Genomic DNA, 68,572 nt, shown 5'->3' on the forward strand with positions numbered 1-68,572 from the left:
GGATTATTGATTGGTATGATTGCGATTATTTTTCAAAGGCAAGAAAATATAATCTTCTCTTCACTCAAAAATGAAACCAAAGGCCTTATAATGTCACAAAATCCTCAAAAAAAAGAGCTACCGTTGCACTTAACCATGTATCTGGCACCACACACACACAAAGACATAAACACAAACAGAAAATTCAACAAACGAAAAAAAAGCTTTTTAAATAAAGGAAGCATAAAACAAGAAATATAAAAAAAATGTATGCAAGGGACGCAAAAACAAAGGGAAGGTTAAATAAAATAAAAAAAAACGAGAAAGAATCTCAGATTCATCAAAAAACTTTCATACCAAATATTAACAACTGTTACATCAGAGCATTAAGCAAAGGCTTGAATTGTATACCCATTCTGAAAATTCCTCACAGAAAAACTCTCGTACGAGACACAAACATATTGATGCACATCATCACATTGAGTTACCAGTATATCATGAGAAACAGTCAGTCAATCAGACATCCGTTCGAAAAAGATAAGTCCACATAGACACCACTGAAAAAGTAACCCGAGACTGGAAAACTATCTGGAAGCAACTAAGATCATTATATAGGGAAAAGTTTTAAAAAGTTTTAAAACCTGCATAAGAAACAACATGACTCGAGCAGAAACGACTCCTCTGAACAATCTGTCAAAAAACAAAGAAATCACAATAAAGCTCTCGATAAGGGAAGAGACAAAGTAAATGTGGATACGATAGATAATATTAAGGAAAATAAAAGAGAGCTGCAAAATACAAACTATTAATTTAAAGCAAAACAAGGCGACATTAACAATATGGTGGACATGGAAAAAAGACTTGAAAACATGTGTGACAAGAAAATCATTGAGGGGGCAACTTTCAGCTCCTCTATCACACAACCAAACAATCTGCACACCACAATGGTACCTTCTACCAAAATACACAAAGCCTCACCAGAAGGAACAATCTTTATCGGATGCCCTAGCCAGCCAACAAACAAAATCTCAGAATTTGTATACTCTTTCATAAAAACAATAGTTCAAAGATAATCAACAAAGGGCACAAAAGGCTTTTTTAACAAGCTAGAATCAATAAAAATACAAGAAACCCCTATTCTTATATCATTAGACGTCGTATAAATGTACACAGAAATGCCACAAAAAGGAAGCTATAAATGCAGTGATCGTGGCGATGGACTCTTAAATACAATCATCCATCAAAAACGATGTCAAATATGCCCACAAAAACCTGCATAAAAGCCCTACTATTGATTATTCTCAAACAATTATTTGAGTTCAATGGAGAATACTAAAAACAAATCTGTGGAGACAGAATGGGCTCACCAGCCTTACCAGATGCAACACCCTGCACCTTACATTTTAATTCACATTTGAACATTCTATCGACAAAATCTCATACCCTGACTTACCGGTAGTGGTCTTCAAAGGTTAGAGATAAAATTGAACGAATAGGCTCCTTTTTAAAACCCACACAAAAACAACTGACAGGTTCCAATATTTACTAAGAAGTTCCTGCCACCCAAACAACACTTTCAAAGGCTTTATAAAAGGTGAATTCTTTAGATAGGCTCACGTGCAACAACAACGTGGACTTAATAAAAAGAGTCAATATCTTCACACAGAGACTTAAACGACGAGATTACAGATAAGCATAACAGAGAAGAAGTTAACAAAACATCATCTATACCTTATTGACAATAATAAGAATAATGACGTAAAAGCAAAACCTATCCACACAACGACCCTTGGTCCATTCATCAAAACCATCCTAAGCAAACAATATTTACAGAATTCTTGTATGTCGTAAAGATGTCAAAAATAGCGAAAAGGTGGTTGGGAAGGGAACATCTTTATTGAAAATTTTATTTTTAGCTTACTAAAACATTAAATGTACTTTTTAGTCCCCACGGACACCGTCCGGGGGGACTTATAGGTTTGGTCATGTCCGTCCGTGTGTGCGTGCGTGCGTGCGTCCGTCCGTTCACGCAGATATCTCAGACCTGCCCAGGTCAATTTCTTTCAAACTTTGCACAAGGATAGTACCCTACCCCATACAGATGCATGTCGATTTGTTTCACAATGCGATCAAATTTGGCCGTGTTAGAGGACTTTTTAGTTTTCATCTCCATAGACTCCCATGTATAAGGCAGTCTCCATAGACTCCCATGTATAAGGCAGTCCATAGACTCCCATGTATAAGGCAGTCCATAGACTCCCATGTATAAGGCCAAGAAAAATAAAAATTTAGTTTCTCATCGTATTCATATTGCAAAAAGGATGCAGTGACATAGTTTTTAGTCCCCACGGATGAAGTCCAGGGGACTTATAGATTGGGTCATGTCTGTCCGTGAGTCCATCCGTGAGTCCATCCGTTCACGTAGATATCTCAGATATTTTGACAAAATGTCACATGACCTCGGTGACCTTTGACCTCAAATATACATATTTGTCAATAACTCAGTAACCACAAGTGGTACACCCTTCATATATGGTATGATGGGAGACCTTATGATGCTTCATACTGTACCTCATTAATTATGCGTAAATCTAATTCTGAGCAAACCCATAGAGCTGGATGTCTGATTTTTGGTATATAGGGATAACTATAGGATAGAAATTTTTTGACCAAATGTCATGTGACCTCGATGACCTTTGACCTGAAATATACGTTTATGTCAATAAATACATAACTACAAGTGCTATGTCCTTTATATTTAGTGGGGTGGGAGACCTTATGACAACACACGCTTTAACTGATTAATTATGCACACATCTAATTCTGGGCAAGGGAATAGAGCTAGAGGTCTGATTTTTGGCATATAGGGATTAATTAGCAATACAAATTTTTTTCAAAATGTCATGTGACCTTATGACCTTTGACCTTAATTATACATATATATGCATAACTCGGTAACCACAAGTTCTATACCCTCCAATTCTGATAGGATATTAGACCTTAAGATGTCACATCTTGTACCTCATTATTATGTACATATGTATTTCTTGACTGGCCAATACAGCTAGAGGTCTAATCTTTTTTCCCGATTTAGAACCATAACTTAGACATGCCTCATGTGTTTCAAATTGGGAACAATGACATAGACCTATGTGCCCATAGATCTCAACATATACACTCCAGTGATACTTCTCAGTGACCACATTTCCCTGCCCCATCAAGACTAATACGCCTATTACAAGTGGGGACTATGTCATTGTCAATGACTTGTTTGAACTGTAATTCACTGGCAGAGCAATTTTCTGACTTAATTGTGGATACTATCACAAAATAAACATCAGAAATAGACTCAACATGGTTAAAAACATTAGTATAGCCACCAAAATTATTAAATTCAGATGATAATCGCCCAAATTATCAATGATTTCATTTTTCCGGAAGTTGATTTGGCGGCCATCTTGAAAAATGGCCGCCATATTGGATTTTACGTGGCTAGCGTTTTTTTTCTTGAAGAGTGACCTAAAATATGCCTACATGCCAATTTTTATGCTTGTATCACAATTTGAAATATTTTCTCACTTACCCGCTCTACTAATAGTAATACGGCATTATTCCTCTGTGGTCCAAAACAGTGAAACAGGAAAACTGGATGGACACGAGGGTGAATGTCTGTCACATGACAAAATGAAACAAAAGTATCACACTGAATTAAAGAATGCACCGTTGGTTTTGTGAGCATTAAATGTATTTTTAATATTAAATTATTCAAGCAATTGAAATTTAATTGGTTTCAAAATCAAAAAGGACATATACGTACCATACGGTTCACCATGTGAGGGCATAATATAGAAATATGGACTGGAAAAGCACTTGTTCAGTGGTCACAAGCTAATAACAAAACTACGGATAAGAAAAATATCCTCAGACAGATGGCAGTAAATAGTTCATATTAATACGCCATACTTATGTAGTAAACCATCTCGCCATAAGCTGTACTAAAGGATCTACTTTCTTCACTTCTAAACGAGAATGTGAAATAGACCCCAAGGAGACGTGGTGTGGAGTCTGTGTGCCGCCTATGCCAGGGATATAATGAGGATATGCACAATTAGGCAAGATGCAGGATAATTTTGTTTTATCGTTATCTTTCAATTACTGTAAAGAAATATCACCTATTTATAGGAATAATTGGCAAGATACAATGCTCTGCACGACAGTCTTGCAATATACAGTGAGAATCGTAATGCGGAATCATAATGATTACAACTTGCAGGATTTGGAATGCCTTTGAAGGATGCAGTATCTGTCGCCGAACACCTGCGACACAACATGGTTGATGTATTCCCTACACTGAAAACAGATATGACTACACAATTCTTTATATGTAAGACATAAGTCATATCTGATGGCACGATCAAACATTATTTTTCCTTTCTTATCTTCCACTTTATCGATCTGAGAGTAAAATTTTATATCGACATCCGTCATCTGTGGATCAATTTACCTGCCAACATTCCGAACAGGTTGGCTACGAAAATGTCTCTCTCGTTGACAGCTGAAGGCTCAAAGCTTTCAAAAAACATTTGTGACCCTTTCTAAGTCTTGTTATGACCATGACGAAGTACGTTTTTACGTACGGTTGAGCACGGTTGTAGAACAAAGACGAAAAACAAAATGTATTTGATACGTGCCATTTCTGTTCAAAATTTTCCCGTAAATCGAGGTTGGAATCACCCTTGCACAAATTTGCATATGCCACTCAAACTTGGTCTCAATTCGGTTAAATCACTCACTAAAATTCGCATAGTCTTAAATATAAACGAGCTTAACACTCTGTACGGAGTCTCCAGTGTTTTCAGGACATGGCGGCTGCGTGAAATTCATGCGTGTTCATTCTCGTAAGTGTTGTGAAAAGTGACATATTGCAGCTGCAACGATTACATCAAGATGCAACAGAATGTCGAGTTTTTCTTGTAAACTAGAAATCTTGAACTTAATTCAATAAAACACAGACGCACTGTAGTTGATTTAATAGCCAGCGACTTTTCTTAAATTTTGCAATGAAGGTGCACAATGATAAACTTTAAGCACTAAGAAATCTACTGGGTCAGTAGTTTTTCACAATTGCGTTGTACAGATAAAAACAGTAGTGGTCCTCTCCGCTGTGACAGTGGTACTGTTTATCACTACATGACGCAGAGCTATAGGGTGCTGTTGTATGCCTATTTTTAACGGGTTGTACAAGATGTAAGCTTATATATATATATATATATATATATATATATATATATATATATATATATATATATATATATATATATATATATATATATATATGTATGTATAATTTACCTTTAGCGATATTGGCATGTTCAGATCTCGATCGTTATACACTGCGTCTTACAGTAAGGATATGTGTATTCTTATTTTTTAAATTTATTTCACTTTTATCTTATTTTGTCCAGCTTCAAGGTACAAGGTGACAGGTGATCAGTCTGTTTAGCGCCTATAAACCCCAGAGAAAAAATATGCAGTACACAATTAATATGCGTAGGTCTACATTCTTCTTTGTCACAAAAGATAATATAATTATTGTGCATATTATGTTGTTTGTCGGATCGACAGTATTAGTGGGAGATATCTTAATCGATCGGGATTTTTCAGACATTTCTTTGACAATAGCTTACTACATTGCATTTTGGTGTCTTCTGAAGTTGTTTCAATTATTAATAAGCTTTTCTATCTTGTTACACGTAGGCCTATATTACTTTATCTTTGTCATGTCAGTGGATGTTTCTCCATTTGCCTTCCTCGTCATCTGTTTATAAGCTTGTTCATCACATATGTAAAGTCTGAGAATGATTCTCGGTAGCATCGATCTATTTATCATTTATCCATTAATTTATCCATTACTTTTACCAAATGAACCTAACCTGTGCGTTATTGCAACAGCGCGTTCATTATCCAAGGGCTGTTCGTATATCATGTGTTTAAAAGCAGTTCTTGACTAAAAGCATAGTACATTGTCTTTTTGATGCAACCTGGAAGGGGAGAGAATTTGACAGGGGCTCTCGAATAGGTCTTCATCTGGCAACTTGGGAAACTATGGTTCGGAAACTATGGTTTTCGGATAGGCAGAAGGTATGACTTGTTTGATTGCTTAATAGTCTCTGTCGAGGATTGAAGGTAATCTTTAGGTCTATGGTCGCGAAGGGATCGGGGTAGTTTGCTAGTGGCCTTTGAAGCCAGCAGGATAATAGGTGCCTGGAATTGCCAGTGTAGTACACATATACATCTCTCAATGTATCCCACACTGGCATTCCAGGCACCTGTGGCAGAGGTCGGTATGGACTTTCCCCATGGTGGGGAGAGTACTGTGCGGGATAGCATCTGTAGTATTGGAAGCTGTAGCGAAAAGCTTTCACTTTTCATTCGAAATTTGAAAAAAAACAAACCAAAAAAAACTGTATAAACACACTGGCATAAACTCTGCTACTGCCTTCCCTTGGCAATGAGCAGCGGCTCGGAAGGTTGTATCTGATTGTTAATTGATCCAATCCCAAACTGAGCTATTCTCTATCTGATTGACAGTTTGAATAATAATTTGATAAGAACAATGATTTTCAGAAAACTCTTCTTGACGATCATTCCTTGTGACCATGAAACGAATATCAATTTACTCATTTTTATTTTGTTCATTCATCAGAAAACACCAGAGTCCTTTAGGCTATTAATGCAAGTAAAGACATTTTAAAAATATGAAATTAACACGGAAGGTGTTCTAATATCCAGTGTCTCTTGAAGTTTTTGGCTGAAAGTCATTGTTCTTATTAAATTAGTTCCACTGATTTTTGAATCGCATGGAAGCCAGGATTAACAAACAAAATAAAACCCAAAAACTCAACGTAAGAAACAAATATAACTAACAAAAATAACCGAAGCAAAACAACCAAACAAACAAACAAACAAAAGAATCCACAACCAACGAATAATAAATAACAAATAAACACGTACATCAACAAAACCCCAAACAAGGAAATAAATAGATGGATTGATAAATAAGTAATAACTAAATAAATAAACTAATGAATTTAGGAGAAAACAATAAGTATCACTATCCAGTATGTTGGAGTATAGTGGGCAGTGATACTGATGTAGCATTTTGAATATGTTGCATGTGTTGTTCCATCAATTATTTCAATTGTTGTTCAATATTCGCTTTCTCTTACATTAATTAATTAATTTATCTATTTTTTGTTTGGTTTGGTTTTGTATATTCATTGTTTATTAATTATTACTTGTGTTTTGTTTTGTTTGATTGTTAACGTTGGTTGGTTTTTTATTTGTTTGTTTGTGTTTATTTGTTTTTGTTGTCTTTGGTTGTTTTTTGTTATGTTTGTTTGTTTGGTCGGTTGATTTTTGTTTGTTTTTTGTGAGTCTGTCCTCGCCTCCCTGTGGACAAACATATGAAATTGACTGCTAGGCATAAATACTCACCATCGAAGAATTTGTTACGAGTCACCGTGGCTAAATGAACTACATGTATACGTGAGCGATAATGCAGCTGAGCCGGGCCCTGGGTCCGAATCATAGGTGTTATACCTCGATAATTCAGAAACTTTGAGCACCCCACTCCCAGCCCAGCCTTGCCGAGCTTTAAATGAACATTTCGTGTCATATCTACAGTATCTAGAAGGAAAGTCATGACATCATCCAGGATGTACCAAACGAAGGTACTGTTTGGATCCATTTTTCAACATCTTTTGATCATTGTTTGTTTTTTTGTAATCCGTCACTCGAATCCGACCCTGTACCTCATTCATTGAAGTCTGCTATCACAAAACCACTTATCAACAACTAACTTAGTATTAGACATTATATATGGAACACGTGCGTCGTTTTAGCTCACGTGTTCACACAAGTGAGCTAATGTCGCAGCGATGTCTGTCTGTCTGTCTGTCGATCTATTTGTCTGTGTGTCTGTCTGTCTGTCTGTGTGTGTGCTCGATATCTCAAAAACGGCTCATCAGAATCAAATCTGGTACATAGATTCAGTGTGAAAATAGCAAGAACTGATTAGTTTTTGGTGGGTTGCTCATTTGCATAGTTAATGATTTTAGAAAAAACGGATATAAATTGAGAAAGACTACACAACTTGATGAGATTTGCTACAAATGTTGATCACACCAAGATATATCAGCTGTGAAAGATATAAGGGGTGTCATGAAAGATAATGGATAATTTGCATATTTAATGTACTTTCCTAATTAGGAATATATATCTGAATTGACTCTATCAAAATTGACAAAACTTGGTATGTATATTGAAAATACTATGATTTAACATTGTTGAAAGTCATTAAGCATTTTTACTTCATCCAACTCTTAATTTGCATATTTAATGAACATTTGGAATAAGGGATATTTATTTGAATTGACTTGACCAAAATTGATGAAACTTGCTATATACATTGAAGATACTATGATATAACATTATTGAAAATCATTAAGCAGTTTTACTTCAGCCAATTCTTTATTTACATATGTAATGAACTTTCCTAATTAGGGATATATATCTCAATTGACTCGACCAAAGTTGATGAAGCTTGCTACATATATTGAAGATAGAAAGTCATCTAACTTGTTTACTTTAGCCAATTCTTAATTTGCATTTTTAATGAACTTTCCTAATTAGGGATATTTATGTGTATTGACTATACCAAATTTGACGAAACTTGCTTATGTACAGTAAAGGTACTATGATACAACATTATTGAAAGTCATTAAGCATTTTACTGCAGCCAATTCCTAATTTGCATATTTAATGATCTTTCCTAGTTTGGGATATATTCTTGGATTTGGAATTAATCTGTGGTGAATATTGTTCATTATGTTGATCATAACACTTTCAATGAAGTTTCAAACATGTGGCAAAGGTTCAAATTTACACATAACAGCAATATATAATGAAACACGCGAGCAATTTTCAGTTCATATCTGGTCGTACAACGCGAAGCTGATGCTCACAAGAGAGCAATACAATGTCATTTTGTTATGAAAATGGTTTTAACAGCATAACTATGTACCATGTGTCTGTGTCATTTGTTTGCGGCTACTGGTGATTCACCATTAACAGTTAATCCATGCGAACTTTAATTTGAATGTTAGTCTCTGTCGAGGATTGGAGGAAATATTTATCATGTTTATAGATGCAAACGGAGGGGTAGTAGGCTAGGGTGTTGCTTTTGAAGCCAGTAAAGATCCGTATGACTGCTGTGAAGTTTCTTTACACAACTCATTCAGACTTTGCATTCATCATAAATTTAGCAACAAAAATGTGACCCTCCATCCAGGCTACGTATGTAAAATGTGACCATCCCCAAATTCCTCCGGCCCAGCCCCTCATAATAAGGCTCCCTTTGTTAATTGAAAAGGCAATTGATGCTCAAGTCACAGACATTAAAAACAAAGACAATTAATTTAAAGCGTCTTGAATTATATGCGTCTGGACAACATTACAGTTACCGAAATGGCGCTTCATGTTCACTGAGCGTGGCAGAGCTGACGTGGCTGGATTGTGATGTTACAGTACGGATATGCGAGCGCGAGTGGGTATTACGTGGGTTATGCCTCAGAGCAGATGTCGTCGCAAGTAGTGGCTGATGCACGAATCAGTGGGCTTGTTCTCTGCGGCCCTATAATACTCCATCATGGTTGTAGCAAAGCCACAATCGCCCATAACTTGACCGATAGTAACCTACAAGACTACACTGCGTTTTATATTTTTTTCCTCAATTCGACGATAGCAGACAGACGTAACTTCCTTTACATGTGATAAGCCTGTTTACAAAGCCTGTTAACACTCCCAATCTTGAATCAGACAAATAGAAGAAACAGACTAGCAACGAGGCATGGCTTTTTTTCCATGGTCGTCTCGGTAGACTTATAATGGCCTTTTCATATTAAAATGAGCTTCACAGGTGTTAGATTTTTTTTGAGACCTTTGTTCGGGGTTGATAATTGCACGAGATTATGCAAAAAGTATGACGAGATGGCATCATGCTGCCAGTCGCGTAGCAACCATACTTACTTTGTGAGCTCTCAGGGCAGAAACTGCTTCACGCCAATCAAAACATGACACGCCCGCAGTTTCATAAACACGCCCTTCAATGACCAACTTTTAATAGACCGTAAACCATTGAGTAAAACCAGACAGTATCGACAGAAGATTTTCAAATTTGCTTGAAACACACTCATTATATATTCATAGAAATGTGAGAGGAATTTTTAGAATGGTAAAACTCACTTTCCTGAAGCTCAAAACTTTCCTGTTTTTGCCAGTATGCCGATTCCACTCAGCACCACATGACAACAATAACACAAACTTTGCCGAACATACTTTCGCTTAAAAATTGGCGAAAATCCGGAAACTACCGAAGGGTGCATGGTCGGCACTCTTCGGAAAAGCGAGGCGAGAGCTACCTGAGGCCACAGACAAATAGTATAGACAGACTGGAAACGCTGCATGCCTTTTGTTCCATGGTCGTCTCGGTAGACTATTGGCTTTTCATATTAAAATGAGCTTCAAAGGTGTTAAACTTTTTGGAGGCTTTGTTTGTGGTTAATAATTGCACGAGATTATGCGAAAAATACGACGAGATGGCATCGTATTGCCAGTCGCGTAGCAACCATAGTTACTTTGTGAGCTCTCAGGCCAGAAACACTGCTTCACGCCAATCAAAACATGACACGCCAGCAGTTTCATAAACATGTCCTTCCTTGACACACGTGTAAAAGACGGTATTGACTGACCATAAACCATTGAGTAAAACCAGACAGTATCGATAAAAGACTTTCAAATTTGGTTCAAACACACTTATTCTATATTCATAAAAATATGAGAGGAATTTTTAAAATGGTAAAACTCACTTTCCTGAAGCTCAAAACACTCCCGTTTTCGCCAGCACGTCAATTCCACTCAGCACCACACGACAACAACAACACAAACTTTGCCGAACATACTTTCGCTTAACAATTGGCAGAAATCCGAAAATTACCGAAGGATGCATGGTCGGCACTCTTCGGAAAAGAGAGGCCAGAGCAACCTGAGGCGAGGCAAACATGGATGGGTTACGTAACAGCTTCACGCCTTAAACAATACCCGTTGCGACTCTGTCTATGTTTCTCTGTGCTGAGGCGAGGCGAACATGGATGACTTATGTAACCGCTTCACGCCTTGAACAATACCCGTTGCCAGTCTGTTTCTATTTGTCTGTACTTGAAGTAATATGACATCAAATCGATTCCAGCAATCATTATCATTCAAGGCAAATAAATTACCAGGTCCAATAAACAGTAAAAACAAACACACAAAGAAACATAAGATCACTGACAAAATCGGTAGTACAATCTTGAACCACTATATAAGTGGTGGTACCAGGTGTCCGGAATGGGTAAGCGTACCCTGCTAGCATGCTACACCCGTCAAGATTGAACTAGTGTGACAAAGTTATTGTACGGTAATTCAGCTATCTGCTAAATTACTGTTCTGAGTCAAAGTCGGGAATACTGTCTTTCATCATCTGTCCTGCGTTGAGTCGCTCCAGGGTCTATGGTTAAGTTACGATGTGGTGTTTTAACAGACGCTATTCAAAGTCATTAGAAATGACCGGAGGTTGACTTTGACTCAAGCTTAATGTTAGAAAGATCATCTCATCCTGTTTTGACAATATATTTCCTGTCTTTTCATATTTTCCGACGTATCTGTATTCAATTACAGCTGAAGTCAGTCATTCATTGTAATATATACAGATTTGGAAACTACCGAGGTTTTACACTTTTTAGAGTAGAGTAGAGCAGAGAAGTATGTAGGGCAGAGGTGAGAGGGGTGGAGATTTGAAAGTTGAGTCCTCACCGTTGCTGTTCAGTACAAGTGATCAAAGGCTGTGTTATGGGACCTCCACCAGTTTTGTTGATTTTTCAGTACACTGAACAGAAGTACTTCTCTCACGACCCCTTTAAGCCCAAGAGTCAAGATTGCTAGATGCATGAAAAGTTACAGATAGGTTAGTACTTAAAGTATAATTCCTGTTACGATAGATAGATAGATAGATAGATTGATCGGCTTATCGATCGGTTGATCGATTGTTAGATATAGTTAGTAAGATATAGTAAGTTTTTTGCTGGCGTTCATGCAGTGTTGATCAGACTCCACACGGCCTTACTATAAAGGCAACTCTGAATCTCTGGTGATATCAATAAGTCTCAAAACTTCCAAAACTGTCCAAAACATTTCCTCTACTACCAACCTGTATGTGAAAACATCCGCTTATAAAGATCGATCCAATTACATGGCGAACGCAATTATTATCGCGCTAAGCTTGCCCATGGAGAAGTGCAGCTAGAAGATATGTGATGTTTTTTTGAACATGGGTACAATGTAGTATGGAAGTAAATTAAAATAATCCCTCTCATCCAAGAATTTGTAAACAAAAATCTTATCAACTATTAGGCTGATGCTTTAATTTGAAAAAAATAGAGACATTAGGTGATACCAGCAACACTACCCACATCCAACCTCAACTAGCTCAACCGCAACTAGCATTTTAAATGTGTGCATAAAATGTGCATCTACACATTTGATATTGTCATACACTTACATGTAATCTATCATGCCAATATAAACACTCCGAGTATCAATAGCACACGAGATGTAAACTCTCCCAGTATCAATAACATATGAGATGCAACAAAGGCAAGCTTTAACCACCCTCCCTCCACCCACGGTGCTTTAACACTGCTAGAGAATACAAGAACTAAATACAGCCCAGGTAGTCACTGCATTTAATAGGTTCCCTATATCTTTGTGGAATTGTTTGTGAAGCAGTTAATTTTGAGTTCAAGTGATGGAGACAGAGACGGCGGCTCTATTTCTTCAGACTTTATTACTACAGCATTCTCGCGAGCCAGAGCAATAATTTCCGCTCCGCTGAACCTACGAAAAACATTCTCGCGAGCCAGAGCAATAATTTCCGCTCCGCTGACCTACGCAAAAATCGTCTCTTGACCACAGGGAACTTAGTAATCTTGTTGTTGTTGTTGTTGTTGTTGTTGTTGTTGTTGTTGATGGTGGTGATGATGATGATGACGATAATAAAAAATATTAAAAAACAATGTCTCATTCCTTGCTGTTGTTTGTCAATGTTGTAGATAATTGTAAAAGAAAACTGTAATCGTGATCAAAAAACGACGTAGGTCGCCCAACGTCACTCCCGTCCTATTATACAACCAAGGGTGGAATCGAGATGCCCCTGATCAAGGCTCATCAGCCACCTTCAAGGCCCAGAAAAAAACACCCCATTCACGAGCGATCGATTGAAATGTGCTATCATAGGCACTGAAATTTATCTCACTGACCTAATTTGGGCTTCACTTGAACTACCGACCTGCAAACGAGTGGAAAAACGGCGATTTCCAAGTCGTACCCGGTCAAAATCGATCACATTTGAACTTCCCGGTCGATGGTGATGGGCTGTCATCACTGGGCATTAAATTGACCAATTGGGGGCACTGTAAAGGCTGCTTCGGCCAGCTCTCATTACTGATACATGAGGGGGCTTGTCTCAACGCAAAATTTCACTACAGTTTAAACTTCGCCGTCTCAACTTCATTCAATTTCCATTCTTGTAGAATAATACTTATATGGATACCAATGACAAATCAACCCGTCATTTACTGTAAACTATCACCTGGAATACTCATTCACAACGACAATGTACACTCGCTCAAGTACGAGCCCGGATGTTGATTACGTTTGTATCCTTGTAACGGGGGAAAGTCAAATACCCGGAAGTGTACGCTCTAACTATCAACAGTATATCCTGAAGTAAAATGGCAGATTTCCTGACAAAGAGTTGGAAAGTCTCCGTTTATCTGCATGACTATGAAGGTTTTTCTACTTTTTCGCGTACTTTTGAACGTTACACGTACGCGTACGAGCAGGGAGCATTGAAACATAAACAATCGGCTGGCCGAAGCAGCCTTTACAGTGCCCCCAATTGGTCAATTTAAATGCCCAGTGATGACAGCCCATCACCATCGACCGGGAAGTTCAAATGTGATCGATTTTGACCGGGTACGACTTGGAAATCGCCGTTTTTCCACTCGTTTGCAGGTCGGTAGTTCAAGTGAAGCCCAAATTAGGTCAGTGAGATAAATTTCAGTGCCTATGATAGCACATTTCAATCGATCGCTCGTGAATGGGGTGTTTTTTCTGGGCCTTGAAGGTGGCTGATGAGCCTTGATCAGGGGCATCTCGATTCCACCCTTGGTTGTATAATAGGACGGGAGTGACGTTGGGCGACCGACCTACGTCGTTTTTTGATCACGATTACAGTTTTCTTTTACAATTATCTACAACATCGACAAACAACAGCAAGGAATGAGACATTGTTTTTAATATTTTTTATTATCGTCATCATCATCATCATCACCACCATCAACAACAACAACAACAACAACAAGATTACTAAGTTCCCTGTGTCTTGACGGGTAGCGCTGAGCTGTTGCCGTAAAGAGGCGCGTGGTTTACGACAATGTACTACAGTTACGTTGTACTGCCGCTACAATATGTAAATTGGTGGGTGGATAATAAGTACGTGACGACCAGTTCCCATAGTGAGATATGCACTGATACGCATATGCCGCCGCGATGCATTCGTGTACATATAATACATGTAGTACTATTGTCGTCATTTTGTTCTGTTGTAGTTGTAGAACTTTTGTATTTATGTATCAAGATCTCAAAGGAATACGATTTCAATAAAGACTTGATTTGACCTTGCTGACTTGACTTGACTTGACTTTGCTTGACTTTTAATTAAATTTACACTCAAGTAAAGTCAGGCTGTAATATAGCCGATTTTGGCGGGAAAGTATAGAAGTGTGTTTGACTTTGAGTGGTTAACATGGTTAAAGATAAATCGCGTCAGAAAGAATTAGAAATATGTGTAAACACAGGATATCAGGAAGGAACTGACGAGATGGCAATCTATCTTCATTGTTACAGAATTGAGAAGTAGCTATCTCTGCATACCATTTTTCAACAGTAGGCCTATAGGGCCTATATTTACTCGTGCTTTAAACTAGACAGCTGTAAAGTAATGTATGTATGTGGGGAGATCCCTTCTTGATACGGAAACTGTTGAAATCGGTATGGTATTTCATTTAGGTTGAGCTTTCTAGGATCCTTTCTGCTCTGATCAGTACATAAAAGAAAGGGCACTAACGTAAATAATACATAGGCCTTCGCACCGGCCATTCTTGGACATATGGGAAGCGCCGTGATGGTCTATAACGCAATTTAGTGGGTCTAGGCCTACTGATACATTATGTTGAGTATCTTTCACGCATATTCATTGCTGCCGTTCCGTAGCCCACAACTTTAAGCGGCGACTTTCGATTTTTGAATTTTTCCTGCTAGCGCAAAATCGCCAGGGAAAGTTGCGGGATGCGGAACTGCAGTACGCTTACACACACACGTTGAGTCACGTCGGTGTTTTTTTTTTCAATATTGCAGAGCAGAGATCGAGAGGAAGCTCAATCGAGATGAAATACCAAATTGTAGGGCCTATTCATATTTAATAAATTATGATATCAACAAAGTATGGTGAATAAGTTTCCTAAACTAAATGTACAAGGACTACAGAGCATAAGCTTAATTGGAAATAGCTTTGTTTTATAGGTGACGACGCAATCTGTTTCCAAAAGTTATCATGTTGCCGCAATCTATGATGCCGGCATGGAGGTAGAAAGAACGTAGACGGCTTCTACCATCTCATTGCTCTTTTTCAAGTTGTTGACACAGCTGGCGGTAACTAAACTGTGATTGGAACTGGTAAATGGTATCCGCAGCGTAGCAGTATGTACTCGAAATGTACTCGCCATATGCCGGACATGCGCATAAGCCTGATCTTTCAGGGACCGGGGGTTACCCTATATACGCAAGCACATTGGGGATTCCCCCCACAAACATTGCGTGGGTCTTCTTGTTTGGGTGGACAAACGGGTTCTTGGTAGGACAAACGAAAACACCAAATGCAATGAGTTCGACGAGGTTGATAGGACTTAGAAATTTCGACAGTTCAGCGGTTGCCTACGAGCTCCAGGATGACGGCAAATCGGTTAGAAGAGTGGACGCGGAAGATTTGAAAAGGACTCACGGACTAGGTACAGTATATTGTGTATCATTGTTCGCGACGCACGATATTATGCATTGGTTACTCTTGACTGAACTTTGTCAGCTTTTCATCAATACTGTGAGTTCCCGGCTGCGCTGTGTTGCCTTGGTCACCCACCCGAAATCTGTGATCACATGTGGTCGAGGTCACGCAAAAAATAGACTGAAACTCCCACGTATCTTGCAAAGTCCCGCCACCAGGAGCACAGGCACTTGTGTGCTTGGCGATCACTCCCTGTGCACCCAGTAAATCGAATGGGTCAGTGAGTGCAAAGAGTGTGAGAGCCGAAGTGCAAAACGACCTCCTGTGACCAAGAAGCGATCCTGCATTTATGCAAACTCCGTACGGAATGTATACTTCGTATTATTTTTTTGCGGAAATTCTGGACGCTTTCAAACTTCCTTTCAATGCACTAGTCGAAAGGCATGCATGAAATTGGTGTCTATAATTTAGTCCAAACAGGATGTGTGGCTGAATGCTGGCGATTGGACAAAATTGGATTGTTAAACCTAGCAAAGCATATGCCAGTGTTGCTGCGGATCCGTAGCCCTACCACTCCCTTTGCTGGTTGTGTTGGGGCCCCACTCCCCCAACACAACCAGCAAAGGGAGTGGTAGGGCTACGGATCCGCAGCAAATGCCAGTGGTCCAGTGCAGCTGAATGATTAGAATTGTAATACATCATTTCCCATTTCTTTACATGTGAAGTTAAATGCCTTCTGCATTGTCATATCAGCAATTTTTTAAATGTTGAAAGCAGTGAAAACCTTGGTGTTTCAGCACATATGCAGATTTCTGGCACAAGTTGTGAAGTCTTTTTGAAACCTTATCAGTAATCAATCCCAAATCCATTGTTCTCTGGTAAAGAGCTGCATGGGGATTTCCCTGTCCTATGGCCTGATGTGATATCACCTTAAAACCTGCCTCTATGGGTACCGCATGTTCTCTTCTATTTTGATACTTGTAATATGTAACATGTACTTTGTTACATGTAACAGTATAGCTAATAACAATATGGTAGTTATTTAGAACAAAAATAATTGTAAGTAAGCTGTTTGGTACAATATCATGTTTAATACAGAGAAAAATAATGAGAGTCAATAACATTGAAAGTAAAACCACATTCAAATAAATACTTGTTAATGATTAACTCTATACATAATAACATATGGACTTGTTAATGGTTATTACTGGTATCTTGCAACAGCCAATCACACTGCCCCTACTTTGACAGTGTAATACATATTATTAGACACTGCAGATTTAATTGCAAATATAATTCTTAGGTCTTGTGCAGGAATAAATGGACAGAACTATAAACACATGCAAGAGAAATTAAAACAAGATCCGCAAATAAAGTGTGTGAGATGAAGTGATTCATGCCTACTACAGTTTGATCGATCATTGTAGCTGTGGTCTTTTGGGAAGAGTAAAATTGTGGAAAGTCTAACAATCATGCACATGAGGATAACTTTTCTATAATCTCCTGTGCAAATTGGTATTATATCCTGCCTTTTGTTCAGATTATAGTCAACAATGTCATTTCCTTTGAAATTTTTCTAGAAGGTGACAGAAAAATTAGTATTTCCAAATGCTTATCAGTATCATTTGGAAATACTGATAAGTGATATAATCATGTATTAAAACATGCCTGCGTGAATTTTTGCACAAATTGATAGTCGGTTGTACTCTTTGTAAACTGCAAACTGAAGTTTAAGGTAGAAAAATCCTCAGGGACAGATATTTGGACTCCCAAAATTTTACAATTCTTTTCTGATATACCACATTTGGGGGTTCATTTTAAAGCTCTTGGTGTAAGAAGACTTTTCATCAGCTTTGTTTTTCAAAATTCAGAAATTTGATTTTTCTCCCTAGAGTTAACACAGGGGTGGTGGCCATTTTAAATTTTAAATATCCATATAAATCTTTGGTTATTTGTTTCTCTAGTACCAAACTTTGCACGGTGACCCCCGAATTCTCTTCTTGATTTTGCAGGAGAATGATTGAAAGACTCCTTGAGGAAAGTTTGAGCAAAAGTTTAAGTCTTTCACTTTCGAGGCGCATACTACCTTAAATATAGACTGTCATTTGACAAATTACATATGTAAAATTAAGTTTATATTTTGGTGTTGAGGACTGAATTTTGCGACTCTCAAAAATCCCCTCAACTCTATCATTTTCAATGATACTGGTAAACTGTTCTGGAGTTTAAGATATTTACTTCTTGATTTTTCTTTCCTTTTATTAAAATAGACCTGAAAGATTTACAAGGGCCAGCAGAATCACCACCAAAGCAGAGTCAAGATGGAATGAAATACCTTGGAAACAAATACATGAAGGAAGGGAACTACCAGAAGGCAATGGAAATGTACACAGTAGCGTTGCGTTTGCAGCCATCATGTAACAACACTGAAAGAGAGCATGCAATTCTCTACAGTAATCGGTCTCAAGCATATTTGAAGCTTCAACAGTACCCAAATGCCGTAGATGATGCCTTACGGTCCATCAGGAAGGACAGAACCTGGTGGAAGGTAGGACATTTCATGATTTTCATATAGTGCACTAGCCAAGATATACAAAAAAACCCCTGGTAGATGGGAGGACATGAATTTTCATGATTTTCATACAGTGAACAATTCACGTTGGTATATGACAAACCTTGTAGAAGGGAAGATGTTTCGTGATTTTCATACAGTGCACAATTCAATGGTGTATGAAAAACCTGGTAAGACAGAGCACAGTTAATGATTTTTCATAAAGTGCACAATTCCAGGCATGTTACAAACCTGGTAGAAGGGGAGACAAGTTTTATGATTTTCATATAGTGCTCGATTCAAGGAATGTGGATATGCAATAATGTAGTCAGTCATTAGTATAAAATTTGCATATCAGAACAATACTTATCAACACACTTTGTATGAATAAATACTATTGTATTGCACTAAATGTGTTAGATGGGCAGCTCTTTGAGGTTCTGAAATCATTCGAAATTGTAATGTACGTAATTCAAAATGCCGACATCTAGCCGGTATCGCTCAGAAAGACCTGCTGTTACCCGATAAAGTAGAGTGTCTATGCCCCATGAACAATAATGTAGACTGAAACCTTGTCAGTAAATTCACTTTGCATAAACAGTGATGTAAGTTGTAGATTCAGTTTCGGTACATTTCAAAAAAACTCTGATCCTAGCACATTTTGATTGTTGCCAACTTCTCGTACACCAGTATTTTTTGTGCAGTGATGACAGATTGTGAAACAAAACTACTTCATGTTTTTGTACGTGTCCTGAGGAATATGGAAGAGTAAGTCTGAAATGCAAATGTAGCTGTATGGTAGGTGATATGTTTGTGGTGACTGATAATAATACTTTCACAGTATATTTTCCCTTTCTTTCCGTCGTTCCCTCAAGACTTTTCTCTTTAAACAGTAGTTTAACCTTTTTTCGTTTACCTAGTCTCCAGTCCCAGTGGTTCATTCATTTCCTCTGTTATATTCTATTTTTGTTACTATTGCGCCTAGAGCTCTGTTCAGAGATTAGGCGCATTACAAATGTACTTTATTATTATTATTATTGTTATTATATTATTTAACATGAATATCTGTAAATAAATCAATCATACAAACTCCTTTTTTGACAATTTAAAGAATTGCATTTTGATGCTGATGCATGCATTTATCTTTCAGGGTTACTTTAGAGCTGGACTTGCTTTCCAGAGAGAAGGAAAATATTATGATGCATTGGAAGTACTTGTTGATGGTTTGGAATTTGTAAAAGTCAGTGGCTTTGATGCAAGAATTACCACAGTCGACTACTTGATGGAAATTGCAAGGGTCATGACAAAGGCTCCATGTAAATGTTCTGTTAATGTTTAGTACTCATGATAGATCAGAGATTTAAAATACACACCCTTGGTCATATAGGATCTTGGTGCAAATGTGTGATACGTGTAAAACCAAAGTGACATAATGTTAATCAAGTCTCAGAATGATACTGATTCCCAATTTATGAAATTGGCAAAAATTACTTTATCTAATTAAGGCTACAGTAGTCTGAGTACTAATCCAGCTACATGTAAATGTCAATGCAATTTGTATCTGTGTAGTGCGTTTGTGTTTTTCATATGTCATATATATTGTTGATCTCATTTCAAAGCAAGGTGCTTTCATGTATCAGTCCCTATGATAACTACATTACGGATAACATGATCATCCCCCTTCATCAAAGTGATTTCCCTTTGAGATTTTAGACCATATTTCCTTAGCCTAGATTCTATTTGTCCGCTTGCCTCCGTACCTCCGACGCACTCCCGTCTAGTCTCGTGAGCAGTATTTCGAGCAAGAGTCGTAAAAACTGCTCGTTTGAATGTCAATGGTCGCCAACTGAGACCGTGACGTCACCAGCGTCCCTTTCAAAGTCAATCACTGAAAATGACCCTCTCATGATTGGCCTATGACTTGGTTGGGCAGAGCTAATTAATATGACGTCAAATATGTTAATTATGTTGACACTGCAGCTCTGCCCAAACAAGTCATAGGCCAATCATGAGAGGGTCATTTTCAGTGATTGACTTTGAGAGGGACGCTGGTGACGTCACGGTCTCAGTTGGCGACCATTGACATTCAAATGAGCAGTTTGTACGACTCTTGCTCGAAATACTGCTCACGAGACTAGACGGGAGTGCGTCGGAGGTACGGAGGCAAGCGGACAAATAGAATCTAGGCTAATATTTCCTCCGCACGTAATATGACACACAGGTATTGTGTAAGAAATGAATGATCAGTCTGAAATGTTTGTATATTTGCAGCATACTCACCAGCCTATGACAGATGCAGTGCAAGCAACGATATCTGGTCTGTAGTGACACTAAAACTGGCCAAAAGAAATGAATGGGATGTACGTATTCTTATACTTGCATCACAATTAGTGGCTAGAAATATCTTTGATAAAATTGTGCAAACTAATAAGAAAAATCCCGCAACTTCATCTGATTGTCAGTACACTGCAAATATTTTTGGTCCTGAAAAAAGTGGCTCATGCAGAATTTGAGCCCACATTGCTTGAAGTCAGTTGGGATGCTATATCAACTTAGCCAACAAATCAGTTCAAGTCAGCTGAATTGGGGGTGGGAGTTCAAATCCTACATGGATAATTTTTCAGGTCCCAAAATAATTGCAGTGTAGAAAAAATCAGATGTGTGATTTTGCTCACTTATTTATATTGTATATTTCCATGCTACACAACACTTGGAAACCTGTCATATTAGAAATTGAATGATTTTAGTTTGATAAAATTGTCCCATGCACTGCAAGAATTAGCATCTTCTGACCTACAATTCAATGTCCATAAAATTCATTGAATACAAAGTGTCACTATTTTCATTTTACTGGACACAAATTTTTTTCTTGCAGCAACTTGGCATATATGAGGAGTTTGATTACAACAAATGAATGAAATTGAATGCATATGACAATGTCAGCTGGTATACTGCTATATTGATCTTGCTGTACGTGTAAATGTTGAAATACAGGTGCAAGTCACTATTACCAACACACCTTTAGCAATATGAGATATATTAATTATTATGAAGCATTTATTGAGCCATATGTTCTGTTGTTTCAGGCAATCTACAAACTCTTCCTTGGTGGAGGCAATGGCAAGCCACCTGGTAGTGGAGGTGTGGCAAATGGATGTAATACTTCAATTGTGTCAATAGAGGATCTGTGCAGGTAAGTCAATGCTGTTTCTTCCTGAATGCTGACCACTTTGTACTTTGAGTGCCAATTATAGCAACTGAAATTTTCATTACAAGCTTTGTAAAATTTGCAGAAGATAATGTTAATCAGGGATATTTGCAGAATCAATAAATGGGAATGAGAAATTTTGTTACTTTTTGCAAGAAATTAAGTAAAATTGAGACTTAGTCCCAGACTTGACATTTTGGAGAACCTTCTGGCAAATTTAGAAGTTGAATTGTTTATTCTGGAATAATTGTTGTTTTAGGACCAGAGGTGCCACTAAGTGGGGTATAAAGCTTGCGTTTGAATTGATCAAACACGGATCTGATCCTGATGGTTTGATGGCCATCAACAATGAGCCGCCATGTCATTGTGCATTGAGATACTGTTTGCTGTCAGGTTTGTATCATCTCTGATAATTCATATGCTGTGTTTAGGTATAATACACCTCGAAGACAGATATTAGGATCTCAAATTTCTACAATCTTTTCTAATCTATCACATCACTTGTAGGGGCTCATTTTAAATCTCTTAGAAAAAAACTTTCACAGTCTTAGTTTTTAGCTCATATTTGGTATGTATATACTAAAAAGAGCTTATATGGTGAGTCAGTGGCGTCTGTATGTATGTCTGTCTGTATGTATGTATGTATGTGCGGATGTATGTTTCGAAAATCTTACATTTAATTTTATGTAGAGTTGACACAGGGATGATGGCCATTCTGAATTTCAAATATAGGAAAATATTGGGCAATTTGTTTCCCTAGTTCCAAACTTTGCATGACAACCCCTGGTTTTTAGTAAAGTTTGTGCAAAGTCTTTCACTTTCGGGCCGCATACTACCTGAAGGCACCATAAGCTGGTACTTTTAAGGGAGTACGCACATCAACATTGAAAGACTTTAACCTTTTGCTCAAAGTTTCCTCAACGAAACTCATAAAAATGGAGTCACTATACAAATTTTTGTAATATGGAAACAAATCACCTTTAAATTTATGGATATTTGAAATTCAAAGTGGCCACCGTCCCTGTTGTTCACTTTATTGGAAAATATTTAATCTTCAATATTCACAAAAGTGAGAGAGTGAAAACTTTGTTTTCTCCAGGAGCTTCAAAATGAGCCCACACATGATCAGAAAAATGTTTTTAAAAAGTCTGAGTAACTGTCCCTGAAGCGCTTCTTACCTTAACATATTTTCAAGTATGTTTATTCTGTTTGGAAACAAACTGTCTTGTTGGTTTTGATCCCATGACCACAAACATGTCAAAATACCAAGTGTCAGCTTGTCAGCAAAGCCTATATGTAGTTTTGTTCTCACTGTGAGTTTTTTGGGTGTTGCAGGGTCTGTGTTGAAGCTTTGCAAATACAGGGGATTAGCCCGAGAATACTGTGAGCGTCCACACGCATAAGTTTTGGCCTTTGTTTTGAAACTGACGCCGACCTAAACACCCTCTACGGTCATATTGGACATAACATCAACAAATTAAGATCGCGGACGTCGAGAACACATGTCTCCAGTTTCTACTCCTAAATATGCGTTCTACACGACTTCGCTGTCGTCTTCATGACCATTTTGACGCTCCTTGAAGTGTTGAACGTAAATCCACAAATCGAAAATGCATCGGCTTTTCGCCGACATCACGTTTCACGAATTACATGTAGAACTGAAAATCATACGTGAACACACAACAAAAATATCACTGTGGTGTAGATTCAGTATTCCTAATTTTTATTGGAACAGAACACGAACTCCACGAATTCATAACAATAATTAACAAAATGCATCCTATTTTCAAATTTTCATATGAAAGTTATTAACACGAAATAACACACCGGTATGTTGACCTAGTTATGTACAAAGGTCAACAATTCAACAACGAAACCATACCAGACACTATAGAACGCACACAACAGATACATTCCAGTTCTTACACAGGGAATCATGTCATCCAAAATCAACCTTCAAGGGCCTTATCAAAGGCGAAACCAACAACGAAGAGGACTTGAACAACAACGTCAAAACATTTAATGAAAAATTACTACAACAACGATATTCACAACAAGAAATATCGAACATCAATGTGGAAACAGATTACGCAGCATGAAGAACACATTTAAATCACAAACAAACACACAACAATTAACAACACTAATAAAGTGATATTTTCAACCACATGTAACCCACATATCAAAACAAAAGACATCAAGCAAGCACTCCTGAAGAACTTGGAAGAAATAGAAAAAGACCAAACTCTAAAGTTTTTATTCACAATGAAACCGATCATCGCATACAAAAGAAATCCAAACAATGGCGACACACTCATAAATGCAAGTACACAATCTTACAGAAAAGTCCGAACAAAATGAAACACAACAAACTGACCCAAATATAAGTATTCTAGCCTCCTTACTGGACGAACAAAACACTGACAAGTTTTAAGCCACAAACAGTGAAACAGAAATCCAAGGAGAGCAAGTATCAAAAAGCGACTGAGGAAGAGACCACACACTTCGAAACGTAGCGTCAAAGGATCACACTGTCATTCGACAGCCAGATTACGGCTACATTTCGCCATTGATTATATCTACACAAATAGCCAAACACACAAAATCAAACATGAACACAGAGAACGGAAAAATAGTATAGGCGTGTGGAGCTGCTTTCCCTTTATTACATGATTGAACTCACAGCAGCAACTGAAAAAGGTTGTAGGTCACATCCAAAATGTGCCCAAAAGTCGCCATGTGGGGGCGTTTTTCGCCGTTGTTAATTTCCGATGCGTTCACACGGATTCAAGCGCCAAAGTTGAGTCCGAGCTCGGACTCAGGTCCACCCCTCAACTCCGTCCTAATTTAACAGTGGCCCAGGGGCGTTGGGAACTGTTCTCATTTACTTTTCTGAGTCGGACTTGGATTAGGGGCGGTGCTGGGCCACCGAAAACGTTGCAGTGAGAACGCCACTTGTGTGTGGTTTCCTGTATTATTGTTGAACACCCACATTCCATTCCAAACTAGGATTTATTGTCAATAATAACATAGCAGAAACACAAACATTAGCATTGCATACTGAACAAACTGCTTTTCTTGGCAAGGCTTATACTTGCTACTTCAAACAGATTGGTGAAAAAAATAATTAGAGCTGAATTCATGTTATAAAACAAAAATTATGGAATGTCATGAAAAGCGACAGAAATTGTTCCTTTAAGGCAGCACAGGCTCAGTAATAGGAAGATTGAAACTTTACCTTAATCTTTCCTCATGGAAACTTTAATTTAAACTTTAATTTCCAACTGTTCTCTTTCAAAATCAAGAATAAGAATCGATAGTCACCTTGCAAATTTTGATCATGGAGAAACAAATCATACCTAAAATTTTTTAAATTTGAAATCCAAAAATGTCTGCTATTTTTAGGATATCTCTGTATTGCAAAATGAAATTTTCAACTTTCCAAGATATGACAAGATATGAAAAATATATATTCTACAAGTTCGAATGAGTCAACAGTTGCAGCATAAAGCAAAGTATTGTAAAAATTTGAGTCAGAATACCATGTCTGAGTTGCAATCTACAACCATTGAAATGTGCTTGGAACTATTTTTTGTTTGCCTTTGTATGTGCTTTCTTTTTGACATACCGGTAGAAATATGCCATGTGTTTCAGTACAAGCTTTTCTACCATAATTAATATAATACTTAGATAGGTCTAATGCATTGGATGCAGGGATAGAGACAACCGATGGCTGCTATGACTGGCAAGTTTACTATGCCATTCGTATATCAGATGTGTGAATGTGAATAAATTATGTGAGACAAATAATATAAATAAGCATGGACCAGTAACGTTTCAAAACTACACACATATCCATTGCATTTTAAGTGGTCAAGCTGAACTATGTGACTGACCACAAATACACAGTAATAGTTTGTTTACATGGCTGTTAATATGAATAATATTGTAAACATTGTAACTTTACAGCCAAAATGTAAATTGTGATTTGTACAAAGATCATAATCTCCAGATTTGCCAAATTTTTACTGTGTGCGTGACAGTGCATCACATATTGCACTACACACTGTTCAGTAAATACAGCATTATGTAATACAAGTTCTTGGGCCTCATTGTCTTTCTGGTGGGAAATTTTCATGAATTTTGGTTGTTTTCTTGGGTTTCTTGATAATACAATGTATAATGGAAATAACAGACTCAACTCTGACCATTAACATTTATTGATGGGCGCAGGCAAAAGCAAAATTAACGGGCTCGCCAAGCCTCGCTCATTAGTTTTTGGCTTTCCATTCGCCCGCACCCATAAATAAACGTTAGTGGTCAGGGCATCGCTCATCATTTCTATAATATAGTGACACTTTGCCCCTGAATAGGCGATTACAAATTGATTTTGTCACCCCTGATCAGGCAGTTCAACAATTTGATGGAATTGTTGTATATTTGAATTATAATAAGACTTTATTCTACTTATATATATCGCTGTGAATTTGAGAGTTAGAATGTAATAGATAGAAAATGATACAGTGTATTTACTTATCTTTGGCTATGTGGGATATTGTTAACCTATATATGTATACCTACATATAATAGACAAAATGTGCAAGACATTGAAATTACTGGTATTATTCCATTCTGTTTTAGGAAACTTTGAATTTTTGGAGTACCTATTGAAAGACAGCAAAATTGGAAATCGTGATAAAAATCAACTTAATAGCAGTGGTGAATCTTTATATCATATCGCTGTCTTCAATCTCAGTGATAGAAAAACTAGTGCAAAGATCTTCCACACTGCATTAGACATATTGGCTTACCATAGGGCAAACCCCCTTTGCAAGGTAAGTACATGACTAACCAGTGATAAACTACAGTAGTCATAATGATAAAAGTACAGCTTGGCTGCTGATGATAAACTATTGTATTTTCATCTTGTATTTTATTGTAAAGCGGTTTGATATTTTATTGATTGAAATCGCTGTAGAAAAATAAATTATTATTATTATTATTAGTCTTAATAATACGTGACGAACTAGTGATAAACTACATTATCATATACCCATGCCCATATTGCTACATCCTAGTGACGTTGACCATAAAATATCAGCCGTGATATTTCAGGGTAAACGTCGAGATATGCACAATGAACGTCATCAGTTTTAGAGTTTTCCCGAACTACGTTATTAGCAGTTTGTTGGTAAACAACGTAAACAACGAAATGGCTGCCGCTCCCTGCATGCAAAGCGATTTCACCGAAGTGAAAACTAGAAGGGTTTCGAGGAACACGGGTAACTCTGGTTGCCAAATACGGAAATAACATGTTGAGTCTTGAAATGTTATCCCATGGTATATTTTGGTCAAGTTCTAGCAAACATTCTGCCGTTCTCACGACACCGGCACTGTGCACGGTCTCCACCGAACAGGTAGTGAGCGCGTGGCGTGACAGCGATGTCACGCGCGAGACGACTGTTGACATGGCAACTCTCAGGGTAAACTAACAAAATGGTGCCCCTCTCCGCGTCAGCTCTGTGCCGTACGACAATCGAAATCAGGATAGATTTAAAGCTGAGCACAGTTTTTGATCGGTTACATTTGTAATAGCATATTGCACCCTAAAAAGTTCCTTCTGTATAATGATTTTTGTATCCCGGTGTCTTTCTTCTTGGGTTTCATTGAGATATGGAAGACTTGCAGCGATGTCGCACGTGATGTTGACAGCTTCATTGTATACTTTATGAATGAAGCCTGTTCACATTCTGATATTTATGCGCAAGGCGTAATAAAGTAAAGCCTCAAAATTTAAGGTTTTTCGTTCTATTAGTAAAATTATGGGCATGGGTATATGATAAATCGGTTATTACCCAATATCGCCTGTTCCTTGTGTCGTATCAGCATTCATGTCATTGTTGCTGCATCAGACACTCGACTTCGTCTCGTGTTTGACGCAGCACAAATGACACTCATGCTGATACGACACAGAAACAGTATTGGACTCTCTGCTCCAAAACTGTCAATTACATTATTGATTGTGAAACATATAAATTGCGAGAGAGAGAGAGAGAGAGAGAGAGAGAGAGAGAGAATAATCTGGTGAGGCTTGTGCTGATGACCAAGGCCAACAGTCTGTAATTAGTTTGTGCAAGTTTGATTAATCATTCTGTGTTTACATTTATGGAGTGTGGGGAGGGGGGAGGGAGAGAGAATGATCAAGTGAAATTGAAATCGCTCTCTAACTTCATTGTTTTCTTCAAGGACTACACTGGTAAGTTTGCTGTGGATTATTTGAAGTCACCTGCTCTCAAAAAGAAATTGTCCAAGATCATGAAAGACTACAAGACACCAAAGCCATCATCGTCTGTTTTGAGAGGTATGGAAGTACACAAACCAGGTAATGTGTCTCTTAAGACTGGTGAATGCTAGCCAGATAGAACAGTAGAACAAATGCTGTGTATTGCTTGTATCATACCGTACATGTGTCTATCATTTACGATTGAGATCAGAAAAAGGCAGGAAATTTCTCCACTGTCTTTTGTCATGGTTGCAAACAACAGGTTGTTTATATGTTCTGAACTGTTTGCATGCGTACATTATGCTTCAATACTGTAGGTAAAATTTTCTTCTTAAACTGTCAGTAGGTGGCTCTTTGCATGTATCAGCACCAAGAAATCATGCATCCCAAATGACAGTAAGTGGACGAATCACAACAGAGAGATGGATGATGTGTGTCAAATATTGTCAAGGACACTGTTTTGAAAAATACACAGATTGTGTGCAGCTAGATTATCAATTCATTCAGTAAAAAAACAGCTGCCATTAGAATTATATTAATCTTCAAAACTACAGAATCCCCTGCCTGTTGTGTATTTCTGTTTCATTCTAAAAAACGTACACTCATAATGCAAATTTTGTCCTGTCAAAACTTTTAAAGTTACTAAATTGTAATCTACATTTGCACAAATCCTTGCAATGTAAATTATCTTGCCCTTCTACAGAAGAAAAATTCCATGAATTAATGTAATGAATCTTCGATCGTATATGATAATATTACCGCCATTGATGTAGAAGTACTGTACAGATTACGTTTCCAACATGTTCATTTAAAATTATAGTATTCCTTGTCAAAAACCATACAATCCTTGTTTCTGTTGCTTTTCAAACTATGATCATCCTAACATCCGCAATGTGCTGGGCATATGTAAGTGGCATTTCATCTGCTTGTTAATAAAATGCTTAAAAATTATTTTTTACCTTGTTGATCTTTTACTAACTTTTACAGATCCTAAAAGTACATACGAGGAAGGATGTGGCATGATGGAGAAGGGACAATGGTATGATGCTTTGAAAACATTTTGCAGTTTTGTCGAAGAACACCACAATTCAAAAACCACTGATCCTGTAAAAATTGATGAAAGCAAGAATCATATAATCCAGATCCTTACACATATGAAAGGTACATAAAGATATTCGGTCCTTAACCCACCTCCTGCCAATTTTGTTTGTTGTATCATAATCCAAAGTTTGTGACGTAATTAATCATTGAGGTCATGGTGTAACAAAGTGAAGATTGTTTCATTGTTCTACATTAAAAAGGCATTGTACACATACAGGTAAGTGAATTACTTTGTTGATCTATGGACTCATCCATTTGTTATTCATTCATTGTAAGGCAGAGTATTGCTCATTGCTAGGGAACATGAAATTTGCTGTCAGTGATATGTAGTCGATTTTTGTCCTTTTTTCCTGTGTAAAAATTCAAGCATAGAACTGTAGTATCAGTAACGAGGTTTTATAATCAACATTGTTGAAAAAAAAAATCAGTGTTAGACTTTCAAATCACTGATACAATATGCAAAAGAACTGTGAATTGTAAACAAGTAACCTTTCAGAGTTCTTCAAGAAAATAAAAACATATCATCCCAAAATAGTGTGGTTTACTATAGGTTCGTAAAATTGAACATAAAATAGTGTTTACTTTGTCTTGTAAATTCTGCTGAAAACTCAATATATTTTATGCTTCATTCTTCAGAAGTACCTGCCAACGTTGAATGCAAAATAGAGCCATCCATGTGGACAGAGAGCATGAAAGCAGCAGCAGAGAAAGGTCTTTGGAAAGAGATATATCTAATGTTGAATGGTGGAGGTAATGGATCATCTATTGGAGATGGTGGTCTGGCAAAGGACTCTGATATGTCTGGTGTATCAATCCAAGATTGCCTATCATCAGGCCACACAGAGAGATATATCAAGAAATATGATATTGTGAAAGCACTTCTGGAGGTAAAGATATCCTTAATCTTCACGAAAGCTGCTCTACCTTTCCAAATTTGTTGCACATGGACTTATTATTTTAATCAAACGGGTGCCACTGTGTTTTGCTTCCTAATAGATGAACACATAACTTTTTTCAACTTTCTGAAAGTCTAATTGAAATTGTACATGTATATAGCTTTACAATAGATGTATGTGATACCTTTGAATAACAACTGTAACTTCCAGAAGTCAAATCAAATAATACAGCTTCATTGTACTTCAAGGGACGTAATATTCCCTTTATATACAGCGTCTAACAAATTCTGGATCGTCCTATCAAAGTTCAAGTCAACCGGACAGTAATTATTATAGTGTACTCTTCTTATCAAATAATAACAATCAAATCCAGTTGTAAACCATGTTGAGTTCAGAGCCAAATTTCTGGTTTGTAGTGAATGAATGTTGATTCACATCAGTTATTTGTTTGTTTTTCATATCAAGAATGGCGCTAATCCTAATGGGTTCAATGACAACTCAGTGAAGCCACTTCATTATGCCATAAAAGAACTTGAAGATAGTCAACTGGCCCAGCTACTACTAAAGCATGGTGCAGATCCATCATTCCTTAGCCTGGAAGATGGAGACACACCACTGCATGCAGCTCTGACTCTGACATTCCAGAAGAAAGGTGATGTTTTGACTTTATAGCAACGACTAATAACATTACCACTAAACCATTGCAATTTTAAAACTAATATGATATTATTACCCAGAATATTAAACAAAAATTTGGTTCATGATGTGATTCTTACACGTGTTCATTTTCCAAATTAAATAAACTTATTTTATACATTACGTGAAAACATTTTCTAAAAGAATTATATCAAAAGTACAGTGCATCATAAATGTGAATTTAGAAAAAATTAACCATCTTTATTATCGTTTTCATTTGCCCATCACAATAACAACAGGGCTCAAAATTAACGGTAGTCCTGCGTCCACAGACAACCAACTTTTCCCTGGGGCTATCAAATCCATGAAATGGTAGCCCACATGGACTACCAAAGGCCGGGACATAAAATTCAGTCAGTACTTGGCGTGCAATGTCCAATATCTGAACTGACGTACTTGAATGACAGGCACCGGAAGTGATGGTCAATGAAAATGCATTTTCATTGCATTTTGATCATAATGTATCAATCACGGGCAATATGCCTACTCCCTACAGAAAGCCTATTGTCTATTTTTAGCACTGCTACAGTATGTCTGGTCTCGACATGCTGAGAAGGTCGTGGTCGTTGTCATGACTACTTTAAAATTTTCATACAACTCTGAGAATGAAACAAGTTGTCAATAGATCACCAAACTTTAGAGTATCACTGTTGTCCATTAGGAAAAAAAAAAGATCCTTTCTGGTCACAGCGTGCGTCATTTCAGATGCATGGGCTACCAGCCGTTGTCACTGGGCTACCAACTTCAGAAAATGGTAGTCCAAGTGGACTACCAGGGGAACAGTTAATTTCGAGCCCTGAACAAGTATTAATAAAGTACAAGGAGTGTGATATCATTGTAACACAAGGCTACCAATTCCCCTACCTAACTAAGTTTGCTGTGGCATGTGGGACAGAATTACCATTTGCTTTTGTCAGAACTTTAAATGTTTGAATGATACAGGGACTGTTAATGGTTATTGGTGTTGTCTTCCTTGTGTTGTTTCAAACATAACATGCACTTTGTATCAATTGTTTCGATGTTTTGACATTTTGAATTTTGTTGAATGCTTTAGTCTTTGCACACTTTATTTTAAAGTGTAGTCATCTGTAAAATTGTATGCCTCAGTCGGCAAGACCCAAATATTTGTGATTTTTTTCAATTGATGTGTATTTGCAATACAGTTTCTAAAAAAGTTGCTATTAGACTAAATTTTGTTATATCATTACTAACGTTTGTACAGATATAAGACTATTATGGCTATCATGCTAATACAAAGAAAACATTTCTCCAATATTTCAGACAATGCATTTGAAATCTTGAAGATCTTGCTTGAGACACACAAACAGGATCCAAGTAGCCATCCAAACTTGGATCCCTGCATCCAGGACAAAGGAGGCAACACATTGTTCCACCTTGTCATCCAGGGAAAATGTAACCACATGAATCTGACTGCAGTCAAGCTGCTCAGGGAATACAGAGTGGATCCACAGATCAAGAACAAGCAGGGCAAAATACCACTGAACAGTCTGAAAAAAGATGACAGGAGACTGCCATACCTACAAATGGCCGCTCAGTATCATCAAAATACCAGGTCCAAAGGCAGCCAAAGCAGGCAGTCAAAGGAAGCTCAGACCAGATGCATGGATGATGAAGCAGTGAGGGATGACAGTGAGAAATCCGCTGACAGTAGGGCTTCCAAAGAAGAGATAAAGAGATTGGTTGCAGTCAAGATAGAGGAGATTCCAGAATTTGTTGTCAAACGGGCCAGGTTTGATACCGGTGTTGAAAAGAAAACCAGGAAAACAGAACCAACAACAACTGTAGAGAAGGCTGGCTCAGGGAAAACAGCCAAAAGTGCAGAAAACTCTGTAAATAAAGGTATCTACAATTTGTTGTATTCTTTTGTACAGAACATTATTTTCTGCAACTTCAAGTAATTGTTTCATTATTGCCACAAGTCTGTAGATTCTTATACCTAAGAAAATCACTAAGTAACACTTTATGTATCTCAGGCATATAGAAAATAGCCGGTAGCCAGCAAAAAAAAACTGGCTGGCTGTCAGCTAAAATTTGGTGGCTTTAAAAATTTAGATTTTAGTAAAAAATAAGGAAATTTTCACAAACTTTATGTACACACGCACTACTTGTAACTGCCTGTACTTTTACTTTTGCCACCTGTAACCAAAATTTTCTACATCTCTGTACATGTATCTGTTATGTTATGACCATTTTCAGATCTAATTTGTGTCAAAGTATACTAAGCTGTTTCCATCTATAAATGTTGAAAGTGTACCACAAGAAATTCATTTCCTCATTGTGTACATTGACAGAACCAGCAGAGATAGATGAAAAAGATCTCGTTACCATGGATATTGATGACAATGAAGGAACGGAGGAAATGGATGAACTTGATCCTTCTCTGTTTGATGACCTTGTCTGGGAAGTTGAATGTACATCAGCAGTGTGGAAGATACTCCGTGATAAAAGGCTGGAGCAAGGAATGAAAGTCCGGATAATCAATAAGATCCGACTCCTAGCTTCAGGAATCTGGAGACCGGACCTGGCAAAGAGATTGGAAGGTACTGCAAAACAACGTGATATCCTACTGTTTGAATCCAAGCTGACCAAGGCTGCAAGAATTCTATGGGAGTTAGCCATAGCGTTTTCTCCACGATGCAGTGAAGATCCTGAGAGACGTTTGCAGATTGCAGGTGTGTACTACTGGTATGGTTGTCCAGTCATTTAAATTTCTCCATATACACATTGGTTTTGTTAGCTACATGTACTATAGACCACATTTATCAAATGCCTATAGAAACTACTAGTATTGGTATTTGTGCCGCATCTGTCATTAGTCATGTATATATGTATGTATGTACGTATGGATGGATGTATGTATGCATGTATGTGTGGACGGATGGACAGGCGGACGGGCGGGTATGTACATATGTACCGGTATGTACAGTGTATTTATAGTATGTATATATGTATGTATGTACATGTATGTCTGTCCACTCAAATATTTTGAGAACTAAAGTCAGTGTTCCAGCCAGGATGCGCCCTTGTGACAATGTCCCCAAAACGGAACCCATTGGCCTTCATTCACGCATACTGCAGGTCACTTCAGCCCACTCATGAGTCAACTGTGTTTGGTGTAGTCTGAAAGTAATATCTTTTACTGATGATTACCTTTGTTTTGCATGAATATTTTGAGGCTTATATTTACTTACTTTCGGAGCTATGATTAAAAGTAATTAGAATGCTGCAGTTGATTTGATTATATCATAACTTGCTTGTAGTCTGACTGAGCTCTGATTGGCAGCAGATATGGTATACTTGCCTGAAATTAAAGCATAGCGACGTGGTCTCGATAACTTTATTGTTTTGAGTGTGAAACTAATTTGTTACAAAATAATATAAAATTTGACTGACAACTGCCGCAATGTTGTCCCCAAAATGTCCAAATTGTCTCCCAAAATGAACGATAGTGGGACACTGTGTTCCCTGGCTTCAACACTGTAAAGTACCTACAAACTTGATATTTTATCTTGTAAATGCATCACAGTTGAATTTTATTGGCTTCATGCCGTTAAAAGCAAGTCAAACCTTTCTTACTTTATACTACTATGGTATGTTTTCAACTTCACAAGCTCCTGCAAGTATTTTCAAACATCTTCACAGTATATCTTCCACATTCAGTCATTCATTACTGTACTACCGGTATGTACCGGTATTTATCAAGATAGAAAATAGACTTTTTCATCACCATGTTGATGCATCCATGTAGTTGAAACTTTGACATTAAATTTTCTTTCCTGATATTATCTTTTTTTATTTCAGACTTTCAAGATTCAGAGGACAGCACAGGAACTGTTGGTGGAAGGATTTACTCTGAAGTGATTCGTGTATGGGACATTGTCTTTGATCATGACAATGTATCAAGGAGTATCGACAACATCGTGAAGTCCCATCAACGGGGGCAAGAGTGTATCATCAGGAAGAACCTTAAGGGAATCAACAGAAAGGAGTTCAGTAAAGGTGTGAATTGTGTGTAGATTGATAGTAACCTTGAATGCTGTAAAACTGAGTTTTTACAGACATCAGCTAACACCAATTGCCCATGGCGGTTACATTACTATTAGTGTACCACTGTCCATACAGCACAGTGGAGAACACTTCAGTCTTTCTAATGTGTGTTTATAAAGCAATAAACTACACTCAGTGCCAATGAAAGGTAATAATACCACAAGAAAATGACCAATCACAACACATGTGCAAAAGCAGTAGCAAATGCATATATTGAGTGAACTTATCTAAAACAGAGTGATATCCCATTGCTGAGGTGGTTTATTGCTATTATATCATTATAGTATACTACAATTCTGCCGTCATTATAATATACTAAAATTCTGCCGTGAAATGTAAAAAGGAGATTTTCTCAAATTTAGAGCTTGCTTGTAACAACTAAGCAATAACATAAATATAGTACTGTTGTTTTCATGTCTCCACCAATTAGGTACTGTACGTGTGCCATACATAAACTGGACAGGTGTGATGTAATAAATATATACATTATCATTGAACATTACCTCCAATGCTATAATAGAAATGAACCTCAAAATTTTGAATCAAAATCATTTCTCTTTGCCCACCAAACCATGATCATCAAATATGCCTTTTCATGTGCCGCAAGGAGTACATTCTGTGAAATGTTACAGGGAGAACTGCAATGGAACGAGTACCAATGTTCTTCAGAGAGATCAATCACAACAAACAGAAAGTCACAGAGGAACCAAAATCAAAACTTCTCAAGAAAAAAATGACCCCTGAAGATGCTGCCAAATTATTCTTTCCACCAGCAAGTTCCAATGAAACAGAATACCACATCATGAAGTTTTACTCATTTTCATCAACTCTGGTCAATAGTATTTTGCTGAATGAGGACATCAAAGTTGATTTTCCATTCCGTGTGACTGAATTGGAGCATGCAATCATCAATCTTCAACCAGATCCACCATCAGCAATACTCCTCCTTGGCAGGAGTGGTACAGGTACGTGTATAAATCTTGTCTCACAATGAAAATATTCTTTTTGAGTGTTTTCTTGCGGCTTAGATGAATTTCAATTGTTATAAACCAGTAATGGCAGTATTGGTATTAAATGGCAATATGTTCCTGTGTCTGTTGCCATCATAGCTGAGAGAGCACACCAGTACATGCATTGCTCCTGGCTTTGGTAAATGTACACATGTTGTGTCATATGTACTATACATCAAGGTCTCTGGTAACTGGCAAGAAGTGATGAAGTCCTCACACATAGAGTTACATCCAGTGCTGGATAGCTGACCTAGTCACAGCTATGTAATCAAGCTGAGAATATCCATTGTCCCTCCTACTGTGGAATATCTAACATTGCACCTAAACATCAATTATAGATTTGATTTGATTGCTGTATTAGCCTCACAACTATGATCATCACCTGATCTCTTGACAACAATACATATATTTGTTTCAGGGAAGACGACATGTTGCCTGTACCGATTATGGACTTCATTCATCAGATACTGGGAGCATGCAGTACAGGCTGGTGAGCCACTGATACCAAGGGACATGACATTTGTACATGAAAATGGACAAGATGATAAAAATGATGATGTTCACAGCAATTTTGAAGATGGGGAAGTTGATTGTAGAGGTAGGTGTCAAGAGAATTTATTTACATTCTTTGAAGTGAATCAAACAGAGAGATTTACTTGCCGTAAAATGTGAGATAGAGGCAGAGAACTTCACCCTCAGTGTTGTAATAAGCTCATTACGCAGAATGAATGTATTAGCCCACTTTGAGCAGCATAGGGGATCGCACAAAAGTCTGTCCCCAGGTGTTGCGATGGGGGGTAGGGATGTCTTGGTCTAAGCACAAGGTTCTTCTTGCTATGGTTTATTTTAATACGTTTGACTATGATATGTATTGCTAATAAAGATTTATACTACCAACCTTTCTTTGCAGCTTTGGTGTATTTGTCTTAGCACTGGTCTTTTAACAATTTCTTTTTCTCCCTTACCGTGCCACCTATTTTTTCCTTTCACAATCTTGCGCGAAGGTTTGTCACAGTGTTGCTGTCTATTATCTGCACCAGCAAGGTATCTTCTGTTATACCTTGCTGGTGCATTCATTGTTGACTTTGTCAAAGTTAATCCAGCTATAATCTGGTGACAGCGTCCACAGATTACATGTAGTAACTTACACCTACCTGCTTTGGCAAATTAGGCAATCAAACTCTTCAGATAATAGATGCAGCATGGTGATAAAACATTTACGCAAGACTGTCAAGGGCAGTGCTAAGTTAAGACCAAAACACCAAAGGTTGGGAGAATAAACCTTTATTAGCAATACAAGTACAAAAAACCTACGCACCCCTGGGGATGGACATGTAGGCAGCCCCCTGTGGTGAGCAGATAGGGTGACACCAAAGGGGAAGCCTGATGTCAGTCAAGCTATAAACCAAGGTGTTCTTGCTGCTTATTTGATTTCTGGAGTCCACCCAAAGCCCTGTTGACTTCAAACTGAACCAAGTCTGATCACGGTATTCCTGATAGACTTTGTGGATGAGATGCTGAGAGCTGTGTAATGTATCACTACTCACTAACAGCCATTGAAAAGATACTAGAAATTTACTGACCATCACAGTAAAATTCTGTATCTTTGGTATATATGCACTGACATATGAGCCAATTCCAGGAGACTTTAATTTTGGATTGTGAGATGTTCCATTTTCCAGTATCTCTAACGATTTGAAATTAATCATTCCACCAATATGAAATATTGTGTTTGTTCTTGTACTGCAAATGTCAAAAATTGCCAAATACCAGTATAAATATTTTGGTTTGCTATGTCAATATTACTTGTGTGCATAACTTTATAAGAAACATATATTCTTGACAGTTTTGGTAAAAGTGAAACAGCTAAGTAATGACCAGTGGACATCACCATTATCAAAATGGCAAGTACCGGTATTCTGACTGTACTTTCTAAAATTAAATTGTACTTTTACAGATGATAAAGCAGGAGCGGCAGGATCATCACTTTCGATCTATGAGTCACTGAATGATGATGTGAGTTGCAACGTGAATCCATCCCTGGAAGATGCAGTGATGTTGCCGGGAGAAATAGCAATGGACCATTTACACCAGATCTTTGTGACAAAGAATGCCGTATTGTGTAGTGAAGTAGAGAAGAATTTCCGTGACCTGAGTCATGCCCATGACGCCGCTAAGGAACATGTAGCTGTAGAAGATAATTCCCTGCCATACAGATTACAAGATGCACATCCAGCTCAGTATCCTATGTTTTTGACTTCAAGACAGTGGTTACTGATGATGGATGCAACCTTACCAGAACCATACTTTCCAAGAAAGCCGGATGGGTCATTGAAAAGAGAAGTCAAAGGCTGGGGAACTGGTAAGATGTTTGTTGACATAGCTGTGGTATTCTCATTTCTGTTACATTGATGTAAACAGTGCTAGGAATTACCATAATATAACAGAAATTACCTCAGCTTACCAGTTAGACTGCTAGGACATTTTATATTTTACTCAAAATTGTACTTGAAATTAATTGCTGCTAGTAGGATTCACATTTATTGAACTCTTACTCTCAGTGATCCAATCTAAGGCACCAGAGTGTGTGCATACTCAGTGTGTACCGTTCAACCACTGTGTAGTCAAAGCTGATACAGTACATTTCAAGTTTACAAAACAACCCTAACAATCAATAGTAAAAACATAGGGCCAAAGTCCCTGAAGCTACTATAGACATGGATACAAAATTTAACTATTTCCTGACTGTATGAAATTATCTCACTCAGGTCATCCTAGGGACCTGTAAACCAAATATTAAAGCTGTCTGACCAGCGGTTTTGAAAAAACAAGTGACCCAACAGTTGACAGAGTTCTGCTGTGTTATGTAGAGAATAACTTTTTGTGACATATGTATTGATGAAGAAGGTTGATATCTTTGATAGCTCATTTCAGGATGGCTTGACCAAAAATGGCAAAATTAGCTGCAAAAATACAAAATTGAAGATTTCATCATAATTTCAATATATTACATTAAGATAAAGCCTAGGAACCTGTATACCAAATATCAAAGCTATCAAATGAGTAACTTTTGAGAAACAAATATTTTGACCAAAAATGGCAAAAATTGACCCAAAAATACAAAAATTGAAGGTTTCATCAAATTTCAATATATCACACTAAGACAACCCCTAGGAACCTGTATACCAAATATCAAAGGCATCAGACAAGTAGTTTTTGAGAAACACATTTTTTGACCAAAAATGGCAAAAATTACACCAAAAATACAAAATTGCAGATTTCATCATATAGTCAATATATCATATTTAGTTCATCTGTAGGAACCTGTATACCAAATATCAAAGTTGTCAGACGAGCGGTTTTCATGAATAAAGTTTTGACCAAAAATGACAAAAAAATTCCTTAAAAATACAGATTTGCATATTTCATCACAATTTGAACAAATCTAAGTTGGGTTATCCCTAGGGACCTGTATACCAAATAACAAAGCTGTCTGACCAGTGGTTATGAAGAAGAAGATTTTTTGCCAAAACACCTTTTTTGGCACTAATTTGCATATTTTCAACAATATCAAAAAATTAAAAAAAAAAAGTTTCTCAAAATCATATTTTTCATCTACACAACAAATATCAAATCAGTAAGTACTGTGGTTCTCAAGATATTTGAGTGGACGGACGCCTCACAAATGGACATACATACATACATACATACATACATACATACATACATACATACATACATACATACGTACATACATACATACAGACTGATGCCGGACGCCGGACGGATACCCATCCCAATAGCTTCTAAAGACTATAGTCTATAGTAGCTAACAAAAATGCCCTGGCTGTGCTCAGGAAAACCCATGTGAAACTTTGAAGAGGTGTTTCTATGGCAACTGCCAACCCCTGCCAAGCTGAAAGTCATTAAGTGTTGTAGACTTTAAGTAAACTTTAACCCTTTCACCCCCTTCTTGCCTTTGAAGAGGTCAAAGTTCACCATTGAAAAACAATAAGATTGGGTCTAACCACGACTGTGTAAGGGTTAAGATATGCCGTCACCCAAATGTCATGCTGTCATCATTTTGCTGACAACATTTTGCTGAGTTGAAACGTACTTGAATAATGGACGTTCTACAAAGTGAGTAACATTTCACTGTTTAAGTATATTAATGTCAACTTGCCTACATGACTTTTCATTTATTTTCAGATGATGGTCCATTGTCATTTATTCAACTTCTTGACGAAAGTGATGATGAGGATGAGGATGATGATGATGATGAAGATGAGGAAACCCTTGACATTACTGTCAAAGACGAACAGGGAAGACAGAGGAAAGAAATTGATCCACGCAAAGAAGTCACCTATGAAGTATTTGCATACGAACTTTGGTCCAAAATAAATAAGAACAAAGTGGATTATCATCCTACACTGGTTTGGATGGAAATAAAATCCTTCATCCAAGGTATGTAGGACAAGACAATTACAACATATTCCTGTACCTACTAGACTACCATTCTTTGCTGTTGGCACATATTATTTAAGTTTTAGCAATGATGTTCATGGAAGATAGTGTTGTATTGATGGTTTTCAACCATGAAAATCTAGCAGTGTTTGTCTTAATTGTTAGAAAGCTATTATATAAATGTTATAATTTGTAAATATTATCTTTTGATAGCTGAAAGCCAAATATTATTAAGTGTTATTAAGTGTTCCCAAGCAACAAATTCATTGCTTTGTACAAAAGGTTCCATCGAAGCCCTGCACACTGTAAATGGTCATCTTAGTTTGGAACAATATGAGGAACTTGGCAGGAAGAGAGCTCCAAATTTCACAGCTGATAGAAGAGAAATATATAAACTGTTTGAGAAATACAAGGTAAGTGTAACTGATCACATAGTCAATTTTTATCAGCAGTGAAATATCATTGAATGTTTTCAATTCTGTCATTACATCTGTTGAACTATATAGTATTGCTACATGGTGACTGACATGCAGAAAACATGGAGAACTCTTCTTCAGTTCATGTAACATGAAATATTTGTTGGAACTACAATGACATACCGGTATGTTAAATAGCCCTGATGATCATGAAAAACTCGTCAAAAAAATATTTTTCTGCTGTATGATATGGCACTAAGGGAAACTTCTCAATTCACGAAATACATTGTAGTTGCAAAGTGTAAATCTGTACATCTGGCAATGAGTGGGAGATGAGAACTGCTGCTGCAGTTGAAGAATGATACACAACAAATACAATATAAATCATGAGCAGTGGCTCTGTGTAGTGAAATGAAATTTAAAGATTAATGTAAATGAGGAAGCAAAAACGCCAGTCTCTTTTCCAGGGTACCAAGAGACAGCGTGGTTTGTTTGATGAATCAGACTTGGTCTTCAGTGTTTACCATCGTCTGAAGAAAGTGGAATCCCCTGACTGGTGTATCCATCAATTTTATGTTGATGAGACACAAGATTTCACACAGGCAGAATTGTCTCTTCTCATAAGATGCTGTAGTAATCCCAATGCACTATTTCTAACTGGTAGGGAAATCAGTGTGTATATTTAGACCACAGGATCTATATACAAACATACATGTAGATATTATTCCCTAATATTTTTCTTCATTCAGTGAAGAAAAGTACAAGTGACATATTGGCCGTGTCACCACGAGTCGAAGACAAGTTGTGTGTCGGTCATTACGTCATCAGTATTTTCCGAGCTGAACAAAGGAAAATATTAGGGAATAATATACTTATCACATGCACAAGCCAAGAATTCGTTATTTTTTGCAAAGTACAAGAAGTTTTCCATAATGATTCTGCATTTAGATTTTTTGACTACTTAAGGGATAATATCAATATGCCATGGGCAAGAGTTGTCAATCATTTCTAGTCCTCCGTCATGTGAGCGAGGAACATGTTCATGTGCGTGAATTGAGCAAATGCCAGACAACCTTTCAGTCTACACGTACCTTCCGCAAAGTTAAACACCATTTCAAAGATAGCATAGGCCTAGAAATTTACGTTAGACAAAGTGACGCTATTTTTTGAAACAAAAATTGACTGAATCTTAACAGCTCAAACACTGTGTAACGCTGACCCTGGTTACAATGTTATGGAACCCAAGGTAACGCTACCAGCTTTGAGTTTGTTGTTTCCACAAATTATTTACGTACCGGTAATTCCTGTGGAAAATACAGGAGGTACACTCTTGTGTTTTGATTTTTCGGATTATTATTATGGTGGGCTAAGAAAATATCGATTTCATTACATGACTTTTGGAGGCCTGTACTCTACACTTGATCCCCTTGTTGCAGTGGAAACTTTATGTCTATCGCATGAAAGTACAGTGTGCTGAAAGTTCAGGCGTCAGCGGGGTCTATACCCTTACCAAATTCTGGTACAATAAAAATATACCTGAGGTATACTTTTTCAGACCAAGTAAGTACATGTTTGGTATACCAGAGGTATACCTTTGGTTTAAAAAAGAGCCTACCTCGGGTAGTCCAGATTTGGACACTTTCGCCAAAAATAGGTACATGTATATCTCAGATATACCTATTTTTGGCAAAAGTGTCAAAATCTGGACTACCTGAGGTAGGCTGCTTTTTAAAACCACAGGTATACCTCAGGTATACCAAATAGGTACAATGTACCAATGGACACTTGCGTCCCAAATAGGTATACCAGAAATATACCTGGATTGGTATATTTCTGGTATACCAGTCTTCAACTTGACCATACATAGTAGAAGAGGTACATAATAGGTACTACCTGTTTCCTACCTAAAATGAACTGGTACATGTTAGGTATACCTAATTTATACCTGATTACTGAGGTACAGCTTTGATACACTATATCAAAAATCGACCTTGAAAATAGGTACACATCTGGTATACCAGGAGTATACCAGAAGTGATTTGGTATACCTCTGGTATACCAAAGAGATACCTAAGCTATACCTTTTGTGGCGAGAATTTGGTAAGGGTACGAATACGAACCCATATATTGGCACCAAAACTAAAATACAAGGACTCAAAATTTGCCAAGTGTATGTATTTTGTCAGACTCCAATAATCATGACTAATTTTTACGATATTATGACGTCAGGCACATTTTGATTGTGGGAGAAATATGGGCTGCCATGTTGTTTGTTTACGTTGACAAGCACACTGAAGATCGACATAAAAATAGGTTTGATGCACCAAAATTGATGACATAGAAGCAGATTGTCATGACGTAGAACTACCAGAGAATAAATCCCGTGTTTTTTGCTCAGAGATGATAAACTTGGCTTGTGCATGTGATAAGTGTCTTTTATTATGGTCAACAAACGGTAGTATATCCCATGTATTGCAGATTGAATGATATTCCTTTTAACATTATTCTAGGCGATAGGTATATAAAATGAAAGTTTGATGATATTGCCAATTTATATACCAGTCTGAATGAATGATTTCCTAAATAAGAAAGTCAAAAAAGAAGATGACTGATGAGTGAATTATACTGAATACTGATATGGCATTTTCAATGAGAATTCTGTAAATGTATTTTTGTGGATGCTGGAACTGCAACTATTCTCAATGCATGTTTAATTCATTCTTCCCAGGTGACACTGCTCAAAGCATTATGAGAGGAGTTGCATTCAGATTCGATGACTTGAAAACACTGTTCCACTATGCTAGCAAGTCAATGAAGGCAGTTGGTAAAACATCAAGTGTAACAGTTCCAAAGAGGGTCTACCAGCTCACTCACAACTATCGATCACATGCAGGTCAGTTGTGGAGGATTTGTACATGAAATTTGAGAGAAGATGCAGGGTTTTACAGGCCAATGAAACTAATAAGACTCATGAAGTGATCTCATAGCTATATAAGTCTTAGAGTGAATTGGAAAATATTCAATTTTTTGCTCACGTGTTGACACACGTGAGCATATGTCGCAGCGATGTCTGTCTGTCTGTGTGTCTGTGTGTGTGTGTGTCTGTCTGTCTGTCTGTCTGTGTGCTCAATATCTCAAAAACGGCTCATCAGATCAGAATCAAATCTGGTACATAGATTCAGTTTGCAAATGGCAAGAACTGATTAGTTTTTGGTGGGTGTGGCTTGCTTACTTTTTGCTCATTTGCATAATTAATGATTTAGAAAAAACGGCTATACATTGAGAACGACTGCACACAATTTGATGAGATTTGCTACAAATGTTGATCACATCAAGATATATCAGCTGTGCAAGTTATTAAGGGGTGACGTGAAAGATAATTACTAATTTGCATATTTAATGAAATCTACTAATTAGGCATATATATCTAAATTTACTCGATCAAAATTGACGAAACTTGGTATGCATATTGAGGATACTATGATTTAACATTACTGAAAGTCAATAAGCATTTTTACTTCATCCAAATCCTAATTTGCATATTTAATGACCTTTTGAAATTAAGGATATATATTTGAATTTACATGACCAAAATTGATAAAACTTGCTATGTACATTAAAGATACTATGATAGAACATTATTAAATGTCATTAAGCATTATTACTTCAGCCAATTCCTAATTTGCATATTTTATGAACTTACCTAATTAGGGGTATTTATCTGAATTGACGAGACCACAGTCGACGAAACTGGCAATGTACCGTACATTAAAGATACTATGATAGAACATTATTGAAAGTCATTAAGCATTTGAACATTAGCCAATTCCTTATTTGCATATTTAATGAACTTTCATAATCAGGGATATTTATCTGTATTGACTAGACCAAAGTTGACGAAACTTGCTATGTACATAAAGATACTATGATACGACGTTACTGAAAGTCATTAAGCATTTTTACTTCCTCCAGCTCCTAATTTGTATATTTAATGAATTTTTGAAATTAGGGATATATATTTGAATTTACATGACCAAAATTGATAAAACTTGCTATGTACATTAAAGATACTATTATGTAGGCTAACATTATTGAAAGGCATTAAGCATTTTTGCTTCAGCAATTCCTAATTTGTGTATTTAATGAACTTTCCTAATAAGGGATATATATTTGGATTTATTTGATCAAAGTTGGCATAACATGCTATGTACATTGATGATTATACCAGATTATAACATTATTGATAGTCATTTCGCACTTAAGTTTTCGTGTCAGCTAATTAATAGTTTGCATATCTAATGAGCTTTCAAAGTTTGGAATATATAGTTTGAAGGACTTGACCAAAGGCATGCAATTACACTTGCTATATAAAGTGGTGATACAATGACAGCAGTCAAAGAAATTAACTATTTCTATTTCAGCAAATTGCGTATTTGAATACTTAGTGACCTATAAAGTTAATCTGTGGTGAATATTGTTCATTATGTTGATCATAATACTTTCAATGAAGTTGCAAACATGTGGCAAAGGTTCAAATTTACACATAACTTCAATATATAATGAAACACGTGAGCATTTACAGTTCATATCTGGTCTACACTTGGGTCACTGTATCCTGAATGAAATTCACTTGAAAAGCTTGATCACAACAAATTGAAAGATTCAACAACAGTAGTTGTGCACTAGTTTGCTACTTCAAACATGTGTCATTACACCTTTAACAGTATGCTATACTCACCTGACCTCAAACATTTTATGGTATTGTTTAATATAATGAGCAAGTAGAAATGCTCTGAATGATCATTTAATTACACCCAACAACATTGTCCTTGAAATTCTGTGGCTACGCATACGTACATGTTTTTGATCTTGTTGTATGCTTTGAATCAGGCATATTGGATCTTGCAACAAGTGTAGTGGATTTGATGATTGAGTTCTTCCCAGAGTCCTTTGACAGACTTCAGAGAGACCAGGGACTATTTGATGGTCCTCAACCAGTTCTCTTGGAATCTTGCAGTTTCAGTGACTTAGCTCTGCTACTGAGAGGAAATAAGAGAAAAACATCAGAAATTGAATTCGGAGCTCATCAGGTAAGCTACAGTGCGATTTGGTTGGATTCCAAAATTTGCATCTTTTAGCGAAAGTATATTGACTATTACTAGAATTCGTATTACCAAATACAAAGGAAAGTGCTATTGAATTGCCTTTTTAGCTAGGCAAGGCAAGGCAATGGTAGTTTCTTAAGGTATACTGTCACCTGTTCCAATTTTGCCACAGTTACCATGGAAAGAGAAAATCTAACCAATCACATATTTTAAGTGGGTGGCCACTTTTTAAAAAACAGCACCCTCACATGGGCATTTTGAATACCAAGGAACTCCCCTTTGACCATATATTGGCTTATTTAGATTACAGGTGACTGTATAGCTTTAACACTAATATATGTATATAATTATACTCCAATATTAGAATTGCTATGTTAGTCTTATCATAAAACATCAACAGAATTTCTCTTAGAGTTTGACTGCATATCAGATAGTAAACAACATATACCAGTGTTATACAATTTATATTGAAGAGAAAAATATACCGGTAAGTGTCTTTGAAAAGTGATATAAAAAATCTCTTCCTGTATACTTCATCAATTATAGGTAATTCTTGTGGCTAATGAAGAAGCCAAAGCTGCCTTACCAAAGGAACTCAGTCTAGGACTTGTGCTGACTATCTACGAATCTAAGGGTCTGGAATTTGATGATGTATTGCTCTATAATTTCTTCAAAGACTCACCTGTAAGTAATAACTTTCTTGAAATCAAGTTGACATTTGACAAAACATCAAGATTTAATTTTATTAAAATTGATACATGTCATATGATTCAACACTGTGACAGGTAAACTTTGGTGACATATAGGGATGGCATTGAAGTTGTATTATTTTTCATGACTCTGTAGGACAACATGAATAAATTACACTGTAGTTCCCTGACAAGTTACCTTGGCTCCCCATATTACATCAATGCAATGATATCAAGGAAAAACACCAATGGTTCAGGGGTTCCCAAAGTTATTTTCCTCTCCTATTAAAGGCAAAGAAAGCTGTGTTTCTGTTCTACATCACTGAACATCAATCACTTCAATGACAAATACTGCTCTGTAATAAAAGTGGTCTCAAAAAAATTAATCTAACTTTGATCTGTTTTAAATCAGGCTCAGAAAGAATGGAGAGTGGTGACTACCTATTTGCAACAACTGACAGAAAACTTCAAAGATGGACTGGCACGGAGTTCGGAAAAGAACTGTGTAGAGATTGACCTTGTAGATGATCATGAACAGATCAATGCTCCCAGACCATTGCAGTTTGATCCAGACAAACACAAGGTGTGGAGTTTATTTGTTTTATGGTAACTTTCAGACATGATGACATTTTTACCTCGTATTTGGTATGTTTTATTTGAACATTTTGCTATGAACAAATTTAAGCATTACATATTCAGCCTTTATCATATACCCATGCCCATATTGCTTCATCCTAGTGACGTTCACCGAAAAATATCAGCTGTGATATTTTACGGTAAACATTGAGTTATGCACAATAAACATCATCGGTTTTGGAGTTTTCCTGAACTACATTAGCAGTTTGTTGGTAAACAATGTAAACAAACAAGATACTGCCATTCCCTGCCTGTAATGCGATGTCGCCGACGTAAAAAATTGAAGGGCTTTGAGGAACACGGGTATTTCTGGTTGCTAAAAATGGAAATCACATGTTGAGTCTTGTAATGTTCTCAAATGGTTTTCCTGTTAACCCTTTGAGCGCCAAAGTCTATTTTTGTCCCTACATAAAATAAACCCCTGTCAACTTTTCTCAGATTTTGCCAAAATTTTGAAAAAAAACTGTAGCTAACGAAATATGTCCATTTGATCCAAAATTATCAAAAAATTACAGAAAAATTCACAAAACTTGGTAAAATTTTGCACTTAAATTTTGGCAGGAGAAAATTACAGTGCTCAAAGGGTTAAAGTTCTCGTATCTTTTAGCCAAGCTCTAGCAAACACTCTACAGTTTGCTTGGCGCCAGCACTGTGCACGGTCTACCCTGAACATGTAGTGAGTGCATTGTGGCTGTTGACATGACAACTCTTAGGGTAAACAAACAAAATGGCTGCCCTTCTCCGCTCGAGCTCTGTGCTGTATGACGATTGAGCGTGATAAGGATAAAGCTGAGGACAGTTTTTGATTGGTTACAATTGTAATAGCATATTGCACCTTAAAAGGTTCCTCCTGTATGACGATTTTTATATTCTGGTGTCTTTCTTCTTGGGGTTCATTGAGATATGGAGGACTTGCAGCAATGTCGCGCGTGATGTTTACTTCATCGTATGAAGCCTGTTCACATAAATATACCGATATTTATGCGCAAGGCATGATAAAGTAAATCCTCAAAATTTAAGGTTTTTCGTACCATTTGTAAAATTATGGGCATGGGTATATGGTAAATCGGTTATTACCCAATATTGCCTTTCCTTGTGTCATATCAGCATTCATGTCATTTATGCTGCGTCAGACATGAGACGAAGTCGTGTGTCTGACGCAGCACAAATGACACTCATGCTGCCACAACACAGGAACAGGCAATATTGGGTAATAACCTCTAAGTGTATAATTTTATAAATCAGTAAATGAAATGTAATTTTGATTAACTTATGTGAAGTTTTAGGTTCATTTCATACCAGTTCTCATTTGGAAGCCATATCTTGATGTATAAATGTTGAAAAGGCAAAGGATTCTCTTCAAAAAAGAAGTAAAAGTCATCTTCTGTTTGTTAGTCCCCAAGGACACCATCTGGGGGGACTTATAGGTTTGGTCATGTCCGTGCGTGCGTCCGTGCATCCATCCGTGCGTCCGTCCATCTGCCCGCAGATATCTCTGAGATGCGTTGAGTGATTTCATTCAAACTTGGTACAAGGATTACTTCATATGTCATACATATACACGTTGATTTGTTTTGTGATACGATCCAATATGGCTGCCGTGCAGCCATTTTGTTACGATTTTTTCATGTACGGAGCCATAGCTCAGGCACATCTCAACTGATTTTATTTAAAGTTGGTACAAGGACATTGACCTATGTCATACATATCCACGTCAATTTGTTGCATGATATGATCCAATATGGCTGCATGTCTGCCATTTTGTTACAATTGCATAAGTAATGAACTTTCCTAATTAAAGTGATATATCCCCAAATTGAATGAAACTTGGTACAGATGTTGATCTCATAGTGTTGTAAATACACTTCAATGACACTTAGCGGTATCATTTAAAGTAATTGCTAGTTTGCATTTACATAATGAATTTTTGTTTTCAGGGTGAATGTTCAGAAGCACTGCATGGTACCGGTGATAATCTGTCAGTGTTAGGATAGGATGCAAAAATGTTGGGCAGCATCCTGTCGATTAATTATTAATTGACTTGGTTTTATGTTTTCACCACCATGGAACTCATTCTCAGCCATTAAGCCCCATCAGTATCATAGTATTTTTAATCACAGACCTAATTAATGAAGAGGACTGTATCCTCTGTGAGGACTTGTAATTATAGTACCCATTAACAAGTGGGGACTGTGTCATCAATGATGACTTGTTGGTTTACGTTTTAGGTACTCAACTCAGAGTTGAAGTATCTCTACACAGCTGTAACCAGGGCAAGGGTCAATGTGTGGATATTTGATGAAGATCGGGAAAAGAGAGCTCCAATGTTTGAGTATTTTAGGAAGAGAAGACTTGTCCAAGTGGTCAGAATAAAAGACAATGAAAGTGGACAGGAAGGTACAGTACTAATCAAAATTTCATAATGCAACTGGTAAAATTAATAGGGGTACTGTAGGATAATATTATTTCATAAGTACTTATCTAAATAAGAAGTAAACAATTCATTATTAATTTTACAGCATGCAGCTATTTCTTTGTTAGCTTTGGTGTGGAAGTTTATAAAGGCATGATTCTGTTCCGTCTGAATGTGTGAAATTACCATACTCTGAGTACTTACTTAAACATGGTCATCTGAGTACTTACTTAAACACGGTCATGATGAGTTACAAGGATTTCCTCTATGAATTAATTCAGGACTTTCAGATGGTATGTTTGCCACCCCGTCCACACCAGAAGAGTGGAACAAGAGAGGAGACTATTTCTACAACAACAAGTTGTGGAAAGTTGCAGCCAAATGTTACGTCAAAGGAATGGACAGTGAGTACTCTATAAGATTAATTTATAATTTACTTGCCAGTCCAAATTATGAATGCCATGTTACTGAATTCTGTGATTTATAAAATTATTTTAAAGTAACCATTCATATAGACTTATTTGCAAACATGCCCTAAGTTGCTTAGAATGTTTCAAAACATGTTTACTTCTTTCAAAGTTGCTGTATAATTTGAATGAACTATTTCTCTCATTCTACTTGTTTAAACATCCTGTCTGCTGCAAAGATAATTACCACATCAAGTGGACTGGAAAATTTAGATGATCGAAATTTATTCGAAATCCAGTGAGACTTAAAGTCAAGTTGAAGCTGAATGTTTCCCAGGCAATCATTGAAGAGGCTGTTGTGCTAAAGTGACAAGCATTCCTATCTTGTTGAAATAAAGATGAACACAACCATATTTGTATAAATTTGTTCAAAAGTATATTCACAAAAAAGTTTTAAAATTAAAATGTCACTTTCAGTGAATTTCAAAAGGAGTGATAATTCCCAGAACTTGCAGAAGAGAGGCATTATAGAGTTTGGATATGCAGTCACACTGCTGACATTTTTATTAAGCCTATGTTTGTACACTACACACAATGTAACTACTTTTGAAATCAACAAAGGAAATTACTTTGTGTACCCTCAGAGAGAAAAGCCAAGATGTCACTTGCCCATGACAAAGCAATGGCAGCAGAACAGTTGCGTGAAAATCCACGGAAGCTGAGAGCGAAATTCCTAGCTGCTGCAGATGAATTTTTGCAATGTGAAGCGTACCAGCCTGCTGCAAGATGTCTGTACAATGCCAAAGAATATCATCTGTCAGCTAATCTGTTTGAGAAAATTGGAAAGGTAACATTTTATATGCCCTAAGTCATTTTTTTGTAAAAAATGCAAATTTAACAAAAATAGTTAAAAAATCATGTAAGGTTACAGCTAGTGGCCGTTTAATGGCATCTTTAATTTAGCTGTGTGAAGAATGTGTGACTGCAGTGTGGTGTTTAATTTTCGTCTTACATTGTAAAAACTCTGATCTGTTTAGTATTTCCAACATTATTTTCACAGTTCACAAATGCTGCCCTTCTTCATGAAAAGAGACTAAAGAACCCCTTGGATGCTGCAAGATGCTATGAGAAGACTGCAAACTACAGAAAAGCAGTTGAATTGCTGTGTTCTGTCCAAGCCTTTGACAAGGCAAGTGATGTAGTGGAGAGATACAACATCAAGAAAAGAGAGTATGAAGAAAAGATGTTGCCACTTCCAGAAGAGTTATCCAGGAATCCTCCAGGGTATGTCATTAAAGTGGTACACTCCTTTACTTCTACATTTTTCTGTGACCTACTTTGTCATTTCCATGACAAATGACTGAGACATTGTGAAGATTTGAAACTTGCTATTTGCATACAGGTGATAATTTCTGTAATTATGTTGCCATGTTTCAAAAAACTAAAAATCATAAAACCTGACAATCACTGAAGCAAGTTAATTAAAAATGATTTGCCCAAAAAGTGTTCAAAAGAATAATCATTGCAGCCTTCATATCTAAAAGTTTTGGTAAGAAGATTTGACAACGCAATCATCATGTTTTCTATAATTATTGCAACACTTTGTGCACAGGCTCATCTTTGTAATAGAGGTCCTATGAACACACTGTGATATCCACAGTTATCAACTTTGTTTACAAATTAATACTTTATTACATCAGTATTGATCCAAGTAACTTCATGCAGTTTTTGCAGGGAGAAATTATATATGTGTATACCGATCAATATTGTATATAAGGTTTAATGAACTCTTTGCTTTCATTTCAATCAAAATAATCTGTAATATGCAATTTATACTTTGATCAAAGTTTATTGCCACTGGAGCATTTCTACATGTATCTACATGCAAGTTGAAGCAGTATTCTATACTTTATACCTGCAAATGTACTCATTTGGTGCTCATGTTTGAAAATGAACAGTCTGATTGTATGAATATTGCAGATTGTATCTCCTTTCTGTGTGTTTGCACTCACAAGTAATCCATATTTTAATTGTCCATGCCTGGTTAATTTTATTTCAGTGTTCTTGACACACTGGAGAGGTTATCCTTCCGTGCTGCTGACATGCACTACCATGCTCGTAACTTTGACAAGATGAAAACTGCCATCAGCCAGTTCCCAAAACTTGAAGATCAACTTCAGTTTCTCAAGGACAGGAACAGAATGGAAGATGCTGCTGACCTGCTTAAAGAAAATGGAAGACAATTTGAAGCAGCCAAACTTTTGAGATCAATGGGAAAACTGATGGACGCCTTAGAATTGGCCGATGCTAAGGATGATGTATCTTTCAGGGCAGAGGTTCTACTAGCATGTGGTCGTGTCCATGTACTGCGCTATACTGGAGATCAGTCAGAGGTTCTTGAGTATCTAGCAGAAGCCAGTTCCTTGTTTAAAGAAGTGGAAAATCCTGTTGGAGAAGCAGAAGCCATGATGTTGACCGCAGCACTGACAAAAGATCAAGGCAACTTGGCAGCTGCCTATGATCAATTCTTCAAAGAGAATAATATTCCTGGGCAGGTAGAATGTGTAAAGAACATCATCAATAATTGGCCCCTGACCATTCAACTAATGCAGGACTTTGTTCTCCATACCTTGGAACAACTCTTCAAGTTGGTGTCAGTGATTTACAAACCCATGGCAGTCCATGAAAAACATGTAGCTTCCCTGTGTGATCACTTTTACGGTCTTAAGGAAGTTGGGCCTAACAAGAGAGAAGTACTAATCCATGAGGGCGCTTGTTTTCTGAGATTTGACCAACATCATTCACAGTTATCATCCCATTCTTCCAGCAAGCAGTCAAATATCAAAACAACTTCCAAAGTGGTTGAAGTAGCTACTGCCCGTAGCAGTATTGTAAAGCATCTTTTGAGCTTAGCATCTCACTGGATAAAGTTAATGAAAGCAGTCTTGAAAGAAGAACGAATGAGTTACAGTCAATGCCCGGATTATGTCATTGGTGTACCATGTACAAATAAGGGAGAATGTCCTCACTTACATGAGCCGTACAAGAAGTTTACCTATTTCAACTACCTGCAAGCAATCACAACAGAAATAATGTTAACTGATGTCTTGTTGGGAACAAGAAAGCTTTCATGCTTCAAGGATATCCAGAGAGAAATGGACTTTTGGCATACTAAAGAAATAGATGTAAAAGATATTGCTGAGAGGCTGTGCTCACAGCTGCATGACGCTCTGCTACCAAAGCATTGCCATCTAAGAATCTCCAGTGAGAAATCAGCAGCTATGCTGGACGTTCTGAAGATCTTGAAGAGGTTCCCAGTGGTAGACTGTATCCGGGATGTAGCTGAAAGGAAATGGGCAGCCTCCAACAAAATAGACAAGTGTTCAAATACAGATCTGTATTTCCTGATTTGGATCTTCCATCTACTTTCGCAAACAGACTCCAGTGTTTTCAAGAACTGGATCATTGACGTGGAGAAGAGTTATTGGAATGAAGTCATGAATGTCCGTAAAGTGCAACATCCAGAGAAGATACCATCACACATTGGTTTGATGGCTGTGCAGGAGAGAAAGGTGATTAACTTCTTCAGCATCTTTCATCCCTTCCTTCAATCAGCTGCTTATCTCCATGAAGGTAATGACCCTGTGCAGTCAGTTGGTTCATTCAATAGATTCATTGGTCTTCCAGCCAAGAGGGCTGTTCCTCCCCTCATACCATCAATTTGCAATGTGGTAATGATGTTGGAGTTGAAGTATACTCTCGCCATGACAATCTTTGCAAAGTGTAGGAGTGCTGTTGTCATTGTTCCTGCCAGCTACCTTGCCCAAGTCACCTTCTTTGACATGCTGTGTGCTCCGAAGAAAGGGCGACCAGCATTACATGTATGCTGCAGTTCACATGGCAAAAGTAGATGACAACAGCCTACATCAACTCAGTGGACACATACGCTTCCTGGTCAAGCTGCTGTGTGGAGAGCTATTTTCAGGAGACTTCAACATACTGCAGGACGCTTTCAGTAGAGGCAGTGATGATTATATCAAGACAGGAGAAGCTGAACGATGTCTGGTTCTGGCTTTGGTGATGCTGAGCAACATCGGTACCGTGACACCGTTGGTCTGTGAGCAAACACTCATGAAGCATCTCCTGAAAATCAAAGTAGATGGAAGACTTCCACCAAGAGTGGCAGACGCTTTGAAAGCAATCCACAAAGCTCAAGGAATCCAAGATGTGATCGTCGCTTTGCAGACTCTACTAACCCGAAGAGAAGATGAGTTTCTTTATCAATGCAGATGGATATGGAACAATTCACCAGTTGGTATCAAGGGTCTGCATTATCAGCAGGTCAGAGTGAAGCAGTACTACAATAACTTCAATAATCCACTTCCACCTGGAGAGTTTGTTCCTGAGTACACCGATAGTAATGGTAGTGATGATGATAGCAGTGGGTACAAGAGTAGTGATGATAATGGTAACCACGGTGACAAGGAAACATCAATGAAGACTATTCAGGGAGAGATTAGTGAAGAAGAGAATGTTGATGACTACCATGGACAATTTGATGTGACTGGCATGTCAGCTGAAGAGATCGCACGTGCTAGAGAAGATCAAGCCCAACATGACAGACTTTCTAAAATCAATGCAGCAAATATCATCATCCGGAACTTCAGAAGATACAGATTCCTCAGGAATCTTCATGTTCTGGCAGTGAAGATACGGTATGGCCTTCCATTGGATTTTGATGTGGAAGAGCCAACACACATGAAAGACACTGCAGAAATGGACACAGAATTGCTGTCCGAGTTCTCCAGTGTCAATCTGAAGATGTGTGGAATTTGTGGTGAAATCTTTGCTGGAGGAGATATTACTCTGAAGAATGCAAATCAATACAGACAGATCAAACTTAATTTGGATGATGAACAGGATGCACCTCTTCAAGGTGAGAAACAGTACCCTATTCCTTTGCACCTCAGAATTACATCATATTTACAGCAATTTTATCTTCTGGAGTAAGAAAGTCATGACTGCCTTAGTTCTAATCCAGTCTGAATCTCAAATGCCATGTCTGTATGGGCCCCAGCAAATTAGTATGTATACATTCAGTGTTACTGTTTTATTCACCTCATAAACACATAAACATCTAGTATGCAACTTGTAACCTACAAGTTCATATCTTCTACTGTGCAGAACCACAGTCCCCTGAAAGTGTGATGACCCAACATCCTCTGTTACAAAGAAGTCAAACACCACTGAAAGAATCACAGTTATCTGAGAAGGCCAGAACTGGAGATATAAAACCAGAATTGGAATGTGGCGGTCACAGTTCACCTTCATCAGTTTTGTTTGGAGAGACCAGATCAAGACAGGCAGACCTCACTCATAAACAGGTACATGTAAGGCACAGTATCCAAGGGGGACATTGTAATATCATTGTAAAATATGTTGACAAAACAAACACAGTTTTGAAGACCAAACATATGCATGGGATATACTTGACCATAATCCGACTTGAGGGCACTATTTCAATGGATGTTAAGTTGTCACTCAATGTTGAAGAGCAAACACCCAGGGAAGACACTGCAGAAATTAATACTGAGTCGTTTTGCGAATTCTCTGAAGTCAGTCAGAAGTACTATGTATACTGCCATAAAACTCTTTATTACAAAGATCAATTATAGAGAACAAAGATATTTTGTCCCCAGTTTATTAGACTTTGTACCTTTGCATAAAATAAATGTGATTATACCATCTAGCTTCTACAGAAACACATGTCATCTTTATAATTTTACCTGTAGTCAAGTTTCTGACTTTTTCAACTCACAGTATTTTTAATCTCTATCTTGACAAAATCTCAACTGCATTATGTGATATGTACGGTTTTCAGGTGAAGTCAGGAGGACAGACATTCAAAGTACATGTACAGAATGTTGGCCATTTGGAAAAAAGTAGACAGTTCACAATCTACAAACAAATTTATGTTCAAAAGATTCATCCAACCCAGTGTGGTAAGTATGCAGTGAATGGCATATGCTCCCTGTCAGATTTTCTCAGTGTGATCATCATTTTGTATAAAGACTGTATGTACAATAGTGCAATACTGAACTGTTTGTTCAGTTGAGTGAGTGATAGATAGCTAACTTTTGATGCATTTGTTCTATCGAAAAAACACAATTTTTTTGTTCTGTTACTGCATAATCATGTTGATATGCTGACTGTTCAACTTGTCTCACAACATGTGTGTAATGACCCACAATATTGTTGACAACTGACTTTTTATTTGAACTAGAATTCATTTGTCATCATTAGTATGAAGAAATATGCTTTTGTTTTTTTTAACAAAAACTATGAAAATATCATCAAAAGTTACAGCTATTCCCTGTTTAAGCCTTTGAGCGCCAACGTCAATTTTTCTCCCATCACAAAATATACCCTAGTCAATTTTTCGCAGATTTTTGCCAAAGTTTTGATAAAAAACTGTAGCCAATGAAATATGATGTCCATTTGGTCCAAAATTATCACACAAATTTCAGAAAAATTCATAAAAATTGGCAAATTGTGGCAGTAAAATTTTGGTGGGAAAAGTTACAGCACTCAAAGGGTTAATCAGAGATCGTGCATGTATTGCTCATTTCTATCCATCTTTGCTTAATATCACTTGCACCATGTCATTAACCAATACATGCTTCAATAGCAGATGGATCAATTGCTAATGTTAGGGTTGACATATTACAATGCTTTCAGTGTCATATACATTCCATACTGTGTTTGAGACCAGTCAATACTTGGCACAATTTGGCGTTGCTTTCTCTTATCATAACAAATTTTTAATTAACATTGTTTCATGTGCCATAACTGTGTTTCCATTTGCAAATGCATGATTAAGCACAAATAATCTTTCATTTGTTTATTTTTTATGTTTTCATTTAATTTTTCTTCATTTATTCATTCCCAAGGGAATACAGCATTTTTTGCGCCATTCTAAATTCACTCATTTCATTCCCTCACACATTGCTTACACAAATTTCATAATTGAAGAGGATATATGGGTGCAGGTAAGATGAATGCACTGTTTCTATGGCAATGAGATGGTAGCGTCAGACAAAACTTTGCTATCTCTACTGAACCCCTAGAGATCTGTAATATTTAATGGTGTGCAATTGTAGGTCTGTTGAATTGTGTTCATATCTGCTTTACATCACATACACTGTAGGTACATATAAAAATATAATGTAATGCCATTGTGTTTCAGAGATATCAAAATCAAATTTCCATTGATGTTATCAACTACATGTACTCACAAGCAATATTAAATGCTTTCTTGCTATTCCCCATTTCTTGAGTTCTTTTGCCTCATAAATCATGTAAAGTTCAAAAAAGCACCATCTTAAATTACGTTATTGGTAGAAGAACATCTATATAGAACAAATCTAATAGCCTATAGTTCATGTAGGTCACCTGGTTTCGTATCCTTTCATTTACAACAGGCTTTACAGAAATCATGATTTAAATCTGATAGGTTTGTTGTTAATACTGGCATGCTGCTTTTGCAATTTCCACCTGCAGGGAAACACTATACTAAATACATAATGTTTGGAACCCTGCCAGCATTTTGCATCATCAGTTTTGTCATAATTTTTGTTACAGTATCATCATACATATTACTAATGCATCTCTTTATTCTTATCATTTCTTTCTCCTTGAAGATTGTGAAGAGTTCTTTGCTTCTATTAGTGTTAGAAGTCACAAGAGTGAACAACTGGCTTTAGACATAACAGTAAGTTTTTAGTAGAAAAAAATTAATTACAAGCTTTTCACTTGTATGTGTACAAAAAGATTATTTCCAAAAACCATAGACAAACTTCCACCAATGTAGAGTATGAACTTTTCATCATATTGGACTTTCCATCATTGATGAGTTGTACAAAGTAATGATTTATTATATAGTTTCATTGTAGAAACTAACAATCGATTAGAGTATACACTGTACATTTACAATGCAGATGAAGTTGTAACATTATTCAAAATGCAATATCAGTTCTGAGAGTAACTTTCATGATCTGTTATTTCAGCAACTGAAGAGAGAAAAGACAAAACTTGATGAGAGTGTCAGTGAGATACATAAACATCGTAGCTGGGAGAGGGCCAAGGAAATTGGCAAACTTGCTGACACTTTGAGAACTGACCTTGACAAAATCCAAAGATTACTGAGTGATACAACTATAGAAGTAGAATCTCCATCAGGTAAGTCATTTTATGTCTTCCTTGTTATCTGTTCTTAATTTACATAGATAACTTAGCTTTATAACTGGAGAAATCTGGCCATTGATTAGTATTTGTGTCAGAGCTTCACTGAGTAAATTTTAGCTATGGATTCGAGTTGTTTTGACAAGTTAAAGACATATTCAATGTGATTGTTTACTCCAGTAATTGGTAGATTTGCACTATAGTTGATGTGCCGTAGCTCATCCCAATTCTGTGTTCTAGCTCTGTATAGAAAGATTCATGATACAAACAGAGTGCTTTCTTACCTTTTCAAAGGTACCTTCACATCATCTGTGATAGAAGGTGAGGATGCTGAGGAGGCTGTTGTCTTGGCAACAGAGGATGGAGAGGGACACAATGAGGCCAGTCAGCTTCTGAAAGTAGACAAGCCAGAGAAGAAAAGCAAAAAGAAAAAACACAGGAGAAGGAAAAAATAAACTAAGGTGGTTTGTGCCGGAGCTTCTTGAAATTGTGCTAGATTTTGATTTTGGCAGAAAATATAATAATTAGGATGTCAGAGTATGAGACACAGAGAACATACGGTAGTACTTACCTTTGATGTAATGTATGTTGACAGTACGTGTTGATATTTTGCACAAGATTTTTGTATATTTTTTTTTTCCATATGGGAATAATCATGGCAATAATGTAGTCAAGATTTTTAATTCACTGTTTATCACAAACTGTGGCACCACGTTTTAAGAGAATTAAAGATTTCATTGATTGAGCTTGACCAGTTTATTCAGATTTCATTCAAAAATTTGCAATTCAGGAAAGCAAGATTGCTACACAGGTCACCATGTTAGATTTCAATCCAGCAATATAATTACCCAAGGTGCGATCTTAATAATTGGTATGCCAATCAAAATCAGTATTTATCAATATTTCTTTCAAGATTGCCTGAAATTTGAGGTGAAAGATGCCAAACAATTTTCCGTGAACTTAATCAGAGCTTGCAGCCATCTGTTTGTTGCCATGGTAATTTATTAACATTACAATCATCAGTCTGTATCCAAACTGTTTCCAATGCCATTACAGGTATAAATATCATATATCTAATTATTTACAGAACTTACCTTTTTCACTTATCTTTGGTAATTCAGGTAACATTTAAATCCATGTTGTAGAATTTTTACTCAGCAAACTGTACACACAGTTGAAAGGTAAAGTACTTTTCTTTAAAATTTATACAAGCATGTGCCAGAAAGTAATCTGTGAAAATTCCAATATGATAACAAGATACTAATTGAGATACATATCACTTGAAAACCTTGTGACTGTGTATCTTAAATAGTATTTGATCCTTACCTCACAGCAGTACTGTTTGGATATGCCCTTTATTAGATTCCACAAATGCCCTGTGTTCTAATTAACGAGAGAAGATATTTTCCTTCCACATTTATTGGTGTTTTGCCAGCCGTATGATAAAATTTCCAGGAATGCTTACATGTATGTTCACAAAGAAACTTTAGAAATGTTATGTTTTTAGGTAAATCTACAAGGCACACTGGGTCACAATAAGATTTATTGATAGCTTTGTTGCTTGGTAGCCATGCAGTCAGCAAACCATGAAGTGGCTATCTCTACGTAATACTAGTAATCATTGTAGAGTAATATTCCATTGTTTTCCATTCTTTCAAAGCAGTACTGGAGTGACAGCTTCTTAAAATCTGAAAGCTCTCCGTTGAGGTATTCATAGTGTGTTACAGCTGTCACATTATCTCTCTATGCTACAGTACATCCTATGTCTCATGTTACCATGTCCTATGCTACCCATGTCTTTAAATTGCATAATGTGACAATTTCATGTATTTCATTTCTCTTTGAGATGATTCAATCACCAATACGATATTAACTTTATATCTTTACTGGCATACCTACTGGTCAATTTCAATATTTTCAAGCTCACATAGTCAACATGCATATCTGTACATTGTCTTGTCTGCAACAGAGCACTCATGGAATAAGTTCAGCATTGTAAAGCCAGTGTTTCAAACTGGCAGGGTTGTTATTGACAAATGCAATGAAAACATTTACATTCAGGTTTTTCTCTGAGACATTCACCGCAATGAACAAGACTTCAGTGGTATAGAAAGCAGACTGTGAAGCAGAATAATTTTGTCAAAATCCAAACACATAATGCTGAGGTATTTTTGAAAAACATTTTTCTTGTCCATGTATACCTAAACCTAGCCTTTGTTTTCCAATATTACTGACTGTATACCTAGAGTCATTGTCAAGACGTCTACAGGTCAATGTGAACAGTCAGTCAATGCCACTACACAAATTTACCTATCCATTCAGAATAATGTGACCAGATAATCACAACAGAACCACACACAGTAGCATAAGATGTCATGGGTTTATTCAGTTCTTGGCTCAGAACAGCAATATTCTGAACAACTTATACTACCCTACCCGCATTCAACAATTTAAACTCTATACTGGTAGACATTTGCATAAATGTTGTATGTATATTACATTATGTAAATACATGTAACAAGAAAGGCAACATTCTGATAATATATATTATGTAAACATGCCACATATTACAGATGTAAACATGCAACATATTACAGATGCAGCTGCAAAGTGCTAGAAGGAGCATTTACTAAAGGGAAGGGTCATCGGAACTGCAAGTTCTTGTTATAATAACCAAAGTATGTTGAAACACCAATTATTTACCTTGTCAACGCAGTGTCTCTACGTGTAAAATGCACTATTATTGGTTACATTTGAACTCTAGGCATGATCAGAATTGACTTGTCAACAATGACAAGACAATTTGTGCATATACAAGCAGAGTTGACAATGACAGAACAGTTTGCACGTATACAAGCATAATTTACAAACTCAGTACTGTGTAATCTCAACATGCACACAGCCTTTGGGGAATAAAACAATAAAGTATTGACGTTAAAATAAATATGGCAAAAAAGTTATCAAAAAGTTACAGCCAGTGGTCTTTTCATGAGTCTGCAAACAAGTGAATGACTTAAACATTGATTTTCAGAAATGTACCATACCAGCCAGAATTATCTCATGGAGCAATGGTTCTACTCCGGAATGCGATGCGTTCTACACACTCAGTACGCCCAAATAATCACGTGATGCCGGTACAAACAAACCCACATGTGTACTTACGCGTATAGAAATATACGTACATCTATGCGCGTTTGCGCACATGGCTTTGTTTGTACCGTGGTCGATTCGAATTCCGGGTTTGGCCTATTGATCCGAGCCAGTTGTGCTGTACATTGAGAGAACTGCCTTCATTTTCTGGATTTTAGCTTTCCTGAATAAATTGTTTATGCAGTATTATGATGTAACAGATGTGATGGATAAAGTTCAAGTAATGATATAACTTGTGTACTGCAGTTTTCAAGGAACAATCGTAACTCATTGTTAAGATTTCACATTTATTTTTTCATTGTCATTTCAGAAAATTTAAGACCATAGATTATTTTTTCTTTGAATATATTGTCTCTGGATTGCAATATATCTTGGAAACATTTCAGGTCTATATCATATAAATAGTGTACCAGTATAAACTGTCATAATGTCTTCATGTGTGAGCGTAAGAAAAGATGAATTTTGTCAATCAAGAGTTGTGAAATGAATGAGAAGTATCATGTGTATGTTGGGAAACAATGTTTGCTCGGTATCTGTTCCATTTGCTTTATAAGTTTTCTTTATTTCACAAATCAGAGAAATTTTCTTACAGCAAAAAACGAGATGGATGAACAGTCTCATATACATTACGTTTACTTTTTTGTACGTCCCGCACAAGTTCTGTAGATAACATTGTAGATAAAAAGAACCGACTCATTTGAGTGTTTGGATACGGAGGTGCCGAAATACTTATCATGTTGATGATATCTAAACAGCTTGCTGTCGGTCTATGTCAACACTCTAGGTAGACGAAACATGATACAATGAATGCAGACAAATGCTGATTAGGATTTTTTGCGAGACACATGGATAAACAGTGAGACTCTGAGAGTAATGAATGAAGCAGCGATTACCACATGTCAGATAGATATGTCTTTTGAATGCTGGTTTTTATTCTGTCATATGCAAGTTTAAATAAAAAGACTTTCAATGAAACACCGATGCATGGATACCACACAACATATTGGCTTTCATGTATTGAGTTGAAGGGCATGCATTTTCTAAGAAGTAAAACTTGACAGACGTCTAAGTGACACTTTACTCCACTGTTTATTCTTGTGTGTCTATAAAAACAGCTTGGCATCAGTACGTCTTATGGTTAGCCAGAGTGCTGTCCTAATTAACTTCAGTCTCTACAATCAACACGACAAGTAATTTAGCACTCCCTTGTGTGGTCTATCCAGACACTTAAATGAGTCGGTTCTTTTTATCTAAGATGTTATCTACAAAAACTTGTATGTTTCGTACAAAAAAGTAAACGTAATGTATATGAGACTGTTCATCCATCTCGTTTTTCGCTGTATATATTTTATAAATTGAAAAGAGTTTACTCACTAGAAATATAAAAATACAGTAAATATATCTGCATGTCTATTAATAATTATCATGAATAAATATTTGACAAACAAGATATAGATCAGTAGTGAGTCATTGTGTATAAGACACACACACACACACACACACACACACGCACAATTATTCAGATATGATAATTAACAGATATTATTATTCTGTATTTGAAGTAATTTGTATTTTTTGTTTATAACACTGCTTTTGGCATCAAGTACTGTAATTACCCACAAAAGACATCTGTGTACATTGTTGTGTGTATAATATCTATCTATCTATACATGATATAGAGACAGAGATAGAGAAAGAGGGAGAGAGCTTTATCATTGTCTGATAACGCTGTGACTTAACTGACACCATTGTCTGCCATTTACCTGACCCAAATACACAAATAATAAAACAGTTGGAATTTCTGAATACACAAAGCCGAAATGATGTTATCCTTGCAGACTTAATGACTGTAACCTTCTTGAATTCAAAGCTACAGTAGTTTTCCTGGTTTTAATCCAGCACATAGTGTATCGATTTCCATTTGTGTTTTGCACATGCGCAGCTTGTCAAATGTATTTGGTCTGATGGAAGTGTGCAAGACATCGAATTTGTTTGCTCACTATAAACTTTTGGAATATTAAGCTAGGCCAACTTTATAACTTCAAGTTCTAACGATATAATCATTTATAATTGTTCCGGGACTTCCAACATCCTGGAATGCACCGACAACAGCGTACATATCTTCCAAGCCATTGTGGTCATCGAATTGATTTGTATCACACTGCCAGCACAAGTGAATGTCTCATAATTATGTCAAGTTAGGTAAAACGCATCTCGAAATTGGACGACTTAAATTTTTTTTTGCTCAAACTTGCCTCCATGCGCATTTTAATTCCCTTTTCAAATGAAGACTAAAAATTAGTGGAAATACTTTGCAGAATTTGAGGCAACTTTACAGAAGTGATACAATCCATCGCAGTGAATGACGCCGTTATGAGCATAGTGTGCTTTGTCTGTGGCAGATTTATGATATCAGCACTTTTCTATAGAAAAAAACTAATTTTCGATTTTCACAAAAATAAGAGAGTTAATATTTTATTTACTTCATGACGTACAAAATGAGCCCCGACAAGTGGGAGACCAAAAGAGTATGGTAAAAAGTTAGAGAGCCCCCGTGTCTGTCACCGTGGCGTATTCTACGATAACTTAAACGCGAAGTTTAAAGGGATACTGTCGTCGGAACTGCAATCAAAGGTCGTATGGGACCCATACGACCAATGTATCCAAGGTACGATGGTGATTGATGAAAGTTAAAACATATCTTCATAATCTACATCGTATAATTTAAATGTTGCCGCTATGATGATGAAGTGCATCTAGATATCGTGCACGAAATACATTTTTTGTAAAAAAGAAACTTGCGCAAGCGCAGTTCCGACGACAGTTTCCCTTCAAGCCATCATGAGACCTGCGAATCCAAATTAAGTGGATCAAATACAACGAACACCGCTATCGATTTATTCTTCAGAATCCAAATATTCTGCAACGACCAAATCAGCAAAGAAACTGAAATTTATGGAGATTATTACACATATGAGGTTCCAAAGCTTTGCTGCTGTCAGTGCCAGAACCACCTGTCAAAGACTCAAAGACTCGAACCTAATTTCTGATTGGCGCTTACTCCTCGATACTACATCCCTCCGGCTCAATGCGCCGTCTCCTCACCTCCGCACATGAAATGGATATCGATTGCATTCCTGTATTACGAATGCGGACCTGAGTAGCTTGAAATCGTCATAACACCGAGTCACAACTTTATACAGAAACCATGTGAACGTCATAGCGGCATACGTTCCTGCGAGCTCTTCCTATAGGCTTTTACAATTAGTTTTAGCTACTATAGACTATAGTCTATAGAAGCTATTGGGATGGGTATCCGTCCGGCGTCCGTCGTCAGTCTGTATGTATGTATGTATGTATGTCCGTTTGTGAGGCGTCCGTCCACTCAAATATCTTGAGAACCGCAGTACTTACTGATTTGATATTTGTTGTGTAGATGAAAAATATGATTTGAGAAACTATTTTTTTAATTTTTTGATATTGTTGAAAATAGGCAAATTAATGCCAAAAAAGGTGTTTTGGGTAAAAAATTTTCTTCTTCATAACCGCTGGTCAGACAGCTTTGTTATTTTGTATACAGGTCCCTAGGGGTAACCCAACTTAGATTTGTTCAAATTGTGATGAAATATGCAAATGTGTATTTTTAAGGAATTTTTTGTCATTTTGGTCAAAATTTGACTTACATTGTATGTAATTCTTGTACTGTATAAACCCTATCAATTCACCCAGAAAAAAATAATTAATATGATTTTAAATAATTGAATTAATTAGGAAATCATCAAAGCCAAAATAATTTTAGTGTAGAATTATCAGAAAGTTCAACTTTTTTTGATAATTCATAGTGAAATGTTACCATCTTGGAGGATTAAAACATGTAAAGGCAACTTTCCTGAATCCCACTTTGACATATTCTGAACCGTCATTTATTGTACCCTGTATGTTATCTAAAAGAAATTGCTCAAAATAGTCAATAGAGATAGAGATAGAGATAGAGTGGTCAATTAAAAGAGTGGTCAAAGTGATAGGGTTTTTATGGTAAAGCCCAGTTGGCTGTAAGATTCCTCATGTGCTATTTATAGCAATTATGCAACCTGTGTAAACAGTGCAATGAAAGTTACATGATTCCTTATAATGCTTTTGATGACCTTGAACTTCTTAAGTTTCAAACATTTGTCTCTTCAGTGTGCTTTCTCTGAGTATGTACAGTCTCAACTTATTCAACAGAAAAAAATACAATGTTAATCAAAGATATCCACCTTCTTCATCAATACATGTGTCACAAAAGGTTATTCTCTACATAACACAGCAGAGCTCTGTCAACTGTTGAGTTGCTTGTTCTTTCAAAACCGCTGGTCAGACAGCTTTAATATTTGGTGTACAAGTCCCTAGGATGACCTAAGTGAGATAATTTCATACAGTCAGGAAATACTTAATTTTGTATCCATGTCTATAGTAGCTTCAGGGACTTTGGCCCTATGTTTGTATATTGTTTGTATGGGTTATGCACCAGCTTTTTACATATATGCTCGTGAACAGTTGCTTTGATTGGAAAAGTATTAGAGACTCAAAAGTAAACCCCAGGTTCTGTTTTTGCTATTGAAATATTTCCAAGAGATTTGTCTGGCAGACAAGATGGAACTGGCTGAATTTGGCGAGGGCGTAAGAGAGGTTGAAGAGGAAGTGTGTTCTGCTAGATCTGTCCGGATTATGTCGATGAAACCAACGTCAGCTACCAGGTATGTTTTCACTTTATTTGCAACAAAATTGACGTACTCAGCTGCTGCATACAGACTAGAAGGGGTTCAGAAATTGGTGTGTTCTGTGTTTCCCTTTCACTGTAACGTGGTTGGATTCTTGAATTTCCCTGTGGAGCCATACAACCACTTGGATTTATACCTTTCCGATTGGACCATTCTCCCAAGTTTTCAAATAAGGTAAAGATGTTAGTGAACCGATTTGAAAGTTCTCGATCGAATTGTTCACCCGAACTGGAATCAACGGAATCCATCATATGCAGAGCATTTAATCTACCGAGATAATTCTCGTCTGTTATTTTAACAGCAGTTCACATACTGCCTGGAGCAATTCGCTCTCCATCAATCAGTTATCGGATATTGTAACCCGAATTCAAAGTCAGAATGCTGAATCTGTGTCATTTATAGCTGGAAATTTTAACAAAGCTTATCTCAGGAAAAACCTGCCGAAGTCTTTCCATCAGAATACTTGATCACTGTTACACTTAAACAAGGAAAGCCCATAGGTCGACACCTCGCGCGCACCTTGGTAATTTTCATTTCATTCTATTGCCAATTAAAATATGTATGTTGTATAGGTTGAGACAGTTAAGAGATACAAATGGCAATAGGAGTAAAAAATAGTTTTTCGCTAATCGCGTTTGACTCCGACTGAGAGTACATATGAACAATGAAAAATCAGAAAAAGGCTAGTATGAACTTTGCACAAAACGAGTGTCAGTCATAGACATGACATTGTGAGGAATTAACAGTTTCATGAAATGTAATGCAAATATCAACATTCAAGGAGGAAATATTTTCGTATGGCTGTGGTAAACAGACGCTTTTTTGAAGTAAGATACTTGGTATCGATTGGTAAACTGTTCCAAAGTTTAGCACCTGCGGATGAAATAGCAAACTGCCCCTCAGAAGTAAAAGATTTTGGAATGGATAAATTTGGACCAAGCTTAAACCTTGTATCACGGCTGTGATCCACAGTCTGAAAATAATCGTCCAAATGATGAGGAAGCTTGTCATGGTATAAATCGAAAATAAAATTACAAACACGTAATTTATAAATTTTGTAAATATCAAGCAGATCTAATTCTATAAATAAACGGGATGGCTATTCACTGAAACCAGAGAATGTAATATAGCGCACACACATTTTCTGGGTAATTAGAATGGGATTTAAATAAGATGAGTAAGTACTTCCCCAGATTTCTAATCCATACGTAATATTCAGTTGGATAAATGCTTTGTAAAGTTAAATTAAAATATACTTAGGTACACAGTTTCTTAGTTTAATTAAAACTCCTGCTTTCTTCCGGATACAATTATTTACATCTTTGATATGATCTTTCCAGGTCAGATGTTTGTCAATTATTACTCCAACAAAGGACACTTTGTCAACCCCATGCATTGTATGGTCCTTTACACATATAGAGCACCAAATAACACAATTGGAACTATAATTTGGGATAATTGGATTTTCATATTTTTAAAATTTCTCAAAAGTGTTGGGTGTCGTATAGCTAAATGTTGCAATATTACAAATTAATCATAAAAACAAGTATGTAACTTTAAAAGAAACGCAGATGAGCTTACATTTGCAGATCAAACAGACGTTACTTCGCCATCCAATTATCCCAATTTAGATCCAATTGTGTTTGAATAGAGAAACAGGCTTACGCTTGCCATGAAATACAGTGTGATTGGTTTTGTTAGTATTGATTGTTAACTTATTGGCATCACACCGATCAGTTACTGTAACATTTTTGAAATGACAGTTTACAATCGAAAGATCTAATAAATATTGCTTATACTGCCTGAAAAAGTGTGAAATAAATTCGAATCGTCTGCAAATAGACGGAAATCAAAGAAATGTGAAGAGTTTGGAAGATCATTAATGTATTATAGGAACAATGTGGGGCCAAGTGTAGAGCCCTGAGGCACCCCACATGTGACAGAGAGCTTTTCAGAATTGGTTTCGTCAGCGACAACGAATTGTGATCTGTTACTTACATAATGTGAGAACCAGGAGAGTGGGTGTCCCCTTACTCCGTAATGTTGAAGTTTTGACAGTAAAATACCATGGTTAATGGTGTCAAATGCTTTTGTGAAATCGATAAAATTCCCAATAGTTGATTTGCCACGGTCAATCTGTTGCAGTAAGTTATTCATCAAGTAAATCAAAGCAAGCTTTGAACTATACTTTCCCCGAAAACCATACTGGTGACTATAAAGTATGTTATACTTGTCTAGGAATTCAGATCACGCAATGGCTTACATGGTTTCATCTGCTGA

General features: G+C 36.9%; 1 protein-coding gene across 2 annotated transcripts; it reads left to right on the top strand.

The window, feature by feature from the left end:
- Nucleotides 1-15,970: 15,970 nt before the first annotated feature.
- On the top strand, nucleotides 15,971-58,795 carry LOC139139840 (TPR and ankyrin repeat-containing protein 1-like). Of its 2 annotated transcripts, none has more exons than XM_070708781.1 (34): nucleotides 15,971-16,205; nucleotides 18,469-18,746; nucleotides 19,900-20,065; nucleotides 21,021-21,109; nucleotides 21,836-21,942; nucleotides 22,217-22,350; nucleotides 26,599-26,792; nucleotides 28,204-28,339; nucleotides 29,228-29,401; nucleotides 29,978-30,228; nucleotides 30,703-30,889; nucleotides 32,215-32,793; nucleotides 33,246-33,626; nucleotides 34,756-34,953; nucleotides 35,634-35,966; nucleotides 36,430-36,609; nucleotides 37,969-38,373; nucleotides 40,221-40,475; nucleotides 40,758-40,888; nucleotides 41,359-41,551; nucleotides 43,620-43,784; nucleotides 45,782-45,981; nucleotides 46,543-46,680; nucleotides 47,098-47,268; nucleotides 49,550-49,718; nucleotides 50,016-50,138; nucleotides 50,786-50,988; nucleotides 51,202-51,425; nucleotides 52,201-55,077; nucleotides 55,326-55,525; nucleotides 56,023-56,143; nucleotides 57,842-57,912; nucleotides 58,208-58,379; nucleotides 58,677-58,795. In XM_070708781.1, the coding sequence occupies exons 1-29, from the start codon at nucleotides 16,079-16,081 to the stop codon at nucleotides 54,053-54,055; spliced, it is 7,746 nt and encodes a 2,581-aa protein (XP_070564882.1). In that variant the 5' UTR covers nucleotides 15,971-16,078; the 3' UTR covers nucleotides 54,056-55,077; nucleotides 55,326-55,525; nucleotides 56,023-56,143; nucleotides 57,842-57,912; nucleotides 58,208-58,379; nucleotides 58,677-58,795. The 2 variants fall into 2 exon arrangements, with proteins under 2 accessions (XP_070564882.1, XP_070564881.1); XM_070708780.1 differs by having other exon boundaries at nucleotides 15,978-16,205; nucleotides 28,204-28,318.
- The last annotated feature ends 9,777 nt before the right edge of the window (nucleotides 58,796-68,572 follow it).

This window comes from Ptychodera flava, chromosome 9, assembly GCF_041260155.1.
Source record: "Ptychodera flava strain L36383 chromosome 9, AS_Pfla_20210202, whole genome shotgun sequence".
NCBI lineage: Eukaryota > Metazoa > Hemichordata > Enteropneusta > Ptychoderidae > Ptychodera > Ptychodera flava.

Bases quoted from the DNA above. Each gene is read 5' to 3' on its own strand.
- LOC139139840 (XM_070708781.1), top strand. From the start codon at position 16,079: ATGAGTTCGACGAGGTTGATAGGACTTAGAAATTTCGACAGTTCAGCG. The intron at 34,954-35,633 runs GTGTGAATTGTG...GAAATGTTACAG, and splicing joins CAGAAAGGAGTTCAGTAAAG to GGAGAACTGCAATGGAACGA. The intron at 45,982-46,542 runs GTAAGCTACAGT...CATCAATTATAG, and splicing joins TTGAATTCGGAGCTCATCAG to GTAATTCTTGTGGCTAATGA.